Here is a 72,089-nt window from a genome sequence, read left to right as displayed (position 1 = left end):
CACATACACACAGATAACATTTTAAAGACTATGTATTTAGAACCTTAGATTTGGTTCTGATATAATTCTACTTAGTCTGACTGCTCGAGTATACAGACATGCTTGCCAGCTTTCACTCTTCTTTTCCCCAGTTACTACACCTCCTTTTCCATTCTGTCTACCTCAGACCTCTAATTGTGTGGTAGATGTGTACCACCCTGGGCAAAACAATGAAACGCTTATTCTTGAACACACTGTTTATCATCTAATGTTCAATACAAATAGCAGTTCAGCCATATATCATGTGTCAGTAAAATTCACTTAAAAAAAGGTTTTAATATTTTATGGCCTTTTGGAAAGCAACATGGATCACAATCTTGAAGGGGCATCAATGAAATAATGCAATTTTACAAATATGACTACAATTTAGGTGCATCAACACGTCAATACAGCTCTATAATGGTGTTAGAGCAGAAAATAGCTCAAACAGCTCAGAAGAAAATCAGCAAGCCCAAAAGGTATGTATTTCTGCCAATACCTCAACTCATATCATTAAACACTATTTTGGATGAACCTTACTTGAGTTCACTTTGGCTTTTATTACATGACTCAGAGAGTTGAGCATTTCTCCTGTCTAATGCAAAATGAGGCATAAAATGATCAGACTTTTAAGTCTTGATAAACAGTTGGAGAACATCCCATCCCATGAGTTCTGTAAATTATTTAAAAAAAATAATTCTGTAAAGTTTTTTTCTGCTGATTTATCATTTCAGTGGTCCCTGAAATTTTATTTCTTCAGTAATATGATTACATAATCTATTCTGTTTCCCCTTGGTACACAGCATTGCCTTAGATAGAACAGGCTGACATTTCTGCTAAAACTAACTGCCAGGTCCACTGATATTACTTTAGAAGACTTTGAAGCAGAACTGTAGTATTGACATAGGGTTTTGGCCTTTTCAAGGAATCAACAGACAAAAGAGAATTGTGTGAGTGTTTTTTTTTCATGCAATGGCTCATTAAATCAACATATTTAAAAATATATAAAGCATTAACTGCATGGCTAGCCACATGCCTTATGAGCAGCAGAGTAGCCAAAGGAAAGAAAACAGCAAAAAGAATCAAAGCACATCTCTGTCACTTCATTATCAATCTCCATTTAATACCAATAAGTAATGTTACTAAAAGGAAAACACACTTTAAGGGTGTCTTCACACTCAGCCTGAATACTTAAGACTGTACCCAGGATTCATTCGGGCTCATTTTGGGGAGGACGTCATCATCGCAATTTTTTTTCTTCACACAAATGAGCCATAGACTGATTGTGCAAGTTTACTGTGAACACAGTTTTTGGGTCAGCACCGTGGAGCAGAGTGTTACCTCACGGAGTGCCATGTGGGTTTCCTCGCACAGTCCAAAGGCATGTGGATTAAGTCAACTGGCTACTCTAAAATGCCCAGAGGTGTGAATCTGAAGCCCTTCTTACAGAGACATTCCACAATATTGCCATAAAGAAGATCCCTCAATATTCCCACTTTGGTTGTTTATAGTGAATCAAATATAGCTGACATGAAACCACACAGCATGCCAGTGTTCCACAACCAGAGCCTTGGCATCTAGGGTAGGGTGACCAGACATCCCGGTTTTACCGGGACAGTCCCGATTTGGGGTTGTGTGTCCCGAGTCCCGACAAAAGTCTGTCGGGACACGGATATGTCCCGGTTTTCACCACTCGCGACGTTTGCGACCGAGCAGCGTGGGAATCATTAGCGGAGAAATGTCTGCATTTACTATTTTGATGAATTGACAGGAATCGCAAACTTTCCTGGTTACTGCCCCCTGGCCCTGTGGCATGGGTGTTTATTTAGCCACATTATTCCAAACAACAGAACGTGTTGCCATGCAACAATAAAATAAACATTAACTGGCATGAATGTTCTTTGTCTCGCAGCTAGCAGCAGTAATGCTGCAGCAATTATGCCAAAAAGAAAATGTACCTTTTCCAAAGATTTACAGGGCACCTACCCCTTCCTCCGAGAGGTGCAGAACAATGCGCACGAAGCTTACTGCACACACTGTAAGTGTTTTGTTCTTGTACTGGGTTGGGTAGCCTATGTTGCAAATGCTGTGCGCTCCTGTGGGGGCTTTCCTCGGGCTGTCGCCCCTCTCCTCCTTTATTGCTGTTTTGTTTGAGTGTATATTTACGGAAGCCGAGAGAGGCCCTTCATATAATCTTTTTTTATTCACCTTGTTATCCCGAGATAACGACATAATTAATTCAGGATCTCGAGAAAACAACACAACTAATTGGAGATCTCGAGAAAACAAAACCGTTATTCCGAGATCTCGAGAAAACAAAACAATTATTTCATGATCTCAGCTGGATCACTGTATCTCCGTCAGTAGAGACGAAGCCGGGCCAGTCTTCTGCGGAGGTGCCGTGGACTAATTTTGAAATTATCCCTTATTAAAAGACTTAATGCAATCTCTCCCTGTGTCAACCCCTGATCAAAATATCACCTTATTAGGTGATCGATTATTTCAGACATTCTAATGACCAAAGTTGCATCTATACAGAATGAGAACTAGCCCCAGCATATCACAAGTCTCTTGGCACACCTGAATGAACCATTTCTCAGCTGTTTACTCGAGATCTCGGAATAACGGTTTTGTTTTCTCGAGATCTCCAATTAGTTGTGTTGTTTTCTCGAGATCCTGAATTAATTATGTCATTATCTCGGGATAACAAGGTGAATAAAAAAAAAAGGATTATATGAAGGGCCTCTCTCGGCTTCCATAGTATATATTCTCAAATCACTTGTCTCTTTTTTGTTTCTGTTTAACATACCATTCTGACAGTTTGGCCATATTGCTGTGTTGAACAGCTTGTTGCACCTTCCATTAAAGTGTTCACTTTTGTACACATCTTGTTTTATTCATGCAGTTGTGGGGAATGGTTAGTAAGGTTGATTCTGACCGAGGCTATGTTGAGGTCACATATCTACTTTTTAAGTTCATGCTATAGTGCATACAATTTTAGAGATATAGCCTACATGTGCATATGCATTCTTCTTGGTGTTCTCACAAACAGGTGAAATAAATCAGTTTAAATTTGGCCTATGGACATAGCCTGGCCTATTCTCAGCCATTACAAAATCTGTTGTCTGACCATAATTTAACTGATCTGTATACCACCATGCAACTAGATAACAAAATGCCTGTTTGTTTTATTTCATGTGAGATGTTGATAAATGTGAGCTTCAACAAAATGATAAGAGCACCTCTCTGAGTGTCATGTTTACGTAAAAAAAAGGTGTGCGTGCACAAGCATGGTCGCGCGCAAAAGTGTCCCGGTTTCAGACTAGGGAAATCTGGTCACCCTAATCTAGGGTGATGTATAATGCATTACGTGTTAGAAATATGAATACCCTGAGCATACTGGCGTTGCTTTCAAAACAATAACTGAGTGTTGAGATGATTTTGTTATCTTTGCACATTTATACTTAGATGCCATAGATGGAGATGTTTGAATTTACACTAGTCTTGGAAAGAAGAATGTCAATGTCAAGGACGTCACACCCCGACTGCAATGATGGCTGCCCCTTTTATACAGACGTCAATTTTACCTCTGTTGCAATCATTCATTCTGACTCAGAGGTGGAATGAAACAAACCCTGTGTTCCTCATTCAGACACTTTATACAGAACGCAAGATGGAATAAAGATGTAAGATTCCCACCTTGAATAGATAATGTAAAAGGGGCTTGAATGTGAATGGTTGTTTTTCTCTGTATTAGCCCTGTGATAGTTTGGCAATCTGCCCAGAGTGTACCCTGCGTCTCATCTGAAGCCAGCTGGGATTGGCTCCAACTTCCTCAACGAACCTGATGGATAATCGGTATAGACAATGGATAGATGGACACAGTTTTTGGAAAATGGAGGATGATGTGTGCACCATGTTTTTATTTATTTATTTATTAAAAGTTGGTGCTTTATTTTTGCTTGACAATGATTTACAGTTCAAGTGATTCCCTTCAGCTAAAGCAACTTGCACTTACAAAATTACTATTCTTGTTTTGTAAATTATTCTTTTGTGTTTTTTTTAATGGTTTAAAATTTGGGTTGAATGGCTTGTTGAATCTGTCTGTTCTCCACACATTTCCCATTGTAAAACTTGAACCGGAGGTCGAATGACTATTTAAATTAATCATATTATTTGATACTGAGCCATAGAAGCAGATTTCTTTCACACATGTAGCAATCAGCAAGCCAGTTCAAAAAAATTCACCACGTGATCATTTTCATGTAGACCAGAGATCAGTTTTCTGACCCACACACAGGTTGAAGCAGCTTTCATAATGAAAATCTCAGTGCAAACAACCTTGAGTTTGGGAAACAGCTCAAGCGTGAAAACACCCTAAAAAAATCAGCATATTTTGTCATGTTTATTTTGAAGGCATAACAAACCATCCATGCCTTTATTTAAGTGTTGATTTGCTCCCCATGGCTTGTGTTTCCCATCTCTGATTGAGTATGGCCTCTGACCCCTGGGTACTTCCAAGTGGTCAAATTGTAAGCCACTGATTGGCACTGGATTCCAGACACCACAGGGGTTTGTCTGAAAAGAGCTGGATGCTTGACTGACTATAAACTCGTGTGTCTGCGCGTGTGTGTGTGTGTGTGTGTGTGTGTGTGTGTGTGTGTGTGTGTGTGTGTAAACCTTGCTGATTAAGTCCATTAAGCAGACAGGGAGATAATTTGGAGCTGTCCACGGCTGTACATCTCAATAACATTTGGCTAGACTCAGTGCCACTGTAAGACAATCACCTTAGTAGATATGTAGAGAGAATTCCACACTACAGCAGCACTAGAGAGTCCGAGTTTGACAATATAAACCGCGGTCTTCTGTCATCAAACTGCCTGAAAATTTGTAGAAACAACTTGCTGCCTGATAAACATTAGGTGACACAGAAGCCAGATTGCCTTAATCATTCATCATTGTGGGAAAGACTAGAGAATACACAAATGAGACCAAAGCCTATTTTGCCTTCCTCACAGTGAGGAGGATGGCAACATTTTCAAATCACCAGGTCTCCAAATCTAAAATTAGACACCACCATGCCACAAAAATATTTAGAGCACATGCAAGAAGCCCTTTCTTACAACTAACTACAAATAAAGTGCCTGGAGTTCACTAGACACAACTGGAACTCTGGCTAGAACTGTTTGTTTGTTGCTTTTGACAACAAAAACTGGTGGATTTGGTGTAAAGAGACATGATGGTTATTGAACAAAGAACCTAATCTGCAGTGTTATGGAAGGTAGATCTGTGAAGATATGAGGCTGTTCTTTTTCTAAAGGCCCTGGGATCCTTGTTAAGATTCTACAATGCCAAGTACCAAAAGATCATAAATGAATATTAGGCTGCTCCACCAAGAAACTGAGTCATGATTAGATCTTCCATCAGAACAATGATCCAAAACATGTGTCTTCAAATCCACACAAAAATGGTCCAATGGTCCAAAAATATTCAAAACTTATTACCTCCGCCAAGGAGGTTATGTTTTTGGTAGCGTTGGTTTGTTTGTTTGTTGGTTTGTCTGTTAGCAACATTACGGAAAAAGTTATGAACGGATTGCTCTGAATTTTTTTCCAGAGGTGTGACTGGGCACAAGTAACAATCCATTAAATTTTGGCAGTGATCCGGATCTCCGTCTGGATCCCGGAATTTTTTAAAGGATTCTTGGTGGAGGTCTGCGCTCTCCGAGTGCTTTTCTAGTTTTCTTATATTCATCTCATCTCATTATCTCTAGCCGCTTTATCCTTCTACAGGGTCGCAGGCAAGCTGGAGCCTATCCCAGCTGACTACGGGCGAAAGGCGGGGTACACCCTGGACAAGTCGCCAGGTCATCACAGGGCTGATACATAGACACAGACAACCATTCACACTCACATTCACACCTACGGTCAATTTAGAGTCACCAGTTAACCTAACCTGCATGTCTTTGGACTGTGGGGGAAACCGGAGCACCCGGAGGAAACCCACGCGGACACGGGGAGAACATGCAAACTCCACACAGAAAGGCCCTCGCCGGCCACGGGGCTCGAACCCAGGACCTTCTTGCTGTGAGGCGACAGTGCTAACCACTACACCACCGTGCCGCCCAGTTTTCTTATATTATGCCTAATATTTAATTTTACACCAAAATAATGAAATTTTAGACTTTCCTAATTGTCATGTAATTTTTAAAGAACCATTTGGGATTGGCTGACAGGGGCTTGCCCTAGAGATTTGATTCTTGCTTCAGACATTGATCGCACAGCTCAACCTTCTATTCACACAAGGTATGGGATTTATATGCATACTAAATGGTCAGAAGTCTATGGACACTTTACCATCCACCCATATGTTTTCCTTCCCCAAACTCTTGCCACAAAATTGGAAGCATGTAATTGTATAGAATGTCTTTGTATGCTGAAGCTTTACATTTTCCCTTCACTGGAACGAAGAGGCCCAAACATGTTCCAGCATGACAATGCCCCTGTGCACAAAGCAAGATTCCTGAAGACATGATTTGCCAAGGTTGGAGTCAAAGAACTTGAGTGTCCTGCACAGAGCCCTGACCTCAACCCCACTGAAGACCTTTGGGGTGAATTGGAATGCCAATTGTACACCAGATTAACTCACCCAACATCATCTGAATTAACTGACTTTGCTCTTGTGGCTGAATTAACACAGATCTCCATAGCCATGCTCTAAAACCTAGTGGAAAACCTTCTCAGAAGAGTGGAGGTTATTATAGCAGCAAAGAGGGCCCAGCCTAATCTGGTATGGGATGTTCACCAAACACACGAGTGTGATGGTCAGATGTCCACAAACCTTTGGAGTAGAATAGAGTACCAAACAAAAGAGGATTTGTTTGTTAGACTTAGACAACCTTTATTGTCATTCAGTATGCAACAAGTGTACACCAAATGAAATTTCGTTGCAGTTTGGCTCAGCACAGAAATAAATATGAAGTGTATTAAATTATGCAGCAGCAAAAATATTATAAAGTGCAATAGTATAAAGTGACCTGTGGAATTAGGAATGTTCAAGTTATAAATAGAAGTTTAGAGTTTGGGTTTGGAGTTCAGCAGTCTGGTGACCTGGGGGAAAAAGCTGTTACAGAACCTGGTGGTCCTGCACCTAATGCTGCGGAACCTCTTTCCAGAGGCCAGTAGGGAGAACAGTCCATAGTGAGGGTGTGAGGGGTCACTGATGATGTTTCTGGCTTGAGACATGCAACGCCTTGTTATGTTGTATGTAGCAATTCTGTACCTATGCTTAACAGAAACAGGTGTTTTGTACTACAAGTATGAATTCACCAAATGATGCATCACTTCAACAGCTATATGTGAACTATCAATCTAGTCACTAGTGACTTAACTACCTACCTACAAAGCTATCTAATTAAGTTATAGCTTGCTTAACAGTAATTATGATTTTAAAAGACATGTTATTTGCACTGACCTATAAGTCAAGATTTTGAGATCTCATCTCATCTCATTATCTCTAGCCGCTTTATCCTGTTCTACAGGGTCGCAGGCAAGCTGGAGCCTATCCCAGCTGACTACAGGTGAAAGGCGGGGTACACCCTGGACAAGTCGCCAGGTCATCACAGGGCTGGCACATAGACACAGACAACCATTCACACTCACACCTACGGTCAATTTAGAGTCACCAGTTAACCTAACCTGCTGTTACAGAACCTGGTGGTCCTGCACCTACCGTAATGCTGCGGAACCTCTTTCTCTTTGGACTGTGGGGGAAACCGGAGCACCAGGAGGAAACCCACGCGGACACGGGGAGAACATGCAAACTCCGCACAGAAAGGCCTGTTAATATTATAGTCAGGCTGTCTGTTGTTGCCCAAATGAGGATGGGTTCCCTTTTGAGTCTGGTTCCTCTCGAGGTTTCTTCCTCATGTCGTCTGAGGGAGTTTTTCCTTGCCACCGTCGCCACAGGCATGCTCATTGGGGATAGATTAGGGATAAAATTAGCTCATGTTTTAAGTCGTTCAAATTCTGTAAAGCTGCTTTGCGACAATGTTTATTGTTAAAAGCGCTGTACAAATAAACTTGATTGATTGATTGAAAGGCCCTTGTCAGCCACAGGGCTCAAACCCAGACCTTCTTGCTGTGAGGCGACAGCGCTAACCACTACACCACCGTGCCGCCCAAGATTTTGAGATAAGACATAATTTTGATATAGTAAGTCACTTCTGTTTTCCACAAATAGTATGCACTTCTATATTTCTTTTTCCACAGATGCCATTTCCAAAGGTGAGATGCATTTTTCAACAATACATAGATAATGGAGTAGCACTGTTAAAGGTATATTGCATCATATCATAGCCTACACAATATACATTCTTTGTTCTCTTTTCTGAAAAGATTGCTCAAAGCTTAAGATTGCTGGTTTGTATTCACGTACAACAGTAGGAGGTCCTGATGGCAAGTGAACTCTAAATATAGCTTGTATGTTTGTATGACATTATACATGCCAAATATATAGATAGCATATAGATAGCATGTACAATGGATGGGTTGAGTAAATCTACAGAAGAGGTAGCAAGATGTATTAGACTACAATACATGTTCTATGATAATCCAGGGATTTTGGACCCATAAGTCTCTGCAGCACTGTAACCAAGGGAACTATTGTAACCATGGGAATGAGCCCTCCATTCAAATGCCTCACCTCAGATTCCAACTTGTTCCCTCAAACTTCGATCTTACCTCCCATTTTCATTTCTTAGAACTTTTCTCTTTGTTTTCACCCTGCTGATGATGTATTCTTGATGAGACAACAGAATGCCAAAATGGACACTTTTCTGTTATTGATTTTTTTTTTTCAGTCAAAATCTTTGCTTTAGCTTGCATAAGCTTCTTTTTCAAAATTGTTTTCCTTGAATGGCTGCCTGTCTGGAACATACAATGAAAGAAAGCAGAGAAACAAGAGCGGCTGACTGGGAGAAAAAGATGGCTTCTTTGTGCATAGATCTTTGTATTGAATTGGGAGATGATTGAGTGTACAGCATCCACTTTACATTGAAGTCAAACAGTGACCCAAGCTGCCTATTAAGCATGTTTATGTTTAAGCTGTTGCTTTTTGAAGTTTGCATCTATATTGATCACAACATTGATCTTCCTTCTGGGCTTTGTGCACAAGCCTTTGTGTTTTTATGTGCACACATTTTGGCATACTACTTTAATAGGATTTTATCACATGGCACCCACACTTGTGTGGTTGATGCCTTGCCCATTAGCTCAGCCTGCTTTAGCTATGCTTTTGCTACAGTGATAATTAGCATGATTAAAAAGCATTAACACTAGCAATGGCATGGAGAGTAAAGACTGAAGTAATGAAACTCTATGGGAGGCCAAGGCCTACACTGGTGCTTCGGGCTCAGCAATGACTTAATGACCACTTTACTGTATATTTCACCCTCTCTGCTGTCAGGCGTCTCACTAGCCTGGAGCAGAATGAGGCTTTATCAGCATCTCGATGAAGCACCAGGCAAAGGTTAGGAAAGCACATGATGTGTTAAAGGGAGGGAAACCTGCTGAGTCACCATGCTCCTGTCATATTATGGCCAAATAATGAGTTGACTTTAAAGAGTTTACAATGTGGATAGCACTGCTAGTGCACAGAAACAGTATAGACAAGCAATAAACTTGTGAAAAAATTGTGGGGAACAATAAGACCTCCTACTATACAATGCCAACATTTCACCGTTGGGGTTTTCTCTCTTGGGTACAGTTTGCCTAAAGCCTTGTTTTAAAAATGCACCAAAGAATGGTCAAGATGGTTTTTGGAATCTGCTTAAACTACTGCACATAGCTAGATGATGACACCAAGAACCATGCAAGTAAGTCTGCAATAAATGATTCTCATCTCATCTCATTATCTCTAGCCGCTTTATCCTGTTCTACAGGGTCGCAGGCAAGCTGGAGCCTATCCCAGCTGACTACAGGCGAAAGGCAGGGTACACCCTGGACAAGTCGCCAGGTCATCACAGGGCTGACACATAGACACAGACAACCATTCACACCTACGGTCAATTTAGAGTTACCAGTTAACCTAACCTGCATGTCTTTGGGGGAAACCGGAGCACCTGGAGGAAACCCACACAGACACGGGGGGAACATGCAAACTCCGCACAGAAAGGCCCTCGTCAGCCACGGGGCTCGAACCAAGGACCTTCTTGCTGTGAGGTGACAGCGCTAACCACTACACCACCGTGCCGCCCTAAATGATTCTATGATTTTATATAATATTAATCTATCAGCTTATCCCCCCCCCACACACACACAAGTAATAGGTTAAGCTAACTCAATATAATCGAACCCAATAGCTACAAAGCAAAGTTTTGTTGTATAACTACAATGACAATAAAGTCTTATATTTCCAGGTTTCGATTAGATTAGATTAGATTAGATTAGATTAGATTAGATTAGATTAGATTAGATTAGATTAGATAAAACTTTATTGATCCCTTTGGATGGGTTCCCTCAGGGAAATTAAGATTCCAGCAGCATCATTACAGATAAATAGAGAAAATAAATAGAGAAAACTTCAAGATAAATTAACATAAATTATTTACATATACAAATATAAAAAAAGAATAAGATATGGGGAAGGGGGGAAGGAGGGGAAAAAAGAGGAGGCGGCGGCAGGAGAGATATTGCACATTATATTGCACATTGTCCGGTATTGCTTATTGTTAGGCTAGGCTACTGCTCCTTCCCATTCTCTGTCCTCCTGTTACCCCTCCTCCCCCAGAGAGGAGTAGTACAGTCTGATGGCATGAGGGACAAAGGAGTTTTTGAGTCTGTTCATCTGCACTTGGGAAGGAGCATTCTGTCACTGAACAGGCTCCTCTGGTTGCTGATGACGGTGTGCAGAGGGTGACTGGCATCGTCCATGATATTCAATAGTTTGTCCATAGACCTCTTCTCTGCCACCGTCACCAGAGAGTCCAGCTTCATGCCGACCACAGAGCCGGCCCGCCTGATCAGTTTGTCCAGCCTGGATGTGTCCTTCTTGGATGTGCTGCCCCCCCTCCCCCCCCAGCACACCACGGTGTAAAACAGGACACTGGCGACCACAGACTGATAGAACATTCACAGGAGTTTCCTGCAGATGTCAAAGGACCGCAGCCTCCTAAGGAAGTATAGCCTGCTCTGTCCCTTCCTGTATAAAAGTGTTTGGTGTTGCAAGTCCAGTCCAGCTTGCTGTCCAGCCACAGCCCGAGGTACTTGTAGGAATCAACAGCCTCCACCTCGACTCCCTCAATCAGAACTGGTCGTGACCTTGGTCTGGACCTCCCAAAGTCAATGACCAGCTCCTTGGTCTTTGAGGTGTTGAGCTGCAGATGGTTCCTGTTGCACCACACAGCAAAGTCCCTCACCAGGCTCCTATACTCCTCCTCTCTGTCGTCACTGATACACCCAACGATGGCTGTGTCATCAGCAAACTTCTGAATGTGACACAGCTCCAAGTTGTAGCAGAAGCCCGCGGTGTACAGGGTGAAGAGAAGAGGGGCCAGCACCGTGCCCTGGGGTGCTCCGGTGCTGCTAATCACAGTGTCAGACGTGATGTCCTTCAGCCTGATGTACTGCGACCTGTCAGTGAGGTAGCTGGAGATCCAGGTGACCAGGCAGGGGTCCACTCGCATCCTGTTCAGTTTGTCCTGAAGCAATAGGGGCTGGATGGTGTTGAAGGCACTCAAGAAGTCCAAGAAGAGGATCCTCACTGTGCCACTTCCCTTATCCAGATGCGAGTAGGCTCGGTGTAGCAGGTAGAGGATGGAGTCTTCCACACCAACACCTGCCCAGTATGCAAACTGCAGACAGTCCTGGGCATGTTGTACCTGGGGTCTGAGGAGGCTGAGGAAGAGCTGCTCCAATGTCTTCATCAGATGTGAAGTGAGTGCCACCGGTCGGAAGTCGTTCAGCTCGCTGGGCCGATTCTTTTTGGGAACTGGAACGATACATGATGTCTTCCAGAGGGTTGGTACTCTCCCCAGCTGCAGGCTGAGGTTGAAGATGCGTTGGAGTGGTTCACCCAGTTCAGCAGCACAGGTCTTCAGTAGTCGGAGACACACCTTGTCCGGGCCTGCTGCTTTCCTGGGGTGAAGCTTCCTCAGTTGACCTCTGACCTGGTCTGCAGTAATGCATGGAGGAGTCTGTGTTGAGGTGGGGGAGGATGGGGAGGAGGGGGCTGCTGTGATGACTGGGGGGGGGAAGTGTGTTGAGGGAAGAAGGAGAGATGGCTGCAGTGAGGGAGAGGGTGGGGGGGACGTGGGCTGGTTGAACCGATTTGAAAAAGTTATTCAACTCATTCACCCTCTCCACTGTCCCCTCAACAACTCTGGTCTTTGTATTGTGGCCTGTGATGGTTTTCACACCTTCCCAGACCTCCCTCATGCTCTTCTCCTTCAGCTTCTGCTCCACCTTTCTCCTGTAGCTGTCCTTCGCTTCCCTCACACAGCGTTTTACCTCCTGCTGTGCTACTTTCATCACCTCCCTATCCCTGCTCCTGAAAGTGGCCTTCTTCCTGTTGAGGACAGCTTTAACTTCTTGTGTTACCCATGGCTTGTTATTAGGGTAACACCGTACAGTCTTAGCGGGGGAGACCATGTCTGCACAGAAGTTAAGGTAATCCGTCAGACAGTGTGTCAGCCCCTCTATGTCCTCACAGTGTGGGCTAAGCAGCACATCCCAGTCCATGGTGTCATAACAGTCCCTGAGGGCATCTTCCATTTCAGGGGACCACCTCCTGATGGAGCTAGTTGTTGCAGGCCACCTTTGAACCAGGGGGGTGTACTTCGGCTGTAGAAGAACCAGGTTGTGGTCAGAGTTCCCTATTGGGGGGGGGGGGGGTGACTCTGTACGCATCCCTCACATTAGCATACAGCAAGTCAATTGTCCTGTTGTTCCATGTTGGACAGTCCACAGCCTGGTAAAAAGCAGCCAAAGTAGAGTCCAAAGTAGCATGATTAAAGTCCCCAGAAATGATGATAAATGCCTCAGGGTGCTGTGTCTGCAGCCTTGCTGTGACAGAGTGAATCCTCTCACATGCAGCGGCTGCGTCTGCCCTCGGAGGGATGTAAACACAGATGGTGATCATGTGACTGAACTCCCTTGGCAGATAATATGGCCGCAGGCTAACGGCTAGCAGCTCCAAGTCCGGGCAACATAAAACTGTCTTTACGGAGATATGTCCCGGGTTACACCAGCGGTTGTTCACATAAATGATGAGTCCCCCACCTTTGCTTTTCCCGCAAGTGTTAGTGTCTCTGTCGGCTCTCACAGCAGTGAATCCCCGCAGATCCATGTTAGCATCTGGTACAAGGTGTGTTAGCCATGTCTCCGTAAAGATAAATAAGCTACTCTCCTGGTAAATCCGCTGGTTGTTTAGAGCGGAAAGCTCGTCAACTTTATTCGACAGCGAGTTCACATTCCCCATGATAACGGAGGGAATGGATGGTTTGTAGTGCCACCAGTTGTCTGCTAGCCTCGCCTTTAGCTTAGCCCTGGCTTTGCAGCCCCTGGGTTTCCTCCTCAGCTTGGCCAGGATGGGGTGTCGTATCCCGGCTTGTCCCATTGTTTTCAGGGCCAGCAGCTCCTCTCTCGAATAATAGAATAGAATAGAATAGAATAGAATACCTTTATTGTCACTATACACATGTACAATGAGATTAAACCATCTCCAATAACAGTGCAAACAGCGTGTAGAGAGAGAGAGAGAGAGAGAGAGAGAGTGAGAGAGAGAGGGAGGAAGGGGGGGAAAGGGGGGGTGTAAGGTGCACAGTCTGAGGTGTATGTGTTGTGTTACACATTATGGAGTGAGGTATTGCACATATAAAGTATTGCACAGAGACAGTCACATTATAAATTATTGCACGAGAGAGTCACATAAGATAAAATATTACACATTATAAAGTATTGCAAGGCAAGGTAAGGTGCACAGACTTGAGGTGTACATGTTGTGTGTAAGGTGCACAGTCCTGAGGTGTATGTGTTGCGTTTCACATTATGGAGTGTGGTATTGCACATTATAAAAGTATTGCATAGAGAGTCATCTTATAAAAGTACTGCACATTATAAATTAGTAAAATAGTAAAATAAATAGACTATAAAGTCAGAGCATATCCGAGTTCAGGGCGGTTATGGCTTTTGGAAAGAAGCTGTTTTTTAATCGATTTGTCTTTGTCCTGATGCACCTGTAGCACCTCCCTGAGGGCAACAGGTCGAACAGATCAAAGCCAGGGTGGGAGCTGTCCTTGATAATATTCTTAGCTCTGCTAAGGCAGCGGGAGGTGTAAATGTCCATCAGGGAGGGGAGAGGGCAGCCAATGATCTTCTGTGCTGCCTTAACTACCCTCTGGAGCCTCTCCCTGTCTACAGCAGTGCAGCTGCTGTACCATACTGTAATACAGTACGTCAGCAGGCTCTCGATGGATGAGCAGTAGAAGGTCAGCAGCAGGTTGGAGCTTAAGTTGTACTTCCTGAGGACTCTCAGGAAGTGTAGCCACTGCTGAGCCTTCTTAATGACTGCTGTAATGTTTGCTGACCAGGAGATGTTGGTGGAGATGAGGACACCGAGAAACCGGAAGGTGTGGACCCTCTCCACATACATGTTGTTGATGTAGAGGGGGGCTAGGTCGGTGCTGTGCTTCCTGAAGTCAACAATGAGCTCTTTGGTTTTCTTGGTGTTCAGAGCGAGGTTATTTTCTGAACACCAGGCTGCCAAATTCAGGATCTCCTCTCTGTAGGCTGCCTCGTCTCCCTTTGAGATGAGTCCAACCACTGTGGTGTCGTCAGCAAACTTGACGATAAGGTTGTTGTTGTTGTTGTGGGTCGGACTACAGTCGTGGGTGTAGAGGCAGTACAGGATGGGGCTCAGCACACAGCCCTGTGGAGAGCCGGTGCTCAACGTGCGGGTGGAGGAGAAGTGGGGGCCAAGTCTCACAGTCTGGGGCCGGTTAGTAAGAAAGTCCTTTAACCAGGCACATATGAGAGGGGGGGAGGCCAAGAGTGTCCAGTTTTCTAATAAGGATGTCCAGGATTATTGTATTAAAAGCTGAACTGTAATCCACAAAGAGTATGCGGACGTAGCTCTGCTGCTGCTCCAGGTGATTTAGCGCAGAGTGGAGAGCTACAGCAATGGCATCCTCTGTGGATCTGTTTGTGCGATATGCGAACTGGTAGGGGTCGAAGTCTGGGGGGAGGTAGTCCTTGATGTGCTGAAGAACTAGTCTCTCGAAGCACTTCATGATTACCAGGGTGAGGGCCACAGGACGGTAATCATTCAGGCTGGTGACAGGAGACTTCTTCGGCACTGGGATTATTGTTGCAGATTTTAGGCAGGGTGGGATGACTGCCTGAGCCAGGGAGAGGTTAAAGATCCTGGTGAAGGTAGGGGCAAGCTGGTGGGCACACGCTCTGAGCACCTTACCAGGTACACCATCTGGGCCGGCAGCTTTCTTGGGGTTCAATGCCAGGAGCACCCGTCTGACATTGTGCTCCTGTACAGTGAAAGGAGTGGTGTAGGAACTGTGTGGTGGTGGGGGCAGGGCAGGAGCAGATGAGTGCTGCTGAGATGTTTCAAAGTGAGCAAAGAAGCGATTTAGCTCCTCTGCTAGCGGTGCACTCCAATCTCCTGTTGGCACATTACAGTCTCTGAAGTTTGTGATGTCCTGAATGCCCTGCCACACCTCCCGTGTGTTGTTGCTGGACAGGTGGGACTCTATGCACAGCCTGTGGTCCGCCTTGGCTTTATTTATTCCTCTTTTCAGATCAGCTCGAGCAGCTCTGTACAGCGCTCTATCACCTGACCTGAAGGCAGCATCGCGAGCCCTGAGGAGTGAGCGGACCTGGCTGGTCATCCAGGGTTTCTGGTTTGGGAAGACCTGGATGTTTTTATCCACCGTCACATTCCCGATGCAGAACTTGATATAGTCCAGCACCGTTCCTGTGAATGTCTCCAGCTCCTGGTGTTCAAATCAGTCCCAATCTGTCTGTTTAAAGCAGTCCTGCAGTTTGGAGAGTGTGTTGTCAGGCCAGGTTGTGATAGTCCTTGTGGTGGGCCTGGCTCTGCATCTGAGGGGGGTGTAGGCTGGGGAGAGCAGGAGGGAAAGATGGTCTGACTGGCCGAGGTGGGGGAGGGGTATGGCTCTGTACGCATGCTTGATGTTGGAGTAAACATGATCCAGAGTGTTTTCCCCTCTAGTAGAACACTTAACATGTTGGTAAAACTTCGGCAGTACAGTCTTCAAGTTGGCCTTATTAAAGTCTCCTGTGATTATGTGAACACCGTCAGGGTGGGCCCGCTGCTGTATGTTTATGGTGTTCAACAGGAGAGAGAGCACTGTGTTAACACTGGCATCAGGTGGAATATACACAGCTGTGACAATCACTACAGTTAGCTCTCTCGGTAGAAAAAAAGGCCGGCATCTTACAGACATGTATTCAAGGTCTGGGGAACAGTGTTTATCTATAATTGTTCCGTTGTTACACCAATTATCATGCACGTAAATACAGAGCCCTCCCCCTCTGCTCTTACCGGAGTTCTCATTTCTGTCCCAGCGGAGCAGAGTGCGGCCTGCTAGCTGCAAGCTAGCATCGGGTATTTCCGGATGAAGCCAGGTTTCTGTGATAATTAAAACACAGCAGTCCCGAACATAGCAATTTCCAGCGAGTTGTAATTCCAGATCATCCGTTTTATGCACCAGGGATCTGGCATTGGAGAAATACAGGCTCGGTAGAAGTGGCTTGTGTGATTTTCTTAGCCTTAGCATAGCACCGGACCTGCAGCCCCGCTTCTGCTTCTTCTCCCTCCTCCATCTGCACCGCCTCCTAGACCCGACAACAATCCACGGAGAGCCCGGCGGTCTTGATATGTCATCTGGGATGTTATGCGTGAAGAGAAAGTCGCTCGAAACAGACACCTGATGTTGGTCACCGATGGCTAAAAGTGTCTGGCGGGTGTACTGGATGTTTGCAGAACCGATGTTGCACAAACAAACAAGAAAGAAATACAAAAACAAACAAAAAAAAGAGCACTGAAAAGGAGAGCCGTGAGCCGCTGCAACCACGCGCGCTGCCATCTTGGAAAAAAAAAGTGAGAAAACTGTGAGAAAGTGAGAAAACTATCTCCTGGTTGCGTGTTAAAGTTAAATATATCCATGTTATATAGTAAAACACACTATGTCTTCGTAAGAAGAGCAGAAAATGGGCATAAAGTCCAGACTTTCAGCTTTCATTTGAGGGTATCCACATTAAATCTGGATGAAGGGTTTAGGAGTTTCAGCTCCTTAACATGTGCCACCCTGTTTTTAAAGGGACCAAAAGTAATTGGACAATTGACTCAAAGGCTATTTCATGGGCAGGTGTGGGCAATTCCTTCGTTATGTCATTCTCAATTAAGCAGATAAAAGGCCTGGAGTTGATTTGAGGTGTGGTGCTTGCATTTGGAAGATTTTGCTGTGAAGAAAACATGTGGTCAAAGGAGCTCTCCATGCAGGTGAAACAAGCCATCCTTAAGCTGCAAAAACAGGAAAAAAAACATCCGAGAAATTGCTACAATATTAGGAGTGGCAAAATCTACAGTTTGGTACATCCTGAGAAAGAAAGAAAGAAAGAAAGAAAGAAAGAAAGCACTGGTGAATTAATCAATGCAAAAAGACCTGGACGCCCACAGAAGACAACAGTGGTGGATGATCGCAGAATAATTTCCATGGTGAAAAAAAAACCCTTCACAACAGCCAACCAAGTGAACAACACTCTCCAGGAAGTAGGCGTATCAATATCCAAATCTACCATAAAGAGAAGACTGCATGAAAGTAAATACAGAGGGTTCACTGCACGGTGCAAGCCATTCATAAGCCTCAAGAATAAAAAGGCTAGATTGGACTTTGCTAAAAAACATCTAAAAAAGCCAGCACAGTTCTGGAAGAACATTCTTTGGACAGATGAAGCCAAGATCAACCTCTACCAGAATGATGGAAAGAAAAAAGTATGGCGAAGGCATGGTACAGCTCATGATCCAAAGCATACCACATCATCTGTAAAACACGGTGGAGGCAGTGTGATGGCTTCAGCATGCCAGTGGCACTGGGTCACTAGTGTTTATTGATGATGTGGCACAGGACAGAATCAGCCGGATGAATTCTGAGGTATTCAGAGACGTACTGTGTGCTCAAATCCAGCCAAATGCAGCCAAACTGATTGGTCGGCATTTCATAATACAGATGGACAATGACCCAAAACATAAAGCCAAAGCAACCCAGGAGTTTATTAAAGCAAAGAAGTAGAATATTCTTGAATGGCCAAGTCAGTCACCTGATCTCAACCCAATTGCGCATGCATTTGACTTGTTAAAGACTAAACTTCAGACAGAAAAGGCCCACAAACAAACAGCAACTGAAAACTGCTGCAGTAAAGGCCTGCCAGAGCATTAAAAAGGAGGAAACGCAGCGTCTGGTGATGTCCATGAGCTCAAGACTTCAGGCAGTCATTGCCAACAAAGGGTTTTCAACCAAGTATTAGAAATGAACATTTTATTTACAATTATTTAATTTGTCCAATTACCAGTACTTTGAGCCCCTGAAATGAAGGGATTGTGCTTAAAAAATGCTTTAGTTCCTCACATTTTTATGCAATCATTTTGTTTAACCCACTGAATTAAAGCTGAAAGTCTGAACTTCAACTGCATCTGAATTGTTTTGTTCAAAATTCATTGTGGTAATGTACAGAACCAAAATTAGAAAAATGTTGTCTCTGTCCAAATATTTATGGACCTAACTGTATGTAGACCTGCCTGATCCATCCTAATGCCCTACGTCTGGCTGGAGTCTCATCACATTGCTCCTGTGGAGGACGGTCCCATATGGACAGTTGAAAGTCACACTTGGAAGATGGCTCTGGACACTTATAGTAATGCTTTCATGGCTGAGGACTACAATTAACTTGCTAACTTTAGGACTGCAGTTGTCATGAACAGTTTTGCACTCAAGTTTCCATCAATGAACAGTTTATAACTTCAACAAAACAGACTTCATGTTCAAACTATAATGAATTTCCTGGTTACACAGTTATACTTTGTGACTATATAGTACACTGTTATAGTAGCAAGTTATTTATAATCATGTTGACTGTTATCACCCACATGAGGATGGGATCCCATTTGAATCTGGTTCCTCTCGAGGTTTTTTCCTCATGTCATCTGAGGGAGTTTTTCCTTGCCACCATTGCCACAGGCTTGCTTATTGGGGATAGATTAGGAATAAAATTAGCTCATGTTTAAAATCTTTAAATTTCTGTAAAGCTGCTTTGCAACAATGTCTATTGTTAAAAGTGCTATAAAAATAAACTTGACTTGACATCCAAAATATAAAAAAAAATTAAGATAAGTAAATACCTTTTGCAACATATTTAAAATAAACAAATAAAAATGGCATTTTCCTTGTGCATTACATCCCTCTGAGGAGTTGAAAATGGGCTAACTGTTGAATTCTTTCTACTTCACTAACAGATCAGCATAAATGCTTAGCAGTGGGCTTGCTCTTGATTTAGAAAAAAAAATTAGGATGATGCAGCAATATTCTGGCTGTCGGTGCTAATGACAAAGATTAAATTCAGACAATATTCTTAGAAGTCATTCCACCTTTTAGTCAAATTGCTATTCAGCAAATACGAAAATATAACTACACTAGATGTGTAAAGCCAGAACTAAAATTAAGATAACACCAAGATGAAAGAATGATGGCAAGCTCTACTTGATAGAATTTGTTGCCCAGTTGTGAGGCTGTTTTAAGTAGCTAGCTAATAGTTAATGGTCAAAATGGACATTTTCAAGTGAGTAGCTATTCTTTTTTTAAATTACCATTCCCTGACTTATGAAGATCAACACAATTCTCCCTTATTTGTTTTTTTTATCATTTCCATGTTGATGGATGACTAAGAGAATTTGACCTCTGTGACACCTCATATTTGTATCCCACTTAATCAGGAAGTCATGGATTACAGCTTAAAAGTTCCTACACACTCCAATCAACTCAAAAATGTACAACTTAAATATGAAACGTGCTTCAGTTACATTGTATTCACTATAATGTCCAAGGGTGTCAATAATAATGGCATGTGTTTTTGTTGAAAATAATTATTTCTTGATGAGGAATTTGTTTTTCTCTGAATAAATTTATTTCAATTAAAGGTTGGATTTTTCCCCTTTTTTTTAAGTGTTAGATGAAGCTACTTCACAAAAAGGTGGATTTTTTAAACTCTTTTTGCTAATCTTTACACGAGGTACCAGTAATCATGGAGAACACTGTACATAACTGATACCATAAACTTGGCTACAGAAATTCATGTGGATTTGCTTTTTTGTTGTTTTATATCTGCATTATAAGGCAGGCTTGAATGTCAGAGAGGCATTGTATACATAGGTATTGCTCCCACTTACACTACTTTTTTATTTACCAGCTGTGGGAAATTCTCGTACATAATGCAATGCAAGTCGGTATCCAATGTACAGTGGTGCTTGAAAGTTTGTGAACCCTTTAGAATTTTCTATATTTCTGCATAAATATGACCTAAAACATCATCAGATTTTCACACAAGTCCTTAAAGTAAATAAAGAGAACCCAGTTAAACAAATGAAACAAAAATGTTGTACTTGGCCATTTATTCACTGAGGAAAATGATCCAATATTACATATCTGTGAGTGGCAAAAGTATGTGAACTTTCAGTATCTGGTGTGACCCCCTTGTGCAGCAATAACTGCAACTAAACATTTCCGGTAACTGTTGATCAGTCCTGCACACCAGCTTGGAGGAATTTTAGCCCATTCCTCCGTACAGAACAGCTTCAACTCTGGGATGTTGGTGGGTTTCCTCACATGAACTGCTCGCTTCAGGTCCTTCCACAACATTTTGATTGGATTAAGGTCAGGACTTTGACTTGGCCATTCCAGAACATTAACTTTATTCTTCTTTAACCATTCTTTGGTAGAATGACTTGTGTGCTTGGGGTCGTTGTCTTGCTGCATGACCCACCTTCTCTTGAGATTCAGTTCATGGACAGATGTCCTGACATTTTCCTTTAGAATTCGCTGGTATAATTCAGAATTCATTGTTCCATCAATGATGGTAAGCCATCCTGGCCCAGATGCATCAAAACAGGCCCAAACTATGATACTACCACCACCATGTATCACAGATGGGATAAGGTTCTTATGCTGGAATGGAGTGTTTTCCTTTCTCCAGACATAACACTTCTCATTTACACCAAAAAGTTCTATTTTGGTCTCATCCGTCCACAAAACATTTTTCCAGTGGCCTTCTGGTTTGTCCACATGATCTTTAGAAAACTGCAGACAAACAGCAATGTTCTTTCTGAAGAGCAGTGGCTTTTTCCTTGCAACCCTGCCATGCACACCATTGTTGTTCAGTGTTCTCCTGATGGTGGACTCATGAACATTAACATTAGCCAATGTGAGACAGGCCTTCAGTTGCTTAGAAGTTACCCTGGGATCCTTTGTGACCTCGCCGACTATTACACGCCTTGCTCTTGGAGCGATCTTTGGTCGACCACTCCTGGGGAGGGTAACAATGGTCTTGAATTTCCTCCATTTGTATGCAATCTGTTTGACTGTGGATTGGTGGAGTTCAAACTCTTTAGAGATGGTTTTGTAACCTTTTCCAGCCTGAGGAGCATCAGCAACGCTTTTTCTGAGCTCCTCAGAAATCTCCTTTGTTCGTGCCATCATACACTTCCACAACCATGTGTTGTGAAGATCAGACTTTGATAGATCCCTGTTCTTTAAATAAAACAGGGTGCCCACTCACACCTGATTGTTGTCCCACTGAATGAAAACACCTGACTCGAATTTCACCTTCAAATTAACTGCTAATCGGCTGTTCGCGCCGAGTCCTTTTTCCCGCGAGTGCCGGCGTTAATTACTAATCCTTTTTTAACTTTTTTTCTATAAATAAATTTCCAGTATCGTCTTCATTTTTATTATACTGTCGCTTTCATTTTTGTACTTTTCACTTTCACTTTCCTTTTTCCGTTTTTTTTTCCGGTTTTTTCTCTTTCTTTTTTCGGAAGAACGCCGAGACCGGAAGCTTTCTTTTTTTCTCCTCCTGTGTAAAGTCCACAAGCGGAGTCCATCTGATCTGCTTTAATATCAACAGATCTTCATTTAAGGTACGTGAATCTTTTCATCATGGCACACCTTCAGCCTGTTCAGTGTGCTGAGTGCAGGATGTTTAGTCATTCTTCCTCCGTCACTAGCGATAGCTCTATTAGCTTTACTTGTGATAAGTGCAGATTAGTTAGCTCTCTGACGGAGAAGATTTCAGTGCTAGAAGCACGTGTCCAGGCTTTAGAGCAGGTTAGTGAGCGTCAGAACAGTGTAGTTTCTGTTAAGGAAAGTCTGGACGCCCTAGGTGGAGTTAGCAATCCCCCAACTCCGGCATTAGAGCCCTTACAGCGGGGCGAATGGGTGACGGCTCGGCGGCATAAGCGTAGAGCCAAAGCTACCGCTGAGGCTCGCCCACGGGAGCACCACTCCTCTCCGCGTCACGTGTCGAACAGGTTTGCTCTCCTTAGTGATGCACCCACTGAGAAACCTGAAAGAGCTCTGGTTATAGGGGACTCTATCATACGGCACGTGAAATTAGCTCAGCCTTTAGGGGCACCAGCAGCTTTAGTCAGGTGTATACCGGGAGCCAGGGCACCGGACATAGCAGGTAATCTTAGGGTCCTAGGCAAGCACAGGTTCTCAAAGATAGTTATCCATGCAGGAGCTAATGATATACGCCTTCGTCAGTCTGAGGTTACTAAGAGTAACTTTGTAGAGGTGTTTAAATTAGCGAAGGCGATGTCCGATGCTGTAGTATGCTCTGGCCCCATCCCAATGCGGCGTGGCGATGTAGCTTACAGCAGGTTATGGTCGCTGAACTGCTGGCTGTCCAGGTGGTGCTCTGAAAACAGTGTGGGCTTTATAGATAATTGGGCTAATTTTGAGGGCACTGCTGGCCTGTTAGGGCGGGACGGTATCCATCCCACTCGGGAAGGTGCTGCTCTCATTTCCTGCAGCATAGGTCATAGTCTCAGAACAGGCCTAGTTAATTTCTGACAATCCAGAGCCAAGGCCAGGGAGCAGACGAACAGGCTAAACCGACTGTCTGCTAGCTGCACAGAGTCGTCACTCAGGGCCCACTACATCGAGACTGTGTCTGTTCCCCGAGCTCAACAAAAAGGTAGAAATTTTCAGAGAGTTTGTTCCAGTAACCTAATCAATATAAAATTAGATCAGACTGACTGTACAGCTGCTGCCAGCACCTTTGATCTAAAGGTGGGGCTATTAAATATTAGATCTCTTACATCTAAAGCGCTAATGGTTAATGAACTCATTACTGATCAGGAGTTTAATGTACTGTGTTTAACAGAAACATGGATTAAGCCAAATGAATATATAGCATTAAATGAAGCGAGTCCTCCTGGATACAGTTATATACACCAGCCTCGTCTAACTGGCAGAGGAGGAGGCGTCGCGGTTATTTATAACAATTATCTAGGTGTAACACACAAACCTGGTTATAAATTTAATACATTTGAAGTTCTTCATACTCATATAATGTATGTAGCCTCGAAAAATAAGTCTACCCAGTTAATTCCATTGCTTATTATTTACAGGCCCCCGGGGCCATATTCTGAGTTTCTTTCTGAATTTGCAGATTTTATCTCAGATTTGGTTATTTCCTTAGACAAAGCTTTAGTTGTCGGAGATTTTAATATTCACTTCGATAACCCAGAAGACCCTTTAAAAACAGCGTTTGTGTCCATCTTAGATTCAGTCGGGATTAAGCAGAATGTCATAGGACCGACCCATAATGGTGGTCACACCCTTGATCTAATACTAACATTCAGATTAAACGTAGACAATATAGTCATACTTCCACAGTCTGAAGTTATCTCAGATCATTGTCTCATCTCATTCAAAATATGTCTGAGTAATAATATATGCACCTCACCACGCTACTGTATTAAACGTACTTTCACGTCAACTACTGCACAGAGCTTTATAAATGATCTCCCAGAGCTGTCAACTTTGATTGGGTCACTGTCAGCCCCTGCAGAACTCGATCAGGCAACTGAATGCTTAGAGTCAACATTCCGCCATACTTTAGATAATGTAGCTCCTCTAAAAAGGAAAATGGTCAGAGACAAAAAATTAGCACCCTGGTATAATGATGACACTCGCACATTAAAACAGACCACTCGAAAATTGGAACGTAAATGGCGTCAAACAAAATTGGTAGTGTTCAAATTGGCGTGGAAGGAGAGCTTCCTGAAGTATAAAAAAGCTCTTAGTGCTGCGAGATCAACATATCTCTCCTCCCTAATAGAAGATAACAAAAATAATCCTAGATTCCTATTTAATACTGTAGCAAAATTAACCAGGAATAAGTCCACTATCAACACATGCACACCTGCAGTATGTAGTAGCAACGACTTCATGAATTTTTTTAATGACAAAATTGAGAATATCCGACAAAAAATTCAAACTACTAATTTAAGGTTAGACAATGAAAGTGACCTTGTAGTTAACAATATAACTGTATCAGATCATCAGTTAGAATGTTTTACTCCCCTAAAAGAAACTGAATTACTCTCATTAATCTCTACATCAAAAGCCTCAACTTGCGTACTAGATCCCTTACCGACACATCTATTCAAACAGATAATGCCTGGAGTAATTGAACCGCTTCTAAAAATAATAAATTCTTCTCTTATGATTGGCTATGTACCCAAATCCTTTAAACTAGCAGTTATCAAACCCCTGATTAAAAAACATTCAGTTGCCTGATCGAGTTCTGCAGGGGCTGACAGTGACCCAATCAAAGTTGACAGCTCTGGGAGATCATTTATAAAGCTCTGTGCAGTAGTTGACGTGAAAGTACGTTTAATACAGTAGCGTGGTGAGGTGCATATATTATTACTCAGACATATTTTGAATGAGATGAGACAATGATCTGAGATAACTTATCTAACTGATCGTTATCAGTATGTCGATATAAATGGTGATATTTCTAGACGTACCGAGGTAAAGTTTGGTGTTCCACAAGGTTCTGTCTTGGGTCCACTGCTTTTTTCTCTATATATGTTACCTCTGGGCGATATTATTCGTAAACATTGTATTAGTTTCCACTGTTATGCTGATGACACACAGTTGTATGTCTCTGCAAAACCTGATGAGAGACACCAGCTTAATAAAATTGAGGAATGTGTTAAGGACATTAGACACTGGATGCTTATAAATTTCCTTCTGCTTAACTCTGACAAGACTGAAGTACTTGTGCTAGGACCACATACAGCTAGAAGTAAGTTTTCTGATTACACAGTAACTCTGGATGGCCTTTCTGTTTCTTCACGTGCAGCAGTAAAAGACCTCGGAGTGATTATTGACCCCAGTCTTTCATTCGAAACTCACATTGATAACATTACCCGGATAGCTTTCTTTCATCTCAGAAATATTGCAAAGATAAGAAATTTAATGTCATTGCATGATGCAGAAAAACTAGTCCATGCTTTCGTTACCTCCAGGTTGGATTATTGTAATGCCTTACTGTCTGGATGTTCCAATAAGTGCATAAACAAGCTCCAGTTAGTTCAAAATGCCGCAGCAAGAGTCCTTACTAGAACTAGAAAATATGACCACATCACGCCTGTCTTATCCACACTGCATTGGCTCCCAATCAAATTTCGTATTGATTATAAAATACTACTATTGACCTTTAAAGCACTAAATGGTCTCGCACCACAGTACCTGAGTGAACTTCTGCTCCTCTATGACCCGCCACGCCTACTTAGATCAAAAGGTGCAGGCTATCTGCTGGTACCTCGTATAGTGAAGGCTACATCAGGGGGCAGAGCCTTTTCTTACAAAGCCCCACTGTTATGGAACAGCCTTCCAAGTAATGTTCGGGAATCAGACACAGTCTCAGCATTTAAGTCTAGGCTGAATACATATCTGTTTAGTCAAGCCTTTTGTTAATGGTGTTTATGAGGTAAAGGAGTAGATCTGGAGGGTCCTCAGACATAGAGTGTTTTGGTAAACTGGGATGTATGGATGCTGTCAGTCCCCACTCGCTTGCTCACTCGAGTTTGTTGACGGTGCAGTGGCTGGCTGCTATATGTCCCGGGGCTCCCTCATGCCTGTGTTACCTTCTGGCTCTCTCCTTTTAGTTATGCTGTCATAGTTAGTTGCCGGAGTCCCTGCTTGTACTCGGTGCAATATGTATACTGTTCCTACTTATTCAGGTGACATTGGGCATACCTAACCACCTGTGTTTTCTTTCTCTCCCCCCCCCCACCCCAAATCTGTCCCTCTGAGTTACATGGAGTCAACAGGAAATCTTTTGGTGGAGACGGTGGGGACCTCGACTGGCTATCGTAGCCTGCAGGGAATCGGCCGTCAGACATTCTGTCGCATGTCCCAGACCCGGTGAAATGTAACTGAATTGTCTTGGCCAGGCCTAAGGGTCCCATCTGCATCTCATCATTGCTGAGGAGTGTGCTCCCATCACCCAATCAAGCATCCAGCCAGAGCAGGTCATGATATATTTTTTACCATATTAACATGCCATTGTGCGTCATGCCTGATGTAAAGACTCTCGTCTCTGCGAGCCTACCACACAGATTTAATACTTGTCATTTTTAGGGCATACCTAACAACGTGTTTTCTTTCTCTCTCTCTCCCCCCCCCCATCTGTCCCTCTGAGTTACATGTTGATCCTGGGATTGAGATGCTGGCCTCTTCTGCCCCTCGGACCTGCTTGATCCATCCTGGTGCCCTGTGTCTGGTCGGAGTTTTATCGCCCCACTCCTGTGAAGGACGGCCCCATGAGGACAGTTGAGGGTTATACCTGTTAAAACTGTTAATATTATAGTCAGGCTGTCTGTTGTTGCCAAAATGAGGATGGGTTCCCTTTTGAGTCTGGTTCCTCTCGAGGTTTCTTCCTCATGTCATCTGAGGGAGTTTTTCCTTGCCACCGTCGCCACAGGCTTGCTCATTGGGGATAGATTAGGGATAAAATTAGCTCATGTTTTAAGTCGTTCAAATTCTGTAAAGCTGCTTTGCGACAATGTTTATTGTTAAAAGCGCTGTACAAATAAACTTGATTTGATTTAATCCTAGAGGTTCACATACTTTTGCCACTCACAGATATGTAATATTGGATAATTTTCCTCAATAAATAAATGACCAAGTATAATATTTTTGTCTCATTTGTTTAACTGGGTTCTCTTTATCTACTTTTAGGACTTGTGTGAAAATCTGATGATGTTTTCGGTCATATTTATGCAGAAATATAGAAAATTCTAAAGGGTTCACAAACTTTAAAGTACCACTGTACTTGCAATAAAAAGTTACAAAGATACCTCAGTGAACGAGTTGACCATACTAATCTACAAAAGCAATTTTTCTTTAATAATTGTTGTAGCCCGGGTGGCACAGTGGTGTAGTGGTTAGCAGTAGCACTGTCGCCTCACAGCAAGAGGGTGGGTTCGAGCCCAGCGGACGATAAGGGCCTTTCTGTGTGGAGTTTGCATGCTCTCCCCGTGTCCGCGTGGGTTTCCTCCAGGTGCTCCGGTTTCCTCCACAGTCCAAAGGCATGCAGGTTAGGCTAATTAGTGAGTCTAAATTGACTGTAAGTGTGAATGGTTGTCTATGTGTTAGCCCTGTAATGATCTGGCGACTTGTCCAGGGTGTACCCCGCCTCCCGCCCATAGTCAGCTGGGATAGGCTCCAGCTTGCCTGCAACCCTGTAGGACAGGATAAGCAGCTACAGATAATGGATGGATGCATGGAATTGTTGTAGCCCTACATGCAATACAGTAGTGTGTGAATTCAGAACTTGCAAGTGAAAACATTGTTTTTTTGCAAGAGCCTCCTATAACAAGCCAAACACTTGTTCACTCATGCCACCTCACCATCCTGGAACAGCTTATCTTTACAACACACACACACACACACACACACACACACTCTCTCTCTCTCTCTCTCTCTCTAGAGAAGGTGCTGTAGTCAGGGAAGCTTAGATTCAACATAAGGGATTTATTTGGACTATATATTGCAAGTCAAAGCTGCAGGAATGGAATTACATGATAAAAATATTAGACAGTTTGCTATAAGACACACAATTTCTGTTTTAGGAATGGGGGGGCTGATGAATTGTGGCAGCTCTCATCATCTGTAATTATCTGTAATTCACACACAATAAAGGAGCACAAAAGCCCTTGTTAGTATGGACTGAATCTGCCCATCTGTCTCATTCATAGTGGATTTGGTTTGCCAGAGAAGCCAGCTTGCATTAAGCTCTCAGCACTTGAATAAAACAGCAGAGGAAAGTTAGGGCTGTCAATCCAGCCTTGTTGCCCCAATGACATCTTACTCAAAATATTTACACTACCTTTCAAAAGTTTGGGGTCACCCAGACAATTTTGTGTTTTCCATGAAAAGTCACACTTTTATTTACCACCATAATTTGTAAAATGAATAGAAAATATAGTCAAGACATTTTTCTGGCCATTTTGAGCATTTAATCGACCCCACAAATGTGATGCTCCAGAAACTCAATCTGCTCAAAGGAAGGTCAGTTTTATAGCTTCTCTAAAGAGCTAAACTGTTTTCAGCTGTGCTAACATGATTGTACAAGGGTTTTCTAATCATCCATTAGCCTTCTGAGGCAATGAGCAAACACATTGTACCATTAGAACACTGGAGTGATAGTTGCTGGAAATGGGCCTCTATACACCTATGGAGATATTGCACCAAAAACCAGACATTTGCAGCTAGAATAGTCATTTACCACATTAGCAAAGTATAGAGTGCATTTCTGATTAGTTTAAAGTGATCTTCATTGAAAAGAACAGTGTTTTTCTTTCAAAACTAAGGAAATTTCAAAGCGACCCCAAACTTTTGAACGGTAGTGTATATCACAAAGCACCCTCACAGAAAGAGTTCCCACATTTCTTATTTCTTCTAAAAGCTAATAGAATTTATATTAGTCAATGTGCTAGCTTCATTTAATAATATATTAATTCACACCAACAAAATAACTCAATCATTTGATTTGAAAGATACAGAAAAGGGAATCCATTATTTTTGTCTAAGACTGTAGATATCAACAAAAAATAGTTAGCAAGGAGTCTCAACAAACCAAACACACACACACACACACACACACACACACACCCTAATGTATTAACAGTCTCTAGAGTTTACACAGAATGGGGCGAAAAACAAAAAACATCGAGTGAGTGACAGTTCTGTGGGTGGAAACACCTTGTTGATGAGAGAGGTCAGAGGAAAATGGCCAGATTGGTTCAAGGTGCCAGGAAGGATATACAGTGGTGCTTGAAAGTTTGTGAACTCTTTAGAATTTTTTATATTTCTGCATAAATATGACCTAAACATCATCAGATTTTCGCACAAGTCCTAAAAGTAAATAAAGAGAACCCAGTTAAACAAATGAGACAAAAATATTATACTTGGTCATTTATTTATTGAGGAAAATGATCCAATATTACATATCTGTGAGTGGCAAAAGTATGTGAACCTCTAGGATTAGCAGTTAATTTGAAGGTGAAATTAGAGTCAGGTGTTTTCAATCAATGGGATGACAATCAGGTGTGAGTGGGCACCCTGTTTTATGTAAAGAACAGGGATCTATCAAAGTCTGATCTTCACAACACACGTTTGTGGAAGTGTATCATGGCACGAACAAAGGAGATTTCTGAGGAGCTCAGAAAAAGCGTTGTTGATGCTCATCAGGCTGGAAAAGGTTACAAAACCATCTCTGAAGAGTTTGGACTCCACCAATCCACAGTCAGGCAGATTGTGTACAAATGGAGGAAATTCAAGACCATTGTTACCCTCCCCAGGAGTGATTGACCAACAAAGATCACTGCAAGAGCAAGGCGTGTAATAGTCGGTGAGGCCACAAAGGACCCCAGGGTAACTTCTAAGCAACTGAAGGCCTCTCTCACATTGGCTAATGTCAATATTCATGAGTCCACCATCAGGAGAACACTGAACAACAATGTTGTGCATGGCAGGGTTGCAAGGAGAAAGCCACTGCTCTCCAAAAAGAACATTGCTGCTCATCCGCGGTTTGCTAAAGATCACATGGACAAGCCAGATGGCTATTGGAAAAATGTTTTGTGGACGGATGAGACCAAAATAGAACTTTTTGCTTTAAATGAGAAGCGTTATGTTTGGAGAAAGGAAAACACTGCATTCCAGCATAAGAACCTTATCCCATCTGTGAAACATGGTGGTGATAGTATCATGGTTTGGGCCTGTTTTGCTGCATCTGGGCTAGGACGGCTTGCGATCATTGATGGAACAATGAATTCTGAATTATACCAGCGAATTCTAAAGGAAAATGTCAGGCCATCTGTCCATGAACTGAATCCCAAGAGAAGGTGGGTCATGCAGCAAGACAATGACCCTAAGCACACAAGTCATTCTACCAAAGAATGGCTAAAGAAGAATAAAGTTAATGTTTTGGAATGGCCAAGTCAAAATCCTGACCTTAATCTAATCAAAATATTATGGAAGGATCTGAAGCGAGCAGTTCATGTGAGGAAACCCATCAACATCCCAGAGTTGAAGCTGTTCTGTCCAGAGGAATGGGCTAAAATTCCTCCAAGCCTGTGTGCAGGACTGATCAACAGTTAGCGGAAACGTTTAGTTGCAGTTATTGCTGCACAAGGGGGTCACACCAGATACTGAAAGCAAAGGTTCACATACTTTTGTCACTCACAGATATGTAATATTGGATCATTTTCCTCAATAAATAAATAACCAAGTATAATCTCATCTCATCTCATTATCTCTAGCCGCTTTATCCTTCTACAGGGTCGCAGGCAAGCTGGAGCCTATCCCAGCTGACTACGGGCGAAAGGCGGGGTACACCCTGGACAAGTCGCCAGGTCATCACAGGGCTGACACATAGACAACCATTCACACTCACATTCACACCTACGGTCAATTTAGAGTCACCAGTTAACCTAACTTGCATGTCTTTGGACTGTGGGGGAAACCGGAGCACCCGGAGGAAACCCACGCGGACACGGGGAGAACATGCAAACTCCACACAGAAAGGCCCTCGCCGGCCCCGGGGCTCGAACCCAGGACCTTCTTGCTGTGAGGCGACAGCGCTAACCACTACACCACCGTGCCGCCACCAAGTATAATATTTTTGTCTAATTTGTTTAACTGGTTTCTCTTTATCTACTTTTAGGACTTGTGTGACAATCTGATGATCTTTTACAAGTAGGTCATATTTATGCAGAAATATAGAAAATTCTAAAGGGTTCACAAACTTTCAAGCACCACTGTAACTTTACTGACCTCTGAGAGAAATTTTGTTGCAGCAGTACAGTAAACAAATGACACACACACAGAACAAGGACAATACATGGAAGATACAGATTACGATACACATAAGGCAGTATTAGGTAATCTTTGAATGATTCCACCACAAACATCACTGGAGACAAATATTTTATCTCTCTCTGGCACAGCTTACAGTTTATAGATGTAATGGGTCTTCACTTTTCTTCCATTTCCTGCACCAAACCACTCCTAACCAAAGAGCCATCTGTCTGCACAATAAATGGCTTGGTAAAGTCAGGATTCTGCAACACTTTGTCTTCCTAAAATAGCTCTCTTCAGTCACTGAATGCATGCTTAGACTCAGCAAACTGTCTTTGATGATGATTTCATTGTGAGCATGGTTAGTGCAGTACAAATGACTGTGATATGAATGTTTGGAATCAACCTACAGTGGTGCTTGAAAGTTTGTGAACCCTTTAGAATTTTCTATATTTCTGCATAAATATGACCTAAAACATCATCAGATTTTCACACAAGTCCTAAAAGTAGATAAAGAGAACCCAGTTAAACAAATGAGACAAAAATATTATAATTGACCATTTATTTATTGAGGAAAATTATCCAATATTACAAATCTGTGACTGGCAAAAGTATGTGAACCTCTAGGATTAGCAGTTAATTTGAAGGTGAAATTAGAGTTGGGTTTTTTTCAATCAATGGGATGACAATCAGGTGTGAGTGGGCACCCTGTTTTATTTAAAGAACAGGGATCTATCAAAGTCTGATCTTCACAACACATGTTTGTGGAAGTGTATCATGGCACGAACAAAGGAGATTTCTGAGGACCTCAGAAAAAGTGTTGTTGATGCTCATCAGGCTGGAAAAGGTTACAAAATCATTTCTAAAGAGTTTGGACTCCACCAATCCACAGTCAGACAGATTGTGTACAAATGGAGGAAATTCAAGACCATTGTTACCCTCCCCAGGAGTGGTCAGCCAACAAAGATCACTGCAAGAGCAAGGCGTGTAATAGTCGGCGAGGTCACAAAAGACCCCAGGGTAATTTCTAAGCAACTGAAGGCCTCTCTCACATTGGCTAATGTTAATGTTCATGAGTCCACCATCAGGAGAACACTGAACAACAATGGTGTGCATGGCAGGGTTGCAAGGAGAAAGTCACTGCTCTCCAAAAAGAACATTGCTACTCGTCTGCAGTTTGCTAAAGATCACGTGGACAAGCCAGAAGGCTATTGGAAAAATGTTTTGTGGACAGATGAGACCAAAATAGAACTTTTTGCTTTAAATGAGAAGCGTTATGTTTGGAGAAAGGAAAACACTGCATTTCAGCATAAGAACCATATCCCATCTGTGAAACATGGTGGTGGTAGTATCATGGTTTGGGCCTGTTTTGCTGCATCTGGGCCAGGACGGCTTGCCATCATTGATGGAACAATGAATTCTGAATTATACCGGTGAATTCTAAAGGAAAATGTCAGGACATCTGTCCATGAACTGAATCTCAAGAGAAGGTGGGTCATGCAGCAAGACAACGACCCCAAGCACACAAGTTGTTCTACCAAAGAATGGTTAAAGAAGAATAAAGTTAATGTTTTGGAATGGCCAAGTCAAAGTCCTGACCTTAATCCAATCAAAATGTTGTGGAAGGACCTGAAGCGAGCAGTTCGTGTGAGGAAACCCACCAACATCCCAGAGTTGAAGCTGTTCTGTACGGAGGAATGGGCTAAAATTCCTCCAAGCCGGTGTGCAGGACTGATCAACAGCTACCGGAAACGTTTAGTTGCAGTTATTGCTGCACAAGGGGGTCACACCAGATACTGAAAGCAAAGGTTCACATACTTTTGCCACTCACAGATATGTAATATTGGATCATTTTCCTCAATAAATAAATGACCAAGTATAATATTTTTGTCTTGTTTGTTTAAGTGGGTTCTCTTTATCTACTTTTAGGACTCGTGTGAAAATCTGATGATGTTTTAGGTCATATTTATGCAGAAATATAGAAAATTCTAAAGGGTTCACAAACTTTCAAGCACCACTGTATCTAGGAGGGATTTAGCATTTTTTTGTGTTGGAGACACGGAATAACAAAAGTATACTTAATCTAGGTGGACATAATTTACCTGGCTATGAGAAAATGGAGTCTGTTACTATTAGCACATACTATTAACACATTGGTTGTTAACATGGGAGCTGTTTTTCTACAAGGCACTTGTTGAATCAATTTAATTAAATTACAAACCAGTTTTCACAAAAGTTGGGATGCTGTGTAAAATGTAAATAAAAACAGAATGCAATGCTTTGCAAACCATGGAAACATGGGCAGCACCAGGGAGGGGCTTGGGGATGCTGCAGCTACCCCAAAGATAGCCATAGCACCCCTTTAGCACCCCCAAGAAATTTCTGTGGTTTATTTAAAATTTTAAATGTGTGAACAGTATATATTTTGAAAAATAAATAAAAACATTAATTAAACAAAATTATTATTTTTAGACTAAAAAAAATGTAAAGCCAACGTAGGTGATCTGATTTAGCCAATGGACACAACATGCATTGAACTTTTGACCTTTTGTGTCCTGTTAGCCACAGCACATTTTTTTTTAACTTAGCAATAGTGAAGCATTGGTGATATTATAATGGATCTTTTTTTTTTTTTTTTAATCCACAGATGTCCATGTGTGGCGACTCAATCAACAGAGGCATTGTTTTGTTATGAAGATGTCTAATGGTAAGTGCATGATTATTTTTCCTCTGTTGCCAATTATAAGTGTAATGTTTTTGGCAGTTGAGGCACAAATTCCTTAAAGTTATGTGTATGTGATACTCATTCATATATTAGTGGAGCTACCCACGTGAAGCATACAGAACTGAGCTCCATACTTAAGAGAATATAGTAATGCATTGACCAGATTTCTGATGGCTTTTGTGACCATATGACGTCTGTACATACATATGAATGGCATACGTGTACCACCACAGAGTACCCAATTGTAGGTGCAAGGCAACAAACACTTAGCCACTGGACAATGAAATTTGTATCTTTATTTACATAAGATAGATAGGTTTTTATCCAGTGCTTATTTTTAATTTGCTTTTAAAAAAATAACATGGTTATTAAAGTTATTTAAAAAATAACTTTACAAACACATTTTATACTCATCGAGAGTGCTGCTTTTAGGCAGTGCCTAAATACAGTATATATATATATATATATATATATATATATATATATATATATATATATATATATATATATATATATTAGGTTTATGGAATGGAATACTGTTGATTCATTAGTCGAGGTGTTGGTAACTGGCAGCATGAGTCTATGAATCTCAGAATCTTAGGCTGAAATGTGAATATGAAATGCATAAACCTCTGTTGCTTGCTGCTTGTGTGAAAGCCCTGGCCATGGCAAAATTGTGTGAAATTTTATATTCAGAGGTGTGTTTACGTAGGCTGGCTTGTGAAACTTAAACCTATACCTGTGAGCTGAATATCTCGCCTTGTGTTTAACACAGAATGGTATTGCAAGTGTCAGAGAGTGGGTACTCAGTATGTGTGCATACATGTACGTGTATCTGGGGTGTTTCAGTAGAAGGGCACTCAGAAAGCGTAGACCTCCACAAAGGACAAATGCCTATGCTTCACCTTTCCACCAAGGGTCAGTAGTTATTGCATAATCCTGTTTACAGACAGACAGACAGACAGACAAACAAACAAACAAACAAACAAACAAACAAACAAACAAACAAACAAACTGAAATCATAACCTTCTTAGCAGAGGTAATTAAACTGTGGTGACCGGAACATTAGTGGGAAACCCTAAATTTCAGAGCACCCTCACTAAAAGAAAGCCACCCCATAGCACCAACAAAAGAAAATCTCTGGTGCTGCCCCAGCATGGAAACCCTATATTTAATTGAAAATAGTACAAAGACAACATATTAAATGTTGAAATTGAGATTTTTTAAAAATATGCTCATTTTGAATTTAGTGCCAGCAACATGTTTCAAAAAAAGTTGGGATGGGGCAACAAAAGACTGGAAAAGTTGTATAATATAAAAAAAGGGGGGGGATTAATTGGTGATAGGTCAACCTGATTACGTATAAAAAGAGCATCCCAACGAGTCTGAGTCTCTGAGAAGTAAAGATGGGGAGGGGTTCACCACTTTGTGAAAGACAGCTTAGGCAAATAGTGCAACAATTTAAGAATAATGTTCCTCAATGTAAAATTATGAAGAATTTGGGGATCATATTATCTACGGTACATAAGATCATTAAAAGATTCAGGGAGGCTGGAGAAATCTCTGTATGGGAGGGACAAGACTGAAAACCAACACTGGATGCCCATGATCTTCAGGCCCTCAGGTGACACTGCATTAAAAACAGATATGATTCTAGAGTGGAAATCACATATGGGCTCAGGAACACTTCTGAAAACCATCGTCTGTGAACACATCAATAAATACAAATTAAAACCATATATCCATGTTCAGGAGTCTATAACCATAGTCCATGGTTATAGACTCCTGAACAGCTGACAGGAGTCTATAACCATGGACTACTTCCTTGTAAACTGTCCTTGACTGTTTACATTTGTTTACATTTGCATGTTTGCACACTACTGCCCTTTTTCACTGCTACGTTCTATCATTGCCTTATTTTTGTATTATACTGCCTATTTTACACTATTTTACCTTTATTTTGTATTATATTACTTTTATTTTGTATTATACTGCTTTTATTTTGCACTGTATTGCTTTTACTTTGTATTATTTCTTCCACCTATTTATTGTTGAAATTTGTCATTCATGGTGGATGGCAAACTAAGAATTTAATTGTGCAGGAGGACATGTTCCTTACTGTGCATATGACAATAAACACTTTGAATCTTTGAATCTTGAATCTCTGGAAACACAGCCACCTTCTCTGGGCCTGAACTCATTTACGATAGACTGTGGTGAAGCAGAAAACTGTCCTGTGGTCTGATTAATCAAAATTTAAAATTCTTTTTGGAAATCAAGGACATTGCGTCCTCCGGGCTAAAGAGGAGAGGGCCCATCCGGCTTGTTATCAGTACACAGTTCAAAAGCCAGCATCTGTGATGGTATGAGGGTACATTAGTGTACATGACATGGGTAGCTTGCACACCTGGGAAGGCATCATTAATGCTGAATGATATATACAGGTTTTGGAGGTATGCTGCCATCCAGACAACATCTTTTTCAGGGAAGGCCTTGCTTATTTCAGCAAGACAATGCCAAACCACTTTCTGCACATATTAAAACTGCATGGCTCTGTAGTAAAAGAGTCCTGGTGTTAAACTGGCCACGCTGCAGTCCAGACCCTTTCTCCTATTGATTTTTTTTTTTAATGGCGCAGTATGAAGTGCACAATATGACACAGGAGACCCCGAACTGTTAAGCAACTGAAATAGTACATCAGGTAATCATGGGACAACATTTTACTTTTGATAGTACAGCAATTGGTCTCCTCAGTTCCCAAATATTTAGAGAGTGTTGTTAAAAGTAGAGGTGATGCGACACAGAGGTAAACATTCCCCTGTCCCAACTTTTTTGAAACATGTTGCTAGCATCAAAATCAAATTTTTCAAAAAACAATAACATTTATCAGTTACAACATTTGATATGTGTTTGTACTATTTTCCATGAAATGTAAAGCTTCCATGATTTGCAAATCATCGCATTCTATTTTTATTTATGTTTTACACAGCATCCCAAAGTTTTGTTGAATTGGTGTTGTAATTCTTCCATGTACCTGCCCTGTTGCCTGCCCAGGGTTCTTGCTGTACATGGAGCCTAAGGCTCTGTGGAGCTCAGCCTGCCCCTCTGCCATTTACTTGCTTACCTTTTCTGTCCCATTGGGCTTCCTGTGGGACTTCCTGTCCCACTGTCTCATGTCATGTTTCATTGGTCTGTTTATCTATTTCTGCCACTAGCACTGTTGCAAATGGAGGTGAAAATGGAAGGTCACTTATGGTACTCACATTTGTCACTGGTGTAAATTTAAGTTGGTGTTCATTTTGGATCAGGGTGAGACACTTTAGAACATTCACCAACTCTACTTACTATGGAGACAACTTGAGAACAATAATTAACTCATCTTTCCATCTCAACTGACCTGAGAACAGTATTCAGGTGTGCATTAAGGAACCATCAGCTGCCTCTCCCATTCCCTTTCCACAACAACCTCCCTCACCAAACAGTACTAGCACCCTAAAATGCTGCCTCCCACCAACAAGCCTGCTCCAGCCAGACAACTGCATTGATATAAAATGTTCTGATTAAACTAATGAACTCTAAAGGAAGCCCAGCCAGATAAAAATGAGGGGGTAAAGTTATCTCTCTCTTGCTGACTTGTTTATTCCCCCTTTCACGCTTGTGGTCCAAATTGCTGGTCCTGTTTATTCTTGATAAATGCTACCTTTGTCAGCCATTGAATGCTTTTGAGCCCCAACACTTTGTGCTCTACTTTCAGCAACACAGTCAATACCCTGCTTCCAGCCGTGTGTGTTTTTCCATTTTTGTGTGAATGTGTGAGCTTTTTTATCTGTGTAGAAGGAGAGAAATGTACTCTGAAATTGTACCAGAACCATGGTATTGACCAGAATCTCTGGGGAAGGATTGGTAGGATCATTGGAGCTTTTTCAGACAAGAACGAGTAGATTTTATACCCCAAAGCAATTTATCAAAACTGTCTCACAGTCCCTCATTCCACCAAGTAAAGCAAGCTGCTTTTTGGACTTAGTACTAATTTTGGCATGGGCATCATTTTATCAGGCAATTGATACTATAAGAGTATTATAAAAGATTATAATATAAAAATGAAAAATAATATTAATATATAAAATAGAAAATATAACAGAGAAACTATGGGCAATGCAATAAAAAACAACAACAACAACCCATGATTCCCAAATCTGAGCTACTGTTCTGACATTAGAAGACAAAAATAAGAATCATTAATCTTATCATGTGCAGTACATTCATCAATGTATGAATTTCACTCCACTGAGTGAGGGTCCTTCACTTAACTGATCATAGCAACACAAATTGTTTGTTGGCTCACATACACTGTATGGCCAAAATATGTGGACAACTGAATATCGCACCCATATGTGGTTCTTCCTCAAATTGTTGCCACAAAATTGAAGGTGCACAATTGTAAAGGATGTCTCTGCATGCCATGGCATTACAATTTCCCTTCATTGGAACTAAGCGACCCAAATCTCTTCCAGCCTGTTTGCACAAAGTGAGCTACATGAAGACATGATTTGCCATGTTTGGAGTAGAGGACCAAGAGTGCGCTGCACAGAGCCCTGATTTCAACCCCGCTGAACACCTTTGCAATGAACTGGAATGCCAACTGCACTTCAAGCCTTCTCGCCCAGCATCAGCATCCAAACTCGTGCTCTTGTGGAAAATCCCCACAGCCATGCTCCAAAATCTAGTGGAAAGTCTTCCCAGAAGAATGAAGCCTGTTTTCACAGCAAAGGGGGAACAACTCAATATCAATACCCATGGCTTTGGAATGTGATATTCACATACTTGGCTATATATTATACAAGGAATGTATGTTGTTGAAGCATATTTTGCTATTCGGTGTCTTTGTGATAGCTGACTTCACATGTTCCAGATTGGTAGGCATCATGTAATAAGGTAGAACTAGCTAGTGGATGGGAGATTAAATTGGGAGAGAATGGAGTAAGAGTCAAAAAAAGTAAAGAAAACTGAAATAAAAGAGGGTTATAAATCCAGAAGTATTGGGGACAGTTTACAAAATCACAAATCATAATATGAAATATAAGAAAAAATCTTTAGCATTTCCTCAAGACAAACATCTTAAAGAATATGAGATACAGTGTTAGTCAGTAAGTACTGAACAGCAAATTCGGTGACAATCAGAGCTGAAGTAGTCCTCTAACATATAATGCAAACACTGAAAGCATTTCTTTGACAAATAGCTTCCAAAATGTTTCTTTCATTAGAATGGGCACATCATCTTTAACTGTCAGAGTGTCACAGTCTGGTCCAGTCTATCCATGCCTTAGATTGTGGGACTTCCATGCTGGCTCCAGGCCTGATCAGGAATTCAGTCCTGCCTTGCTGAAGGCCATTTCCTGAAGCGGCACTCCCACACCTGCTACCACTCCTCTCCCATCAGCCAGGGCTTTTTAAGAACTGTTTGGAGCTACTCCATTTGCCAGACTGTCTCTTGTAGACTTTCCTCACCTCGCTACAGTTCATTGATATTGTGGCTTTTGCTACCTCTGCTTGGATTTCCCTTGTCCCTGTGTTCATCAGTTTTTGTGAAGATTTTTCTGTCCTGTTTTTTGTCCCTGATTGTGTCTACCTGCTCCTCTGTGTTTTTGACCTCCTGGCCTGTTTTTTGACTACCAATTTTTGCCTGAGCCCTACTGTACCTTTGCTTTTCTGCCATCTACTTCGTTAAAGAAGTTTTCACTTTACACTGCCTGTTTTCTGAATCTACTCTTGGGTCTTCACTTCACCTCAGCTTGCCACACAGAGGTACTTTAGAGCATGTTCTGGGCATGTGTGTGTGTGGCCATTTCTGAGTGTGTTTGTATGTATTTCTTGGTGGCATCCTGAAATGCAAATCTCTGCCAGAAATAAAGAAAGCCTCTATGTGCAAAGGAGTGCTGCCTCCTCTGCTCTCATCTGCTGTCAGCATGGTGGGTGTGCAGTATTAAATAATGCAACACACACAGACATTTGGGCTATCTTGAAGAGAAACACACACACAATCTGTCATTTCAAAGGGAGGGAGATATCCTTGAAAATGTTCTCTGAGGGTGGAGAAATATCGCAAAATATCAAAGTCACTTGTTCACACATACACACCCTCGTGCAAATGTACCATCTGTAAACCTTGTTCATACCAACACTATATGTCTGTCACTTTATAATACATCAAACTCCATTACACCAATTTTCTAATGCATTTATGTTTTCCAGCATATTTGTTAGTTAATGTTTTTAAGAATTAGAGCTTCAAGAGAGCAAGTGAGAGAGTAATCGAAAAATGGTGAGCAACTCCTCAACCGACCAGTCACTCTCTGCTCTCTGCCTGTAGTCAGTCCAAGGCAGCATTTGAATTTACTCCGAACTCCAAGCATGCAGCAGTGGCCCAACATTCCTGTCACATGTCTAGTTTTCAGTTTTGAGGGAATAATTACATTAATTTAAAGCTTAGATTGGTCACCTGAAAACCACAATCACTTTCATGAGTCATGACTATCCTGTCTTGCTGGTAAGAATAAAACAAAATGCAGACCATTATCCACCATTCTCTATTTGGAGTTAGATTTGCATTCATACCTGCATTTTTCATAGCAAGCCCTTAAACACAATGAAGCAATTTACCCTGACAAGAGCCCTAAAGGAATTATCTGTGTGTGTGTGTGTGTGTGAGAGAGAGAGAGAGAGAGAAACAAGAGTGGACAGGCAGCCAAGTGTATCAGCAGTCAGTGCTAACAAGAGGCCATGGGAGAGGGCTTGGCTGCATAAACTGCGGGATCAGCGTGAGTGTTGCGAGTTAAAGTGCCTATCTGCCCTGCATAGCATCTCATCCATGAAAAAAGAGCATCATCCCAGCATGACCCGAATATGAAAAGCACACAATGGGGCATCTCATAGTATTGCAAACAATCTACACTCCTGAACAGAAACTAATATGGTCTCAATTGAAGTGGAGTCAGGGTCTTAAAGTATTCCTTTGAAATAGGAATCGGGGGAAAAAAGTCAATACGTTTTATATTCAGCCACTGGAGTCCTAGACATTCAGCAGAGTGAGTGAGTGAGAATTGTCTCCCCTGATGCAAATGTAGGTTTTATTTATTTATTCCTTTTTATATAGTCTACTTTAAAAATACCCAGTGGGGAATTCTTCATTTGGAATGAGTCTGTGGAAATATGGTGTGTCATTGACTGGTTCAGAAGAAACAGACAGTGAGACATCTGTCCCTGTCCTCTCTGAAAGTTAGCTAAGAGGATACAATGGATGTCCTATGAATCCTGTTTGAAAAACACTATCTTCCATTCTCTATTACCCCCATTTACTGATGCACACTCTTTTCTATCTGGTGTTCACATTTTACCTCAGTTTTTTTACGACAATTGGATGTGTGTATATGTACCTGTTTATAGTTCCTTTGTACTGACAGATTTTTCATCTGGTGTAGTGGAAGGAGTACAGGGAGAAGTAAGGAAGAAGGAAAGATAAAAGTCTGTCTGACAGTTGACTGTTGAACTTGGACATGTGTTGTGGGTTGGCAATTTTTAGTTTCAGATATAAGAGACTGCACAGCTTGGTATCCAGGTGTTTCTTTGAGTCACACACATTTTTAAACTTAACATTTACATTTATGCATTTGGCACTTTTATCCAAACATGGCTTAGAAGTAAAGTAGAATTCAATTCAAACATAAATGTTAGTTGTTGATGTTTTAAGGGTTTTACAAATGTCATACTGTGGGGAAGCTACTTTGCAATTGTAACCTGTCAAACTACAAGCTACTTATGAAAAGCAACTGTGATATTTTCCTTTTATTGTGCAGCTAATTTAATGTGCAGTATAAAGTGTAAAGGGTAGGCCATAACATATACTCTTGTGGCAGTGGGTGTGTGGTCAAGCACCAGTTTGTGAATGGAGGGCGAGGCCAGGGAAGGTGAGTGGCAAAATGATCACACCTGTGTTTAATTAGTGTGTGTGTGTGTGTGTGTGTGTGTAGTGACACACAATAGTCATAGCTGAAAATCTGAAAATTATAAGAATAAAACAAGCTAAGGGTAGTATCTCACTGGGCTGCGACAGTCCGCGACTAATTGGAAACACAACAATTGCGATAAAACATGCGAATTAGCAACAATTTTCACTTGGAATCACACTGAATTGATATTTCAGTGCAATTGCTGTCTCCAATTAGTCGCAGGCTGTCACAGCCCGGCTTTCCCTCGGCAGGCAGGGAAGTAGAGGAAGCCTCACGGAAACTGACTTGAGAAGGGTTCGCGACGGCTTTGCGACACCAGAGACACATTTGTGGCTATTTTGAGAGAAATTTTGTCGCACTAATTTTTTGAACATGTTCAAAATTTCAGCGACAAAGGAGCGACACTTTGCAACTCATGCGAGGAAATCGAGAAGCCCGGCGAATGTTTCAAGACACTTTTGAAACTCTCTCGCAAATGACGTTTGCAATTTGTCACAAGCTGTCGCAGCCCAGTGAGAGACTGGCTTAATTTACCACCACGACCCACCTGCCTGTGCTTCATCCACTGCCAGGTATGTTTCCAACCCTTTGTAAAGGATATGCCAAGATTTGTAATCCACTCTCAGTAATAAGCAGTAATAATAACTGTAAACCATCAGCCATATAAAGTAACAGATACAGAGAGGGCTCACTCCACTTCACCCTCCACGTTAGATATTAGATTGAGGCGAGCTGTTGTGTTTGGTATAATTTGCCTATTTTGATAATACATTGCTTCATTGCTTTAATTGAACAGAAAACATTCAGCACCTAATGCTCCTAATCACACTGTTAACCAGCTAGGTAATTAACAATGATAAGTAACCAATCAAACAAACAAACAAACAAACAAACAAACAAACAAACAAACACAAAACCCATGTCATTTTTGCAACATACTGTATGTAGCTGTAGCACAATCTTATTCTTGAGACAGATGCAATAGCTTGTTTGATTCCAAAAATAAAGTTCAACTTATGTGAAAAAGGAAAAAGCAGTGGAGTGATTGTCATGCTACACCCTAACTTGGTGGGAGGAAAAAAGAGTGCAGTGTTTTGAAAATACACTATATGGCCAAAAGTTTATGGACACCTGACCATCACATCTACTAGTGCATCTCAAACAATTAGAATATCTTGAAAAAGTTATTTTTTTTTGTAATTTAATTAAAAAAGGTAAATGTTCTTATATTCTATGTTCACTACAAGCAAAGTGAAATATTTCAAGCCTTTTTTTGTTTTAATTTTGATGATTGTCTTATAGCGCATAAAAATCAGAAGTCCAGTAACTCATATTTTAAGAATATTTCCTGATCAATCAAAAAAAGATTTACAATACAGAAATGTCCAACTTCTAAAAAGTATGTTCATTTATACACTCAGTACTTGGTTAGGGCTCCTTTATCATGAATTACTGCATCAATATGGCATGGCATGGAGGCGATCAGCCTGTGGCACTGCTGAGGTATTATTGAAGCCCAGATTACTTTGATAGCGGCCTTCAGCTCATCTGTATTTTTGGGTCGGGTGTTTCTCATCTTCCTCATGACAATATCCCAAAGATTCTCTCTGGGGTTCAGGTCAGGGGAGTTGGCTGGCCAATCAAGCACAGTAATATTATGGTCAGCAAGCCATTTGGTAGTAGTTTTGGCACTGTGGGCAGGTGCTAAGTCCTGCTGGAAAAGGAAATCAGCATCTCCATAAAGCTTGTCAGCAGATGGAAGCATGAAGTGCTCTAAAATCTCCTGGTACGTGGCTATGTTGACTCTGAACTTGATAAAATGCAGTGGACCAACACCAGCAGATGACATGGTATCCCAAATCATCACAGACTGTGGAAACTTCACACTGGACTTCAAACACCTTGGATTCTGTGCCTCTCCACTCTTCCTCCAGACTCTAGGACCTTGATTTCCAAATGAAATGCAAAATTTACTTTCCAAAAGAGGTCATTGGACCACTGAGCAACAGTCCAGTTCTTTCTCTCCTTAGCCCAGGTAAGACACTTCTGACGTTGTCTCTGGTTCAGGAGTGGTTTGATATTAGGAAGGCAACAGTTGTAGCCTCTTTCCTGAATATGCCGGTGTGTGGTGGCTCTTGATGCACTGACACCAGCCTCTGTCCACTCCTTGTGAAGCTCTCCCAAGTTCTTGAATTGACTTTTTTTGACAATCCTCTCAAGGCTGTGGTCATCCCTGATACTTGTGCACTGTTTTCAGCCAGTCTTTTCAGCAGTGACCTTCTGTGGCCCTCCTTCCTTGTGGAGGGTGTTGATGATTGCCTTCGGGACAATTGTCAAGTCGGCAGTCTTCCCCATGATTGTGATTGCGTGTACTGAACTAGACCAAGAGATACACTGTATTTATACTGTTTTACTCAAACTTGAAATGAAATATTCTCATATTTTGAGAATTTTTTTTAGTTTTTGTGCTGTAGACCATAATTATCAAAATTAAGAGAGAAAAATGCTTAAAACATTTTAGTTTACATGTAATGAGTCTAGAATATATAAAATTTTCACTTTCTTAAATAACTGATGGAAAATATCAAACTTTATGATATTCCAATTGTTTGAGATGCACTAGTAGATGTGATTCTTCCCCAAACTGTTGCCACAAAATTGGAAGCACACAATTGTCTAGAGTGTTTTTGTATGCTGTAGCATTAAGATTTCCCTTCACTGAAACTGTGGAATCTAACTCAGCCATGTTCCAGCATGATAATGCTCCTGTGTACAAAATGAGCTCAACGAAGACATGGTTTGCCGAAGTTGGAGTGGAAGAACTTAAGTATTCTGCACAGAATCCTGACCTCAATCCGACTTAACACCTTTGGGATGAACTGGAATGCAGACTGCACCACAAGTCTCCTCACCCAATATCAGTGCTTGATCTCACTAATGTGGTTGTGGTTGAATGAGCACAAATCCCTACAGCCATGCTCCAAAATCTAGTGAAAAACCTTCCCAGAACAGTGGATGCTATTTTGAAAGCATATGGGGTGTGATGGTTAGGTGTTCACAAACTTTTGTCCATATACTGTACCTCTGCTACTGCCATGTTACTAAAATATAGTTAAGCTCCTAGCATCTTCTTGTAGTTACCAACTTACCAACACGGCACTCCACCACAACTGCTGCACTTCACACTTTTTGTATGATTTTCTATTCATCATACACAAATATCACCAAACACTGAATGGGAATTCATGAGTCTGTTGTGCATTACTTCTTTAAGAAAGTCATGGTGTTAAATCATTGTGTATGTGCTTAACATTGCATATTCAATTACATATCAAACTTATGGGACACACTCGCACACAGATGCTGGAGTAATGATGACACTTCCCTATCAGCTTTGATGGTTACAAGGGCCTACTTGTTAACATGAAAGTGGATCAATGGCTAACGCTCAAACGAAGTAGCTGGACAGCTGCTCCATCAAAAGAGCATGCACACAGTTTCTGTTCTAGTGCCAAATATGAATGAGGCCTAGATGTCTACCACTCAAATTACCTACCAGATTGGGTGTTTGTGAGTGTGTGCAGGTGTGTGTGGGTGTTGCTGGTATTAGAGATGCTTGAATCACTGCCAGTTATCTTGTTGGTACTGGCTCACTAATGTGATTAAGAAGGTTGATAGACACACAACCAATTGAGTACATTCTAATAAATATCTTCTGGCACAACCACAAAGGACTCAGAGCATACAAATACAAGTATTTCAAAGACACAAATGGGGTCACAGTCTTTGTGCCTCTGTTATTTCATAGCAACCCAGGTGTCTGTATTCTGTGTAATTCCTAGCTGAACTTATAGCAAACTCCTCGATTAGTGGCCATGACCTGATGTGTGTTGCCCATACTGTAAAAGGCCCAGTCCTCATTCACATTCTTGTCTGGCCAAGGAACAGAAGAAAGATTGCATAAAAGATTGTAAAAGTTTGTATAAAATTCATCCATTCATTCATCAGGGAATGTGGTGGATCTTGAGCCAATCCTGGGAACACTGGGCACAAGGCAAGAGAATTCACCCTGGATGGGGTGAAATGTATCATGGTTTGGGTTATAAAACAAGTAGCACTCAACTTAAGTAGCATCGACAGACATGTTTCTGCCTCAAGGAAGTCTAGTTCTTCTTGTTATTAATTTGGTATGCTTAAAATTCCCTTAAAATATACCTTGGCCATGTTTGGATCCAAAATGCCATCACTTCATCTAGTAGTAGAAAGCATAAAACCATACAAATCCTATGTTCAACCACTTATTTTGAGATATTGCACTAAAAAGAATTTTCTACCAACATAAATACATATGGCAGACAGACTGATGGGAAAAATTGTAGATAGCCAGAAAATGGGTCTTGAACATAAACATGCAAATAACATTTTTGTATGACATACAGTAAGGATCAAGGGCGGGTGGTGCATAAGGGCGATTGGGCGATGCACTGCCAAAATGAAAAAAAATAAGTTTTTTTTTTTTAAACAAACTTTCACCAGTGCTGCTCTAGGCCGTTTTAATCTGTCTTTGGGTATCATTGTCCAATCAGGGTGGTCTTGCTTCTAGAGTATCGCCCCTTTTGGGGCGATTTCAGTCATGTTGAAAATTGCCCAAGAGTTCACTGATAGAGTCCCATGTTAATATATATTTTTTTCTCCTAACTGACACTTCAATGGGTTCCAGGGGGGCTTGCCCTAACGTGCTTTCGTCACTGCAAAGCGCAGCAAAGTTGCGTTCAATCCTCTCAGTTTCTGAGGTGAGATGGATGTGGAAAGCAATTCAGTGCGGTCCTTAAAAGAAGTTCCATTTAGTCAGTGATCAAATCGAGCTAAATTGGCAACAAAACAAGCTGGACCCCCTTGACCAAATCTAAACATAAAACAAATTTCGACAAAGGGGGGGAAATCATATACTCGAGGTTTTACTTCAACATGGTACCAGCGCAAATCCTGGCTAGCTGGCTGCAAGGATGCCTCAGCCGTTTTCTGCTACCCCTGCTTACTTTTCCACCCTGGAGGTGGCTCCATGGACAACACTGCTTGGACGGTCACTGGAGTTTCGGACATGCATCATTTGTCGGAGAAAATAAAAAAACATGAGTCATCAAAGATTCATATGGGCAGCTGCCTGAAATTTTCGGCTTTTGGGAGAGTGAACATCGCTACACAACTGGATGAGGGCTACAGGCTAGCAGTTCGCTGCCACAACAATGAGGTGAGCAAGAACAGGCACATATTAAACTGGCTCATCCAATGCATGAAATTTTGTGGAGTGTTCGAGTTAGCTCTACGAGGTAAAGACAATGTAATAGCCTACCACTCTTCAATCCTCCCCCCCCCCACTCACACACAGTCACAGAATCCGTTCACTTTTGATGTTTTCAATGTGCATTTTTATATTTGCCACACTTTGCTCTGAGAGTTAGCACTTTGGTAATATCCTTGGTAAATACCAGTAATTGCAAGATCTAAAGATCCACTCATCTATTTATTCAACTGCTATTGTTATGTTAGCCAACTATTTACAATGTTTTGTTACAGTAAGTGCACTTTCCTGTTGTCCTTAAGTTGCACAGTCCGTAAAATTCTTGCTGGCCATGGAGTTTGAAGTACAAAATCTATTTACAGAACATTCTGTAGAACAGTACTTTCAAGATTGGCAAATAAATGTATTATTTTTTTAAAATATGGTTTCCTTTCTTATTTAGTTGTTGGACATATCTTTTATAAAGATATCATTCTTGGCTATTTCACATCATACAATATTGAAATAATGTGAATAGTGAATAGGGCGTAATTGGAATTGGTCATTGTGGAGCCAAACTATTCTTCGATTATGAATGTTGTTTGCAACTTTACACCACAGCCTATAGCTTGGGTAGCTACAGGGAAAAGATTTCTGTAATGTGCTGCCATCTAGTGGACAGAAGTGGCATGGAACTGTGATATGCAGAGAGAAAACAAAAAGAGAGTCAATAATGTCTGGCTACCTATAACGTACCTGTTGAATGAGGCACCTTATGACATTATTGGATAATTTGCCTCTCCTGAGAAAATTTTCAGGACCCGCCACTGGTAAGGGTGCTACAGAAGAAAAAATATTTCAGACATTTAACCTTACTGTGACCTTCATCCTGTTTGGATCAATTCCAAAATCTAATCAGTTCACTTGCTGGTCACTATACTAATTCCATATAAATCCTACAAACATTCACTAGCAAGCATCTCAGACAGATGCTCAGACAGATGCACAGAAAATGCCTCGATCATCTAGTGGTGGACCATAAAAATATCACAGACTCTGAATGTCATATGGCGTAATATTTAACCCATTCTCAAAAATGTAAAGGATATGTAAAGAAAAATGAGACTCTCTCTTGAGGAGCCCTTCCACAAAAAGTCAGTAGGAGGGGCATTTAAGAAGGAATCAACATGCCAAGGTAACAACATAAATGCTACTATCACCATGCTTCACTTCGTGGATGGCGTTCTCAAGACGATTTGTTTCAAGGCCAAAAAGTCCAAATTTTGTCCCATCAGGCCAAGGAACGCTTAACCACATATTTGCTAAGTTTGCAACATCTTTCCTCCAAAGAGGACTTCATATAGTTCATCACTCATTCATGAAGGCCAGTTTTGTGGAGTGTTTGGTGTCAGAAATGGTGACCTGAGGTGAAGTGAGGACCCAAGAGCAGACTCAAAATAGGCAGTGTACAGAGAAAAACTTCATTAAAGAAGTAGACGGCAGAGATACAGTAAAGCTCAGGCAAAAATCAATGGTCAAAGAACAGGCCAGGAGGTGAAAAACACAGAGGAGCAGGTAGGCACGGTCAAGGACAAAAACAGGACAGAAAAATCTTCACAAAAACCAAAGAACACAGGGACAAGGGAAATCCAGGCAGAGGAAGCAAAAACACAATCCAAAAGAACAGGCAGGTAAAACCGGGACAAAAAACTGGACAGAAAACTAGACAAAAAACAAGGAACAATTCAGGCAGGGGGAATCAAGAAGACACAATACCAAAGGGCTATAGCAAGGAAAGTTTACAAGAGAAAGTCCAGCAACTGGAGTAGCTCCAAACAGTTCATAAAAAGGCCCTGGCTGATGGGAGAGGAGTGGTAGCAGGTGTGGGAGCCGCTTCAGGAAACTGGCCTTCAGCAAGGCAGGACTGAATTCCTGTCCTGGATCCGGCCTGGAGCCGGTGTGTAAGTCCCACAAACTCAGGCATGGATGGGCTGGACCGGACTGTGACAGTTTAGGCTATGGTTGTCCATAAATAGCTTCCCCATCTGAGCTGTGGATATCTCCAGTTCCTTCAAAGTTACTCTTGGCTTTTTGGTTGCTTAGTTGAAAAAAATGGATGGTAATTCCAAGGTGTCTTTAATAATATTCTCTTGCATCAAGGCATATATTGTATTTCTTATGTCAGTAGTTATGTTATGAGTCCATGGTTATTTAATAATGAGAAAGAGATAATAATCCTCTCAGCCAACAGTGCCATGTGACTAAAATCAAAATAAGATTCAATAAATTATAGAGGTTGAGAGAAACAATGTAGCTGTTCATTGTCGAAGGAAAAAACACAAACGAACGAACAAACAAACAAACAAACAAACAAACAAGTAATCCATTAGAAAAAGAAACTTTTGTCACATATACATTACAGCACAGTGAAATTTATTATTATTATTATTATTATTATCTCAGCTTGTTAGGAAGCTGGGGTCAGAGCACAGGGTCAGCCATGATACAGTACCCCTAGAGCAGAGAGAGTCAAGGGCCCAACAATGGCAGCTTGGCAATGCTGGGGCTTGAACCCCAACCTTCTGATCAGTAACCCACAGCAGACCCTTGACCGTCGAGGCACCACTGCTCCAATAAAGAAATAAATAGATAAACGAAGACTGTATGCTATGTTATCTCTCTCTCTCTCTCTCTCTCACTCTGTCTTACATCGAGTAATGAACAGACTAGCAGGAATGGAACTCCTTATTTCAGAAAGCAAAATCCATTCAGGAGCACAGCAGTCTAACACAATACAGCACTTCTTTCATTTTTGCATGATTTTCTTTTCTTTTTCTCTCTTTCTTCTCTTGGTTTCCTGTTTGCTCTTATTAATGCTTGCTGTCTTTCTATATACAGACATATACTGACATACTGGATTACACACCTTCATCCTTACACACACTTGAGTTTGATGTTCAGGAAAAGCCTGAGCTTTAACTCAATCTACAAAGAGACTAATGAACACACTTCTGTCAGGCCATACCCATAGTTTTTGCATGTTTGTGTGGAAGTGTTTTTTGTTTGTTTGTTTTTTATCCTTGTATTATTCTTGGAGCTCTAATGGGAATTCTTTTAAAGAGAGTTGTTGTGAAATAAAATATTTGATGAGGTGGCCACCCAATTACCATATCTCCACCAATGAAACTTGCTTGAATAAGAACATGGGGAAGCCATGGCCTAATGGTTAGAGAAGCAGATTTGGGACCAAAAGGTTGCCAGTTTGATTCCCTGGACCAGCAGGAATGGCTGAAGTGCTCCTTAGCAAGGTACCTAACCCCAGGCTGATCTGGGTACATTGCTCTGGATAAGAGTGTCTGCTAAATGCCATTAATGGAAAGTATTAACATCACCTGAGATTTTTCATCTCACTTGCTAAAATTCCCTACATGTCAACCATTAGTGTGCTTATTGAAATCTGTGAAGATAATTGGATTCAGGCCATCCAAAGCTTCTTTGATCTCTCGATGTAGCTCAGCAATAATGCTGGTCAGACACAAGCAGCATTTATACACTGCACATGGAGCAGCAGGGCATTACAGAAATGACTTATGTTTAATATCTCTATTAGAGGCTGGGAATTATCATATCTGGTGAATTTTCATAGATGTCTGGCTGTGGAGTTGACTTCTCTGAAGTTACTGAGGAACATATGAGATCTGCTTATCACACTGTAGTCTTAGAAGACATTGACAGAGGGATCTTATTTATACTCTCTCTCTCTCTGTGTGTTCCTTCTTTGGTTCACTTGCTTTAAACATAAGTCAATCAATGAGACTTTGTTCCACAAAATTCCCTAAAACTGACCCTAAACTTGTTGCCTAAGCAAGTTTTATTTAAATCTACAGTTCAAAGTGTGCTTTGAGATTGGCAGAAGAATAATTCCTATAGGGGAGAGCGGGGTAAGATGAGCCACTTTTTACATTTTTCATCATAACTACATTTTAAAGCCATTTTTGCTTCCAGTCTACACACCATACCAAATTTCAAAGTGTACTGTTACTATCTGAGCAAAAAATAATTGATAAGCTCTTATGGTTAGAGTGATATTACCTCTTGAAAAAAAAATGTCAAGTGGCTCAACTTACCCCATGCACGGGGTAAGATGAACCACTGTGTGGGGTAAATTGAGCCAACACAAAACATGTTAGGTTAACAAAGTAAACAACTTTTATTATTTGAAGTGCAATCAATGAATCAAGTCAAGTCAATCAAGTGGGGATAGGGCCGTTGCATAGAGAAGGGGAGATGAAGAGAGAGGTGATAGAACGAGATGGGATAGGGAGGGATAGATAGATGGACAGAGAGAGATATGCATAGATAGATAGAAAGAGGGATGGTTAGAGAGGGAATGAGAGATATACTATATTATAGAAATTACTAAAACAGTAGAGCAGTGCCAAAAAATCTTATTTCTTTCAGTAGGTTAAAACATTGCTAAAACATGCAGCAATCATTCCATCAATCATTCAATCATTTCATCATTATTCAATGTTCCAAGCATTCAAATTGCAAGGGAACACCATTTGCCTCTCCCTCCGTGCTGTTCCACCAACAGTAAAGGGGCGGGGCAATTTTTTCACAATATCCTGTCTTGACAGGACAGCCTCATCTTTCTCTTTGAAGACAAAGGTTGGCTTTCTTGCAGAGCCATGGCATGACTGGCTTCTTTTGAGAAATCTTGCCTCTATTTCGAAGACATCCAATTTGATTATCTGGCCAATGAAGTAATGCACTTTCACCAACTTGGTCTCTACCTCTCCATTCTTTATCTTTTCAATGAACCTAGTCAGAGTCATCCTGTCCAAATGCATATCCCTCGCCACAGCCCGAATAGGCCTGCCTTTCCTGACTTCCTCTGCGGCTCTCTCCAAAACCGCACAGGATTGTGCGGCCCTGTCTGTTTTTCTTTTGTATGAGTGTGGCATCATGCACACCTGTAATAACAGAGGGCATTATTTTATTTATTAAAAACCTTTTAAACACATTATTTATATTAACATATTATTTATTTGTTTATTTGTTGTTGTTGTTGTCATATATGACCAGTAAATGTGAAAACTTAAGTGTCATCCATATTGGGTAAGCTCAGCCACCAATGGGGTAAGTTGAGCCAGTGGCTCAACTTGCCCCATATCTAATGGCTCATCTTACCCCGTGGCCACCATTTTGTAGAAAAATGCTAATAAACGGGATTAGGCTAATCAAAATTATTTTTTATTAGCATTCATATCATAGCTTAGAAAGCCACTAACTTAACCCTAATGTGTCTAAATATTATTCTACTTTTGTCTTCTCTAAATCATCTTCACTGTGGACAAACATGGAATTGACTTAGAAAGCACAAAAACACATTTTTATAAATATCTCCCTCACCTAGTTTGACATGTGGTGCTCCTCTCCACAAGTGTAAGTAAATGGTCCCGCCCCCCTTTGAATGTGGTCACATGGTCACATTTGTTTACTGTTTCTTAGAAACAGGGGGTGGCTCATCTTACCCCGCTCTCCCCTACTGAATTTAGGATTTTGTCCAAATGTAAATTTTAATGAAAAGAAAACAAAGAAAAAAAAACAAATGCAATGTATCTATAAACATAGTCATACATAATGGGGATTACTTAACCCTAATATTAATTAATATGATAATGCTAATTTGGGGTGACGCCATGGTGCAGGGATTAGCACTATCACCTCACAGCAAGAAGGTTCTGGGTGTGAACCCCACAGCTGACTGGGGCATTTCTGCAGGGCGTTTTTGCTGTTTGCATGTTTTCCCCATGTCTACGTTGGTTTCCTCTCACAATGTGAAGACATGTGGATTAGGTCAAATGGCTACTCTAAATTGCCCATGGGTATGAATGCGAGTTGAATGGTTGTTCGTCCCTGCAATAGATTGGCAACCTGCCCAGGGTGTGAATTTTGCCATGGAATTTTGCTATTGAATATTCTTTATCTGTTTCATGAGCTACAGTCCCAGGAGACGTGTAGGCATTCAAGAGAGCTGTAGGAAGACATTATAGACAGATGCCAAATTCAGACAAAACAACCATCTTTTAATTGTTCCATAACACATTTACTTTAGCTGTGGCCTTGAATGTCTCATCTCATCTCATTATCTCTAGCCGCTTTATCCTTCTACAGGGTCGCAGGCAAGCTGGAGCCTATCCCAGCTGACTACGGGCGAAAGGCGGGGTACACCCTGGACAAGTCGCCAGGTCATCACAGGGCTGACACACAGACACAGACAACCATTCACACTCACATTCACACCTATGGTCAATTTTAGAGTCACCAGTTAACCTAACCTGCATGTCTTTGGACTGTGGGGGAAACCGGAGCACCCGGAGGAAACCCACGCGGACACGGGGAGAACATGCAAACTCCACACAGAAAGGCCCTCGCCGGCCATGGGGCTCGAACCCAGGACCTTCTTGCTGTGAGGCGACAGCGCTAACCACTACACCACCGTGCCGCCCGGCCTTGAATGTTTTGAACAGAAAATATAATTTATGTGATTTATTCCAGAAGTATAGGCTATCTTTATTGGCTGCCAGTTTTATAGTTAGACTAAAAAGGGTTTATGTTGACTACACTTCGGCACAGCCTACAACTGTTTAATATAACACTTACCCTGTTGATTTGATGAAGATGACAGCATGTCCAAGAGGTTTGTGACTAGTAAATGTCAGAGTGCTTGTTCCTCTTAAATCCAGTTGACCAAACAGACATTTCAGATGTACAAATTCTTTCAAAGGCCTCCCACACAAGAAAAAAGGTTGGGGGGAGGCTTGGTTTAATTCTCATTGGGCCTCATTTATCAATATTTTAGTAAAGTTGTATGCAAACATTTTTGTAAGACAAACTGAAATAACATTATACAAAGGTTTCAAAAATGCTGATTTTCATCCTGTTCATGTGCATATGTTGACCACCCGTAAAGTGTAAAATGTGTTCCAGACAGCTTATTTGCATTTAGTGACACCCAAAAAACTCCATAAAAAGGTCAAGCACACAGAGTGCTGGAAACATGAAATGATTACTAAACAGAAAAGAAAAGGCAAAGAAAAAGGAAGAAAGGCAGAACTGGAATTATTTTGACGCACTTCTATGCCAATAAAAATATTTTGCAGTGTAATAGCACCTGAAAATGTAAAAATCTGACATTTAAAAATGAGATTCACAATGGAGCCAAGTGATCATGTACTCCAAGCATATCACACAAGGAAACGGCTATTTTAAAATTGTTTTATGTGTGTCAGCCAATGTGCTAGAAGTGTTGCACAGCATTAACAGAAGATGCCATGACAAATGCAACTTATTTATAAGCCAGCTTTCATCCTCTGAAAAATTCATATCGGTCTTTAAACATCCTAGCTCCCACTAAATCTTCTGTCAGGTGAGGTATTTTTATGGCTTACAGTTATGCATAGACCAGTGCATCCTCTGTTCTTTTGCAATAATTGAATGAATACTTTTATTTGTCTTACTTTATGGGTTTGTGTTGGCTCGCTTTCTTTATTTTCGATATTCTTTAATTAATGCCGCTAATATAAAACAAGTGGGTTTCTGTCAGTAAACCCACTGAGGAAACTACAAACATGGACACTTGGAACTACAATTCCCAAGACACAGCGCCCTCTATCTCCAGCTTACTGAATCTCAGTTGTTCTCCATTTACTCAATGACTGGTCCCTCTACTTAAACTCCACAAACACTCACATCCCTGTGAAGTATCATCCTGCTAGCTCAGTACATAACAAGCCTTGTAGCTTTTCTGGCTGCTTCTTGTGTTTCTGACATTCTGTTTCCTCCTTCCAGTTTTCACTCTTTGTCTCTCCTTGTTTAAGTTTGCCAATCACCTGACTCTTGCTTGTTTTCCCAACTCGATTTCTGTCTATCGACTTGGCTTTGCTGACAGTCTGTGCTCTCCCTTCCTCCACGCATACATCTGTAAATGCCTGCATTCTAACAGGATACTTCACCTACAGGGATGTAGCGGAGGATACAAAGCAGACTGCTTTGAATGCGCAGGGGCGTTTGCTGGGAGACCATCAACAGATGCTCGACGATCTCAACACCAGGATGGCACAACTTGCAACTGTGATGTCACAGGCCCTCCTAGCATGCCCTGAGTCTCCTCCCAGGCCACTGCTGCAACTCCCCGCTCCGGAGAAGTTCGCTGGAGAAGCCATCACATGTAAAGGTTTCTTACTCCAATGTTCTATGTATTTCGCCACCATGCCTAACTTAGCGATTTTATGCTCATCAGATAAATTCATATCCTTTCTCACTGGCAAAGCACTCTGCTGGGCTACCGCTGTTTGGAACAAGGGTGGTGAGCCTACTACTTCATATGAGCACTTCTTCTCCTTGTTCAATTGAGTCTTTGGCCACAAACCAGAGGGGATTGAGGTTGGTGAAAATTTACTTGCCATTTCTCAAGGCTCTAAAAGTGTGATAGAGTATGCTCTGGACTTCAGGACTTTAGCGGCTGCAAGTGGGTGGAATGACCCAGCCCTCAAGGCAGTGTTTCGCTAAGGTCACCTTGGATGCCCTCATTGACCTAGCTATCCGCAAAGACCTACTACTAAAGCGTTGACCCTCTCTCCACAACTGCTCCAAGTCGCTGCAGCCTTCTATGGACAGTTCTCCCATGGAAGTAATCCACTCCAGGTTAACCCGTGCCGAGCATGCAAGGCGGCATAGGGAAGGCTTGTGCTTCTACTGCGGGAGCACCGAGCATAATATCCAGCACTGTCCAGTCTATCCAGTCTGAGAATCCCCAGCAGAGACACCAGCAGAATCTACATTCCTGGTGAGAGAAGTTAAGTCTAAATCTTTTGAGATTCCTGTAATGCTAAGGGTAGCAGCCACCACCTATGTCCTTTCTGCTTTTATTGACTCAGGGGCAGAGGGGAACTTCATTAACAAACCATCATGCAGAGGCTCAACCTGCCTACCACCTCTCTGCACAGTGCACTCAGCATTAAAGGAACAGTCCACCGTACTTCCATAATGAAATATGCTCTTATCTGAATTGAGACGAGCTGCTCTGTACCTGTCCGAGCTTTGCGCGACCTCCTAGTCAGTCAGACACAGTCAGACGCACTGTCACTCCTGTTAGCAATGTAGCTAGGCTCAGTATGGCCAATGGTATTTTTTGGGGCTGTAGTTAGATGCGACCAAACTCTTCTGCATTTTTCCTGTTTACATAGGTTTATATGACCAGTGACATGAAACAAGTTCAGTTACACAAATTGAAACGTAGCGATTTTCTATGCTATGGAAAGTCTGCACTATAATGACAGGCATACTAACACCTTCTGCGCGCTTCGGCAGCGCATTGATACGGAGCTCAGATATCAATGCGCTGCCGAAGCGCGCAGAAGGTGTTAGTACGCCTGTCATTATAGTGCGGACTTTCCATAGCATAGAAAATCGCCACGTTTCAATTTGTGTAACTGAACTTGTTTCATGTCACTGGTCATATAAACCTATGTAAACAGGAAAAACGCGGAAGAGTTTGGTCGCATCTAACTACAGCCCCAAAAAATACCATTGGCCATACTGAGCCTAGCTACATTGCTAACAGGAGTGACAGCGCGTCTGACTGCGTTTGACTGACTAGGAGGTCGCGCAAAGCTCGGACAGGTATGGAGCAGCTCGTCTCAATTCAGATAAGAGCATATTTCATTATGGAAGTACGGTGGACTGTTTCTTTAAGGCCATCGATGGAGGACCTATAGGCGATGGACTCGTCACCACACGCATCCAACCCGTCCAGCTTCAAGTGGGAGTATTACACAACGAAGACATTTCCCTGTACGTGACCACTACCATCAACCACGACATTGTCCTTGGAGACCCTTGGCTACAGTTACATGATCCACTGATCTCCTGGCAAAATAAGGAGATTCTACAGTGGTCTCCATGTGTTTCCAGAGCTGCATTTCTCATCCTTAAGTCCAAGTGTCCTCCACCTCAGTAGAAAGTCCACACCCAGACTCAACGCATAACATTCCTGAATGTTATTGGCATTTATCTGAAGTCTTCAGTAAGCGGAAGGTCTGCAGCCTACCTCCCCACCGGCCATATGATTGCACAATCAACTTGCTGCCTGGTATGTCTCCTCCACACAGATGAATCTATCCCTTATCTCAGAAGGAACAAAGTGCCATGGAGGAGTACATTCAGGAGGCCCTCAAGCAAGGTTATATCCACCTTTCCAAGTCTCCTGCATCAGCCGGTTTCTTTTTCATGGAGAAACGAGGGGTGGACTCAGGCCTTGCATTGATTACAGAGGTCTTAACCAGGTCACAGTAAAATACCCATAGCTGCTTCCACTGGTCCCAGCGGCATTGGAGCAACTAAGAGCCACAAGAATTTTCTCCAAGCTAGACCTTTGTAGCTGTTACGACTTTGTCTGTTTCTTTTTCTGTTTGTGTATGCAGGCCTGCTATTTTGTGTTTTGTTATATGTGTGTTGTGCTTTGTCTCCCCCTTCAGGTTCTACTTACCATTTTCCTTACAGATCAGCACACCTGGATCCAGTTTTCCACTTATCTCCGTTTACCCAGCAACCAGTCCCCTTCCAATTGCCAGCACTATTTAAGTCCCCATGTTTCTTTGTTCATTGTGCGTTTTTGGCCAGGGTGGTGGCAGCGCCCTTGTTTGTGGTTTGTTTTTGGTTATCTTTGGTTGTCTTGTGTTAGGTTTAGAAATCTTTAGTTATGTTGTATCCTTTTGATGTGTTGTGATTCTTTTTCTGACCAGTCGTTATTTTGTCTTACTTTAGTTGTGTACATTGTTATTTTGGTTTATCTTGTTTTAAGCTCCTGGGGGGAGGGGCGTTGGGTGAGGTTTACGTAGACCTGCCCCGGGGTGTACATTTTTTTGGCACACATTAGTTTTCCTGTTAGCCACACTGCCCTATGTTTAGTTTAATGGTGACACCACTCCCTATTTTGTAATTTGAGGTGCTTTTGTGAGCACCTGTTATTGGTGGTGGTTTTGGTTGTTTTTTTCTTTTGATTTGGTGTCGCCATTTAGTTTTGTAAACCCTTCGTTTTCCCCCTATGGTTGCTTTTGTTGGTGTAGCACTAATAAAATTTAATCTGCACCTTAAAACTGTTATTTGTGTGAGTCTGTTTTCCTCACTTAAGTCTGTTGTACAAATGTTGGTGCTCTGGTCCTTTGGATCCTAGGGGGCGCCGTAACAGTAGCGCATACAACCTAATCAGGATCTGGAAAGGTGATGAATGGAAGACGGCCTTCAGCACAACCACGGGACACTTTGAATACTGGGTGATGCCACATGGCCTTTCTTCAGCTCCCAGTGTGTTCCAGTGCCTGATCAATGATGTGCTATGGGACATGCTGGGGAAATATGCCATTGCTTACATTGATGACATCTTGATTTATTCCACTGATATCACAAGCCACCAGATACACGTCAGGACCATCCTCCAGCATCTAATGGAGAGCCACCTGTATGTAAAAGCAGATAAGTGTAAATTTCATCAGAACAAGATCTCGTTCCTCAGCTAAGTCACCAGTGCAGAAGGAGTAAGCATGGATTTGCCCAAGGTATCAGCCATCAGGTCTTGGCCTATCCCTAAATGTATTAAGGAGTTTCAAAGGTTCTTGGGCTTTGTCAATTTCTACTGCCAGTTCATACAAGGTTTCAGTTCACTAGCAGCACCTCTGACAGCTTTACCATAGAAGGGTCCCAAGCGCCTGGGCTGGAACTCGGCAGCAGAGGAAGCCTTCAACAAGCTCAGGTTAGCCTTCACATCGGCCCCCATACTCCAACATCCCGACCCCACCAAACCATTCATCATAGAAGTGGATGTGTCGGACACGGGAGTAGGGGCCATCCTCTCCCAACGCCTGGGGGAGAAGCAGAAGCTACACCCTGTAGCTTTCTTTTCTAAGAAGTTATCTTCAGCAGAGAGGAATTACAATGTGGGAAACAGAGAATTGCTTGCCATTAAGCTAGCCCTCGAGGACTGGAGACACCGGCTAGAGGGAGCTACTCACCCCTTTGTCATCCTCACTGACCATAAGAACTTGGAATATCTCCAGAAAGCCAAATGGTTAAACCCACGTCAGTCCAGGTGGGCACTATTCTTTACTCGTTTCAACTTCACTATTTCATTCCACCCAGGTTCTAAGAACACTAAAGCAGACACTCTATCCAGAACTTTTGGTCCTTCACATTACGACTCATCTGCCCAGCCTATTCTTCATCCTCAATGCTTCATACGGTCTATTACCTGGGAACTGGACAAAGAGATAAGGAGTTCACAGCCTAAAACCCATCCCATCCATCTCCCACCTGGTCTCCTCTATGTAATAATAATAATAATAGAAATAATTATGTGCATTCCATAATAATCTCAATGCCCTTACAATAATGTGTTGTTGTTGTAGTAGTAGTAGTAGTAGTAATAATAATAATAATAATAATAATCTCATCTCATTATCTCTAGCCGCTTTATCCTGTTCTACAGGGTCGCAGGCAAGCTGGAGCCTATCCCAGCTGACCACGGGCGAAAGGCGGGGTACACCCTGGACAAGTCGCCAGGTCATCGCAGGGCTAATAATAATAATAATAATAATAAATAAATAAATGTCTAATGTCCATTAAAAACTCATTTACATGAAAACATTATCAAAGAAAATAAGAGAGGTGAGAGAGTCCAAACGCTCCGACAAAACTCCAATGAAATGTTGAGACTCCCTCCCCATCCCTCTCATAAATGATCACAAATCAAATATTCATGAAAAAAATAAAGTATAGAAACCACAAAAGTTTGAAAGTCTAAGACTAGAAGATAAGACACATAGTACATAGTACCCCCCCAAAAAAAAGATGAGAATCCAAACGCCCCGACAGACGAAACGCTGAGATTCCCTCTCCCATGTCTCTCATAAAAATCACAATCAAGAAAACATAGAAGTTCAAAAATCAAAAACTAGAAAGTATCCAAGCATCTTCAGAGCAGACTCATCACCTGGGCACATGCATCTCCAGCCACAGGACACCCAGGCAGTCAACGCACACATGAAATGTTAAGAACCAAGTATTGGTAGGAAAATATACTCACAGAGATAAACCAGTTCATTGCTTCATGTTCTCAATGTGCCCAAGCAAAGGTCCCTAGGAACACCCCCCCCATAATACAACATCCATATTCTTGTTTTAATAAAACTCCAACATTTTTAGAGTGTTACACATACAGGCAGAGAACATAAATCTTCTCTCAAATACACACACACACACACACACACACACACACACACACACACACAATCCTTTTTGGGGACCATTCTTTGAAATAATTATGAATGTAGCTAATGTTATCCTATACCTCAATCTAACCTTAAAAAATTATAGCCAAAGCTGTAATATGGGGACATTTGTTCCTCACAGAGACATAAAAACATGCACATGCACACACACGCATGTACATGCAAGCACTAAGTGTGCTCAGGGGCAGAAACTCAGGTTAATTATTACATTGATACAAGTCAATAGCCAGAGGCATTTCTGTTTACATCCTTGTGTAATATATGCAGCATTGCTGAAAGAATTATTCAAAGTTTATTCTGTGTATTCTTTTCAAGTACCTGTTTCCAAGTAATATTCTATCAGGCTGATACAGTGTTTTCCTTAATTACTGCAACACTTTTTATTTAACACCTAGTTAGAGAATTCATAAAGTGCAGAAACAACCTTATACTTTTTTCTTTTATTCTTATGTATCTTTAAGGGATATTACTTGGAATGATTTTCCAATTCAAATTTCTCCTAAAATTAAATTTCAGTTTGAGAAAACATTACATTCTGCACTTTATACATGACATTTACATTATTAACAGTCTGTATTGCAGCATAACAATTTAATGATCTCCAACAAAAGAAATGGCTTAGGATCTCTCAGGGAGAAAAGTGAAACGTAATAATGAATAAATTGCATGTATAATGAATGAAGAACAAGGCATTGCTGTCAGGCTGTTTTGTACAGTTTGGAAATTTCAACAATTATTTTTACAGATCCATGATTTTGGTAGAATCTAGAAGAAGGTAGCTGGTTTGAAATTCCTGAGTACAGCATACAGCCCCACACTTCAGCAGTGTTTCATTTAATGCCATATCCACAAACACACAGCAAACAGGCCTCCTATACTAGAAGGGCTGAAAACTAATGCAAGATGTGGCGCTTTCTGAATTGACAGGCAACATGATGACTGACAAGTGAGTAGAGATGCCTCCTGATTGGATGGATGTTGGTACTTGTGGCAGTGGGGGCATGGTCATGTGTCAGCTGTGAACAGCAAGGAGTCAGGTAGAACTGACCAGGAACACGTCAAGAGTTTCACCTATGTTTGATTGCTGGTAATCTAGTTATGTGTGTCTTGTTTTTGCAGAGAGAAACCAGAAAGAGGGAGAGTGCTGAGCAATCCTGTGTGTGTGTGTGTGTGTGTGTGTGTGTGTGTGTGTGTGTAGCAGAGTAATGTCACTGTAAAGTGAAGCTGAAGGAAACACACACACACACACACACACACACACATATCTTGACTTTTCAAGCCTGACTTGAAAACATCTTTGTGGAAACAGGGACCAAAACAAGCCCACTCCCCAAATACATGTCCCTCTTCATTTCCCCACACCCCCTTGGGCCTCTGTGCCAATACTGCCACAAACCCCTCTCTCCATACATTGGTGAAATTAACACATTTTTCCAAAATGTCTCTCATATATCTCATCTCATTATCTCTAGCTGCTTTATCCTGTTCTACAGGGTCGCAAGCAAGCTGGAGCCTATCCCAGCTGACTACGGGCAAAAGGCGGGGTACACCTTGGACAAGTCACCAGGTCATCACAGGGCTGACACATAGACACAGACAACCATTCACACTCACACCTACAGTCAATTTAGAGTCACCAGTTAACCTAACGTGCATGTCTTTGGGCTGTGGGGGAAACCGGAGCACCCGGAGGAAACCCATGCAGAACATGCAAACTCCACAGAGAAAGGCCCTCACCGGCCACGGGGCTCAAACCCGGACCTTCTTGCTGTGATGCAACAGCGCTAACCACTACACCACCATGCCACCTCTCTCTTACACACACACACACACACACACACACACACACACACACACACACAAAACCCTGATTCCAAAAAAGTTGGGACAAAGTACAAATTGTAAATAAAAACGGAATGCAATAATTTACAACATCTAAAAAACTGATATTGTATTCACAGTAGAACATAGACAACATATCAAATGTCGAAAGTGAGACATTTTGAAATTTCATGCCAACTATTGGCTCATTTGAAATTTCATGACAGCAACACATCTCAAAAAAGTTGGGACAGGGGCAATAAGAGGCTGGAAAAGTTAAAGATACAAAAAAGGAACAGCTGGAGGACCAAATTGCAACTCATTAGGTCAATTGGCAATAGGTCATTAACATGACTGGGTATAAAAAGAGCATCTTGGAGTGGCAGTGGCTCTCAGGCCCTGTCCACACGGCAATGGATTCAGGTGAATCCGATACAATTGTTTATCGTTTAGGCCTGGCGTCCACATGGCACCGGCGTTTTGGGTGCCCCAAAACGCAATCTTTTGAGAACGGGTCCCAGAGTGGAAAGATCTGGCAACGTTGCCGTTGCGAAGTCGTCTGGATGAGTAGAACGGATTTGTTTACAATGACGTCACAACCACATGACTGTCAGTGCTTCACGCCGGGTAGAAGTGTAACGAACTCGATGCGAGTTGTCAACAAATCCTATAACTTGGTTCATGAAACGCGCTTACAAAATATTTTCACTGTGAATATTTATTGTGTAATGGTGCAAAGAGAGAGAGAGAAAATAGCCCTTAGGGCAGAGTCAATCTCGCCAGCAAAAATAGGGAAAAAAAGGAGCGATCTCACCTCTTCAGATGTTGGTTTAAGTCCTACAATACATTCCTCAAAAAGGGCGTAGAATAACAAATTAATCCATCAACGTGTAGCATTCAATTTATTCCGGACCATTAAAGACGCCGCCTTCCGCGTAGAATCATATGTCATCCTCGCCGCCATATTGGATGGGTCAAAGCAGAGAATAAAGATGCCTCATTCATGTGCTGCGTTTAACTGTACCAACAGGTTTACCATCCAAACGAGATCACATGGGATTACCTTTCACAGGTGAGACTGGAAAAATACTTCTTTTCATTGTATTTGGTCATTATAACGTAATTTTACGAACAGATTTTCCTGACTTTGTACTAATATGAAGTCTCGCGCATAATAGTTTATGCGCATGCGTCCTTACTTCTATTGTTCTGGTGTCTCCGAAGGGACCGTCTTACAGCGCCCCTAGAGGTGTGGCATGTGTATTGCATCGTTTTCAGCAAGTGTTGTGTTGCCATATGGACCTGATATCTTACTGATCGTTGCCCATGTGGACACGATATTTTTTTAAATAACATCTCGTTGCCGTTGTCGTGTGGATGTAGTCTCAGAAGTAAAGATGGGAAGAGGATCACCAATCCCCCCAATTCTGCGCTGACAAATAGTGGAGCAATATCAGAAAGGAGTTTGACAGTGCAAAATTGCAAAGAGTTTGAACATATCATCATCTACAGTGCATAATATCATCAAAAGATTCAGAGAACCTGGAAGAATCTCTGTGCGTAAGGGTCAAGGCCGGAAAACCATACTGGGTGCCCATGATCTTCGAGCCCTTAGACGGCACTGCATCACATACAGGCATGCTTCTGTATTGGAAATCACAAAATGGGCTCAGGAATATTTCCAGCATGGGCGATTGCTCTAAGACAACGAGGGAGGCTCAGCCTCCTCTAAAAATGACGAACATCGTGTAGGATGAATTGCGCTAGGCTTATGTTATAGCCGACCTTATAACATTGCTATTTCAGATCCAGAATCATAGAAATATATGTGCTCAACCCACTACAGTGCGAAATCATTCCCTTATAACTTTCCCCAGTTCGCCTAATGTGTGCGTGAGTTTTTCCCCCTCGTGACAGCACGATGCAGCCCAGCCTCAGTGGATTGGGAGCTATGCGCTTGTCAATCTCAAAATGCAAGACGATTATTGGACAAATACTGCGAAAATGCCCACCCACGGAGTCTCACGGACTCCCAGCCTCAGTGGACTTCAATGGCATTTGGGAGCTATGCGCTTTTCAATCTCAAAATGCAAGATGGTTATTGGACAAATACTGCGAAAATGCCCGCCCACGGACTCCGAGCCTCACATGGGAGGGACATGGCAGTTTCCACGAGGAGACTGGTGATTGGTGAAAGCGGCCGGATATTTTCTTTGATTGACAGCTCGTTTCAACTATAGACAGGCAGCGGACAGTGTTGCCAGATTGGGCGATTTACCGCCCAATTGAGCGGTTTTAAGTGCATTTTGGCGGGTTTTGAACATATTTTTGGCTGGATAACGTCAGCAGTATCTGGCAACATCAGTTCAGTCCCATGCGGATTCGCAAGTGCTGTGGTGTATTGTAAGAGATCAGCTTACATTTCGATTTCATTCATTACATACGGTTTCTACCAGCTTTTTTAGTTTGTATATATTTTCATTGTAAATAAAGTGTAAATATAGTGTTGTCAAGTTTGCTTTCTTAGTTCCAGAAATGTCGTTTATTTGAGTGACTGAACTTGAACTTGAGGGGGCTAGTCAGCTAGCAAGAAAGCTGCGCACGGATGCCAAGCATTGCTGATTTAATTTTGGCGAAGCCATTTGCCAGTCTTCCTTTCGAGGAAAAAATTAAAATTAAAGAGCAGGGTAGACCAACGCCTCAAATTGACTTGGTGAAAAAGGTAGGGAATAATACTCGTTCCTTTCAGCTCTCCTGGTACGAGAAAGTGAATTGGCTAACAGCAAGTGACCCACATCAACAACAGTAAATAGGCTACTTTAGTAATATGTCATGGATGGACCAAAAATATAGAATCTATTTAAAATGTTTATGCTGAGTATATTATATTGGAATATATGTTTTTCTGGATATGAATTAAACACTGCTACAATTTGGAAAACATTTTTAAACAAAAACACAGCCGAGGACAATTTTTAAACAACATGCCACAATTTTAAAATATAAAATGTTAAAATATCCCCCCCCAACACCACCATCATGCATATTGGACAGTAGGCTAATGGGCCAAAAGAACCTGTTATTTCACAGTTTGTGACGCTGCCAACAATCAGCCAGATCAGAGGCAAGAGTATGGGCAAAATTGATGTGTTTTTTCTTTTAAAATCTGGAAATATCGTAACTGACCAGCCTCCTCTGTTTGAAAGACTACTAGCCGCCACTGATTTCCAGAGAACATTATCTGTGAACACAATTCACCGTGCCATCGGCCGTTGCCAGCTAAAACTCTATAGTTCAAAGAAGAAGCTGTATCTAAACATGATCCAGAAGTGCAGATGTCTTCTCTGGGCCAAGGCTCATTTAAAATGGACTGTGGCAAAGTGGAAAACTGTTCTGTGGTCAGATGAATCAAATTTGAAGTTCTTTATGGAAATCAGGGACGCTGTGTCATTTGGACTAAAGAGGAGAAGGACGACCCAAGTTGTTATCAGCGCTCAGTTCAGAAGCCTGCATCTTTGATGGTATGGGGTTGCATTAGTACGTGTGGCATGGGCAGCTTACACATCTGGAAAGACACTATCAATGCTGAAAGGTATATCCAGGTTCTAGAGCAACATATGCTTCCATCCAGACGATGTCTCTTTCAGGGAAGACCTTGCATTTTCCAACATGACAATGCCAAACCACATACTGCATCAATTACAGCATCATGGCTGCATAGAAGAAGGGTCCGGGTACTGAACTGGCCAGTCTGCAGTCCAGATCTTTCACCCATAGAAAACATTTGGCGCATCATAAAACGGAAGATACGACAAAAAAAGACCTAAGACAGTTGAGCAACTAGAATCCTACATTAGACAAGAATGGGTTAATATTCCTCTCCCTAAACTTGAGCAACTTGTCTCCTCAGTCCCCAGACGTTTACAGACTGTTGTAAAGAGAAAAGGAGATGTCTCACAGTGGTAAACATGGCCTTGTCCCAACTTTTTTGAGATGTGTTGTTGTCATGAAATTTAAAATCACCTAAATTTTCTCTTTAAATGATACATTTTCTCAGTTTAAACATTTGATATGTTATCTATGTTCTATTCTGAATAAAATATGGAATTTTGAAACTTCCACATCATTGCATTCCGTTTTTATTTACAATTTGTACTTTGTCCCAACTTTTTTGGAATCGGGGTTGTACATATAATTTAAAAAAATAAAAGTAGAAGACATTTTCCTAAAAGTATTCATTTCCCCTATGTATGGAGACTTGTGGGACATCCTGTGTTATAGAATAGTGTAAAAAATAACAACTAAGAAGGATTAGGTAGAAGCAAACATGCAAAAGCTTCATCTTAACCCATTCTAAAATCCATCCACACTTCTGTACAACAAAGTACAACATTCCTCATCCCTCAAATCCCTTAGCTAAAAGAACAAGAACCAAAAAGCAAAGCATGCACAAAACCTTTCTTTCTCTCCATTCTCATCTTCATTTCTCTCTCTTGGGGTGTGTGAGGGAGGAGAAGGCTGCAGTTGCATACAGAGTAACAATCTGTTTCTCTCCTCCTTTTCTGCTTTTTGCTAGACTTTAAGAGACAGTGAGGTTCAGCTCTTAAGCTTGAGGAAAAGAGGTGTACTCTGGTAAGGAAAAAGAAAAACATAAAAATCTGATTCTGCTTGAAGAGAAAGCTAAATAGCAAGATGGGAGTAGTTTGGAGTTTTTTGTGTATTTCTAATGGCCCTTTTCCACTACCCTTTTTCAGCTCACTTCAGCCCGACACGGCTCGCGTTTCGACTACCTCAGAGCAGCACGACTCAGCTCGCTTCAGCCCTACTCAGCACCCAAAACTCGCACGGTTTTGGAGTAGGGCTGAAGCGAGCCAAACCGAGCCGAGTGGGGCTAGGGGCGTGAGGAGACACTCCCCTGTGCACTGATTGGTGAGGAGGAGTGTGTCCTCACATGCTCACACATGCCCTGCGAGCACGCTGGGATCTGTAAACACCGTAAACCCGGAAGAAGAAGAATTACGAATTACGAGAATTTCTGAAGCCTTATGCGCCTCGCCTCATCTATACGCTCTTGTCAGTATCTGTTGCCGTTGTCGGTGACAACAAGCCACAGCACCAAGACCAGCAACACTAACGACTCCATGTCCTCCATGTTTATTGTTTACTATCCGGGTCGTGAGACTACCGCTTAAAAGGTCACTGATGTCACTGTTTGCGCCGCCTAACAACATCACATGACATCCACCCACTTTCGCTAACTCCACCCAATGTGTCCACTCACTTCCAGCCAGCACGGTTCAGCGTGGTTGTAGTCGAAATGCAACTCCAACAGCCCCGCTCAGCTCGACTCAGCCCAACTCAGCACGGCACGGCTCAGACCAACTCAGCTGCGTTGGTAGTGGAAAAGCGGCATTAGTATGTGGCTCCTACTCTCACTCACTCACACACACACACACACACACACACACACACACACACACACACAGTGACAAAAATGTGTATAAAGATGTTGAAGGACAGTATCACAAGAAGCTGACACTAGAAAAAGCCTTTACACACACCAGACACACAAACTAAGCATTTAACAACATTAAAAGTAGACAGTTTAATCATGTCACCTCATGGCTGGGAGAGACTTAACAACTGCTGTGCCAAAGTGGACACATAGTTTACAAGCAGGACATTCAGACAAACTGTCCTTTATCAGCTCTGCGAGCAAAGTGCTTCTGAAGGTGTAGGAGGTGAAACCTGAGAGATGTTGAAGTTACTGTCAAATAAATCATTCAAGATAAAACATATCAAAACTACATTGGCATTTCCTAAAGGAAATACTTGCCTTCATGGAGATAAATGTGATTGAGGGATGAAAGGAAAAGACTTATGCTTGAAACTAAATATACAGTAAAATTACACTACATTAAAACCCCTTAAAATTATAACAATTTCAAAGTGTCAATCTAAAAAAAAAAGTAAAATTAAAGCCGCAAGCGGCCTCGACGGGACCTCGCGCCAGCGGCCAAGGGGGGCGGGGGCATGCGTCCCCGCGAAAAACCTTCCACAGCTTCTTCGGCAAGAGACATTACACCCACAATGGCGACAAAGCACAGAATTGGACACATGGCAACAATAGGGTCTCGCACTGTACGGTGCTCGGGGCCTAATAATAATAATAATAATAATAATAATCCTTCAAAAACAATAGGGTCTCGCACTGTACGGTGCTCGGGCCCTAATAATAATAATAATAACTAGAAACTATATGCCAAGCAGGCACCTTAATGTGAGAGGCAAAAATCACAACACGTTAGGGGGCGCTATAGAGGCCCTGAGGCCCGCCTGGATCTGGGCTTCTGGTTCTCAGTAGCGGTGGCAGTCTAAGAAAAAGGAGCCAAATTTCGTGCATTGTCGACCATGGCAAGCGCCCCAATAAGGGTCTTGTACAGAGTTTGCTTGCCAAGGTTGACAAATCAGAAGCTGCAATATCATGTCTGCCATAACCAGCACCCCCAGGGGCGAAAGTGCACAAAATTTGGCGTATATGTCAGGTGAGCTATGAAGAGTTTGCGTATGAAGTTTGATGACAATTGAGTAAATAGAAGATGAGATATAGATTTTTGAAGAATAAATTTTTTGGTTTTTCCCATGTCAGTAGGTGGCGCTATGCCGTACATGAGCGATTATGAGTTGGAAAAATAAGTGTCTACAACAGCAACGTACTATCACAAGGCAGTGGTGTGAAGGAAAAGCATTATGGAATTATTAACCAAAAACCCGTTTTGGAGCAACTGCGTCGGCCAAAAACAGCGCCCCCCATGGACGAAAATTCCCAAAATGTGGTATACATGACATGGGAGGTAGTAAGAGGGTGGCCGTGAAGTTTGACCAAATTTGAGGAAAGATTGGATTTTTTGCCCAAAAAATAGCGCCCCCAGTGGCGAAATATCACAGAAATTGGGTAAGATGTCAGAAGCCCAATGAGTGATTTGCGTGTGAAGTATGAGCAGTTTTGAGCCATTAGAAGATTTGTTATGAATTTTTAAGCATGTAAAATTTTGAAGTGAAAATTGATTGACGTATAACTTCTGAACGGTTGATCCTACGTGAAACGTATTTAGTAACTTTTGTCAGCCATGTCTGTAGATGATGTGTATCAATTTTGGTGACATTCCTATGAACGGTCTAGGAGGAGTTGCGCCGTCTTCGTGGCCATGCATTTCGTACAAAAGTGAAATAACCTCACTTCCTGTTGGGCGTGGCTAATGCACTGGCATTAGATTTTTGTCCGGCTTAGTGAGATACATATGCGTACCAAATTGCATGCCACTACTACAAACTATACGGCAACCAGGCACCTTAATGCGGGAGGCCAAAATCACAACGACTTAGGGGGCGCTATAGAGGCCCTGAGCCCCGGCCAAGTTTGGGCTTTTGGTTCTGAGTAGCGGTGGCAATTCTCGGAACTGGTGCCAAATTTCGTGCGTTTTCGCCCATGGCAAGCACCCCGAAAATGGCCCAACAGTGGAGAAAAATAAAGAAGAAGAAGAAGACGGAAGAAGAAGAAGAAGAAGAAGAAGAAGAAGAAGAATAGTGAACTCTTACAAGAACAATAGGGCCTTCGCCCATTCGGGCTCGGGCCCTAATAATAATAGTGAACTCTTACAAGAACAATAGGGCCTTCGCCCATTCGGGCTCGGGCCCTAATAATAATAATAGTGAACTCTTACAAGAACAATAGGGCCTTCGCCCATTCGGGCTCGGGCCCTAATAATAATAACTAGAAACTATATGCCAAGCAGGCACCTTAATGCGAGAGGCAAAAATCACAAGACGTTAGGGGGCGCTATAGAGGCCCTGAGGCCCGCATGGATCTGGGCTTCTGCTTCTCAGTAGCGGAGGCAGTCTAAGAAAAAGGAGCCAAATTTCGTGCGTTGTCGACCATGGCAAGCGCCCCAATAAGGGTCTTGTAAAGAGTTTGCTTGCCCAGTTTGACAAATCAGAAGCTGCAATATCATTTTTGCCATAACCAGCACCCCCAGGGGCGAAATTGCACAAAATTTGGCGAATATGTCAGGTGAGCTATGAAGAGTTTGCGTATGAAGTTTGATGACAATTGAGTAAATAGAAGATGAGATATAGGTTTTTGAAGAATAAATTTTTTGGTTTTTCCCATGTCAGTAGGTGGCACTATGCTGTACATGAGCGATAATGAGTTGGAAAAATAAGTGTCTACAACAGCAACGTACTACCACAAGGTAGTGGTGTGAAGGAAAAGCATAATGGACTTATTAACCAAAAACCCGTTTTGGAGCAATTGCATCGGCCAAAAACAGCGCCCCCCATGGACGAAAATTCCCAAAATGTGGTATACATGACATGGGAGGTAGTAAGAGGGTGGCCGTGAAGTTTGACCAAATTTGAGGAAAGATTGGATTTTTTGCCCAAAAATAGCGCCCCCAGTGGCGAAATATCACAGAAATTGGGTAACATGTCAGAAGCCCAATGAGTGATCTGCGTGTGAAGTATGAGCAATTTTGAGCAATTAGAAGATTTGTTATGAATTTTTAAGCATGTAAAATTTTGAATTGAAAATTGATTGACGTATAACTTCTGAACGGTTTATCCTACGTGAAACGTATTTAGTAACTTTTGTCAGCCATGTCTGTAGATGATGTGTATCAATTTTGGTGACATTCCTATGAACGGTCTAGGAGGAGTTGCGCCGTCTTCGTGGCCATGCATTTCGCACAAAAGTGAAATTACCTCACTTCCTGTTGGGCGTGGCTAATGCATTGGCATTACATTTTTGTCCGGCTTAGTGAGATACATATGCGTACCAAATGGCATGCCACTACTACAAACTACATGGCAAGCAGGCACCTTAATGTGGGAGGCCAAAATCACAACGACTTAGGGGGCGCTATAGAGGCCCTGAGCCCCGGCCAAGTTTGGGCTTCTGGTTCTGAGTAGCGGTGGCAATTCTCAGAACTGGTGCCAAATTTCGTGCGTTTTCGCCCATGGCAAGCGCCCCGAAAATGGCCCAACAGCGGAGAAAAATAAAGAAGAAGAAGAAGAAGGAAGAAGAAGAAGAAGAAGAATAGTGAACTCTTACAAGAGCAATAGGGCCTTCGCCCATTCGGGCTCGGGCCCTAATAAAAAAGAAGACAAAATAGAGTAGTTGTCACTCATCAGTGTACAATTCCAATGACTGCAGGGCTGCCAGATGTATGCACCTCAGTGTCCATTCAAAACTACCCTAACACATCAATCAGTTATCTATGCTGCTTATCCATCAGGGTCACAGGATAAACTGGAGCCAACCTCAGCTGACTTCAGGCAAGAGGCAGTGTATACCATCATAGGGCTAACACAAAGACAAACAACCATTCATACTCACACCTCTGGGCAATTTAGAGCAACCAG

General features: G+C 41.9%; 1 protein-coding gene across 1 annotated transcript; it reads left to right on the top strand.

Annotated features, from left to right (window-relative positions):
* Positions 1-25,198: 25,198 nt before the first annotated feature.
* On the top strand, positions 25,199-58,146 carry LOC132882627 (uncharacterized; the record flags this gene model as incomplete). Its single annotated transcript, XM_060915714.1, has 3 exons — positions 25,199-26,083; positions 57,697-57,848; positions 58,041-58,146. Coding segments are annotated over 3 exons (1,143 nt in total), but the record flags the coding sequence as incomplete, so codon positions are not given.
* Positions 58,147-72,089: the final 13,943 nt, after the last annotated feature.

The sequence above is a fragment of the Neoarius graeffei genome, chromosome 3 (assembly GCF_027579695.1).
Source record: "Neoarius graeffei isolate fNeoGra1 chromosome 3, fNeoGra1.pri, whole genome shotgun sequence".
Lineage (NCBI taxonomy): Eukaryota > Metazoa > Chordata > Actinopteri > Siluriformes > Ariidae > Neoarius > Neoarius graeffei.
This window is presented reverse-complemented; position numbering and strand designations above follow the sequence as displayed.